This window comes from Musa acuminata, chromosome BXJ3-8, assembly GCF_036884655.1.
Source record: "Musa acuminata AAA Group cultivar baxijiao chromosome BXJ3-8, Cavendish_Baxijiao_AAA, whole genome shotgun sequence".
In the NCBI taxonomy this organism is placed as follows: domain Eukaryota; kingdom Viridiplantae; phylum Streptophyta; class Magnoliopsida; order Zingiberales; family Musaceae; genus Musa; species Musa acuminata.
In genome coordinates this window covers 6,726,934-6,795,219 of record NC_088356.1, presented here as the reverse complement: position 1 = coordinate 6,795,219, position 68,286 = coordinate 6,726,934, and the positions used below count along the sequence as shown (strand labels likewise).

The 68,286-nt window shown below is 37.5% G+C and overlaps 8 protein-coding genes across 8 annotated transcripts; 2 read left to right on the top strand and 6 right to left on the bottom strand.

The window, feature by feature from the left end:
• The first annotated feature begins 7,252 nt into the window (after nucleotides 1-7,252).
• Nucleotides 7,253-9,419, top strand: LOC135643977 (uncharacterized protein At5g39865-like). The gene is made up of 2 exons (XM_065161308.1): nucleotides 7,253-8,447; nucleotides 9,315-9,419. The coding sequence occupies exons 1-2, from the start codon at nucleotides 7,857-7,859 to the stop codon at nucleotides 9,321-9,323; spliced, it is 600 nt and encodes a 199-aa protein (XP_065017380.1). The 5' UTR covers nucleotides 7,253-7,856; the 3' UTR covers nucleotides 9,324-9,419.
• A 6,155-nt stretch (nucleotides 9,420-15,574) lies between these two features.
• Nucleotides 15,575-21,385, bottom strand: LOC135645979 (probable ADP-ribosylation factor GTPase-activating protein AGD11). The gene is made up of 9 exons (XM_065164979.1): nucleotides 21,248-21,385; nucleotides 21,060-21,164; nucleotides 19,614-19,707; nucleotides 19,141-19,216; nucleotides 18,194-18,357; nucleotides 17,912-18,119; nucleotides 17,686-17,802; nucleotides 17,500-17,595; nucleotides 15,575-16,155 (listed from the first exon to the last, which is right to left on the bottom strand). The coding sequence occupies exons 2-9, from the start codon at nucleotides 21,100-21,102 to the stop codon at nucleotides 15,874-15,876; spliced, it is 1,080 nt and encodes a 359-aa protein (XP_065021051.1). The 5' UTR covers nucleotides 21,103-21,164; nucleotides 21,248-21,385; the 3' UTR covers nucleotides 15,575-15,873.
• Nucleotides 21,386-26,348: 4,963 nt separating this feature from the next.
• On the bottom strand, nucleotides 26,349-32,530 carry LOC135645978 (uncharacterized). Its single transcript, XM_065164978.1, has 8 exons — nucleotides 32,108-32,530; nucleotides 31,723-32,007; nucleotides 30,851-30,904; nucleotides 30,549-30,758; nucleotides 28,753-28,898; nucleotides 28,566-28,663; nucleotides 26,918-27,042; nucleotides 26,349-26,842 (listed from the first exon to the last, which is right to left on the bottom strand). Exons 1-8 carry the CDS (start codon nucleotides 32,522-32,524, stop codon nucleotides 26,681-26,683), a joined length of 1,497 nt encoding a protein of 498 aa, XP_065021050.1. The 5' UTR covers nucleotides 32,525-32,530; the 3' UTR covers nucleotides 26,349-26,680.
• Nucleotides 32,531-33,693: 1,163 nt separating this feature from the next.
• Nucleotides 33,694-34,740, bottom strand: LOC135644427 (AT-hook motif nuclear-localized protein 28-like). Its single transcript, XM_065161972.1, has one exon. The coding sequence runs from the start codon at nucleotides 34,680-34,682 to the stop codon at nucleotides 33,891-33,893; it is 792 nt and encodes a 263-aa protein (XP_065018044.1). The 5' UTR covers nucleotides 34,683-34,740; the 3' UTR covers nucleotides 33,694-33,890.
• A 4,395-nt stretch (nucleotides 34,741-39,135) lies between these two features.
• On the top strand, nucleotides 39,136-40,805 carry LOC103993413 (aspartyl protease AED3-like). Its single transcript, XM_009413476.3, has one exon. It carries the CDS (start codon nucleotides 39,176-39,178, stop codon nucleotides 40,517-40,519), a length of 1,344 nt encoding a protein of 447 aa, XP_009411751.2. The 5' UTR covers nucleotides 39,136-39,175; the 3' UTR covers nucleotides 40,520-40,805.
• Nucleotides 40,806-41,106: 301 nt separating this feature from the next.
• On the bottom strand, nucleotides 41,107-47,284 carry LOC103993414 (non-specific phospholipase C2). Its single transcript, XM_009413477.3, has 4 exons — nucleotides 46,580-47,284; nucleotides 43,741-44,258; nucleotides 43,482-43,658; nucleotides 41,107-41,718 (listed from the first exon to the last, which is right to left on the bottom strand). The coding sequence occupies exons 1-4, from the start codon at nucleotides 47,173-47,175 to the stop codon at nucleotides 41,402-41,404; spliced, it is 1,608 nt and encodes a 535-aa protein (XP_009411752.2). The 5' UTR covers nucleotides 47,176-47,284; the 3' UTR covers nucleotides 41,107-41,401.
• A 4,803-nt stretch (nucleotides 47,285-52,087) lies between these two features.
• Nucleotides 52,088-53,658, bottom strand: LOC103993415 (U-box domain-containing protein 4-like). Its single transcript, XM_009413478.3, has one exon. It carries the CDS (start codon nucleotides 53,297-53,299, stop codon nucleotides 52,313-52,315), a length of 987 nt encoding a protein of 328 aa, XP_009411753.2. The 5' UTR covers nucleotides 53,300-53,658; the 3' UTR covers nucleotides 52,088-52,312.
• Nucleotides 53,659-59,543: 5,885 nt separating this feature from the next.
• LOC135644769 (uncharacterized) lies at nucleotides 59,544-60,930 on the bottom strand. The gene is made up of 2 exons (XM_065162660.1): nucleotides 60,088-60,930; nucleotides 59,544-59,852 (listed from the first exon to the last, which is right to left on the bottom strand). Exons 1-2 carry the CDS (start codon nucleotides 60,749-60,751, stop codon nucleotides 59,707-59,709), a joined length of 810 nt encoding a protein of 269 aa, XP_065018732.1. The 5' UTR covers nucleotides 60,752-60,930; the 3' UTR covers nucleotides 59,544-59,706.
• Between the last annotated feature and the right edge of the window lie 7,356 nt (nucleotides 60,931-68,286).

The following is a 68,286-nucleotide window of genomic DNA, read 5'->3' as shown; positions in this document are numbered from 1 at the left end:
GGACAACCGCGTGTAGTCAATTTAAGCAGCTGCAATTGCGAGACATCTGCGACGCATTTGCCACGCAATTTGTGTGGACTCGGTGGCGCACTGCGCGACAAATATCTTCGTCCTCGTCCTCCTCGTTGCGCCGGTCGCACACGGCTTGCAGGACCGCAGCAACAGCGCACAGGCCACCTTCCGCTGTCGCTGTAGTGCCCTTTGCGTCCTCCAAAAACTAAGCTTTCTCTGTGACACGACAACGGCAACTTAGCTTTCTCTGCGACAAGACGCTTCATTCATCGCCATCAGCAGCAGCAGCATCATAAAGTATAAGACCATTTTGGCGTACAGTTTTGTCTCTTCATCGATCGAATACTTAGGAATTTGTCCATCTTGAGCCTTCAGATCACCCGCTTCAAGATTTTTCACAGCCTTTGTGAAAAATCTTGCTCACCAAATGTTTCCATCTTAATCTTGCTCAAAGATAGCGTATACTGCAAAATAGCAGCTCATATGACCATGGGATCAGAAATGGATACCACTCGAGATGTCATCTCCAAACCAAACGAACAAATCCGCTGTCACACGCGTGATATCTTTGTCTGTGGGATTTATTAAGGTGAGGCTCTCATGGATGTGGTGATAGAGCAAATCATAATTGCATCCTGTAAGCAGGAAGAATTCCTCGAGGGATTTGCTGCCTTCAACAACACTTGGATGTATTATTTTTAGTTTTCCGATTGCAACATTAAAAAATATATGATATAGTTTTCTAGGAAAAATGAAGATCAATTGGTCATGTTAAATAGATGACAGTCATAAATGGAATTTGCAAAAGCTGGATGGAGTTGACGACTTAAGTCTTGGGATATCTCATTCCTTTTTTAAATTAAGGAAGTAAATTGTCGATGATCAAGTAAATCTCTTCCTCACCCTTCACAGCATTCGATGACAGAGAAAACTAATCTACAATATATTATACACTGCTATCTTATTTATAAGCATGATATATCTTATAGTATATCATATGGTATACTACCATATATTCCAGATAAAGATATTTAGTCCACATCATGATTTACCTATTGTTAATATAGTATATCATATGGGATGTCGATTTGGAACTAATTGAGACTCTATTGTTAATATAGTATATTATCTTTGAGGTATTGAACCTAGTAAAATTATATCGGGGGGTGCTTAGTGTTGAGTCTTTTAGAGCTAAATATGATAGAGCTCGAGAGTTTTAATGTAAGAGAAAACATACTTAAAGGACCTAGGTTTATGATCATTATGCTCGAAGATGCATATTAATATCGAGGATGATTATACGTTTCTTATAATCTTTATGAAATTATATCATGTTGAATATGAGAAACATGCAATAGTCATGAATGTAATTTGTAACATCCGAGAAATAATGTCGTGATGTTGTTCAATATGGTATCGAGTTATTAGACATGTGACATCAAAGTGTCTCAATCACATAGTAAATATTTGTCGATCATGTCATCGTTCTCCTATCACCTACGCATACCGAGCATACCAATATTATGAATTCTATAAAATATTTTAATAAATTATAATATAGAAAAAAAACCTATGCACCATATAATTTTTTTTTATAATGTGTTCTTTTATTTTTTAAGATAACAAAGGACTAAAATAAGATCATAAATGATTACACGATAATTTTTTATTTTATCATCTTTTAGTGAATTCTTACCTCATGTCAATTCATTGACAATAATTTTGAATGTTAAAAATATTTAAAAATCATATGAGAGTTTACCCAAAGCCCTAAATTTCTTATGGGCTAAAATATAAAGTGAATATGCCAATTAGTTTAGAGTTGATAAAAGCTTTGAAAGTTATATGGTCTATCACAAGGTTATATGGTCTACATCATTATTTTTTATTCAAAAAAATCTATTCTAGAGTGGATAATTTTTACCCTTTGATATATTAAAAAATAATATATATTGATGCAATAATGACAAATGGGTATAATATATGAAAAATAATATACACGAAGGTAGTGATAACATATGAATACACTGTTGTTGAATCTCGGATTTTGACGATGAAACCAATTGATAAGTGTTTATGATTTGATATGTGTTTTGAGTAACGTAGGATGCTTCGATCAGGATGAGACAATTAAAGCAGGAAGAATGATTGATCAATATATCAACATAAGGTTTCGAGCCATGGATTCGGGCATCGGGCCAAGATGAGTGGATATTACGCCAAGGATATCAGAGTTGCGGAGGTCAACTGGCCGATTGGGCAATAAGCCGTAAGAGAGGACGATGCACCGAAGAATCGGACGAAGCGTCGATGAACCAATGACATGCCGAACGACATGATTCATGTTTAGAAATAATTGTCTAGATTATAGTGTGTTTTTATGTGTGCAGGATTAACTAAATAGCAAGGCATAAAGCAAAATGAAGTCTCGTTATCAAGAACGTGATTTCGCTGGGAGTTCGAGAGTTCATCGAAAGTTCGGACATTCCTCAGAAGTTATGCTGGAACCAACCGAGAAGTCCAGGAGCTTGTTGAGAGTCCGCCGAAACATTACCGAGAGATCGTCGGAAGTTCACCGAAAGAAACCAGACTTATTTTGCTTAGAATATGTCTTAGGAATCGTAGTTAGCACGTAATTAGAGTTGGGATTGAGAGATAATCCCATCAACTCTGTTAGGGGCCAACTAGGCCCGAAGTTGGACTGGTTTGGGCCAGATTAAAGGCCCAACCAGGATGCTAAAAGTCTGACCGACGGTGGCATTGCTTAGGAGACTCAGTCTCCCAGGTGGTTTGGGCGGTGGTATCGTTGGCAGTAAATGCTGCCAGTAATGGTACCGTCGGCAGTAAATGCTGCTAGCGATGGTACCGCCCTTTTCAGGTAGTGGCACCGCTAGAGCTCGGTCTCCGAGCTCTATCAAGCAGTGGTACCGCCCGTACCCAGGAAACCCGGGATGAGATATTTTTAGGCTCCAAGTTTGAATCAACTTGAAGTCTATAAATACCCCTCTCATCCCTGGTTAAATGACACAAGTATTAAGAGTGAAAAAGAAAGAAACGCTGCTGTAATCTTGTGTGAACTCCTCTCAAAGTTCTAAGTGTTAGAATAGTTTGAGAGATGAGTGAGTGGGGGTGTAAGGGTTATCTCCTAAAACCGGTAAAAGGAGAATCGAGTTATAAAAGGTGGTTGGTTTTTGCCTATTGAAGGAAGACCGATAGTGGAAGCTGGTGGCCTCGACGGAAGATGAATCGGCGGAGTGGATATAGGTCATAACGACCGAACCACTATAAAAATCTGGTTTGCGTTTTGTCTTAAGCAATTTATTATTTTCAATATATTTACGAACGTGTTTAAGTTAAGATCTTTACGAAACAATTTTCGCTAGAATCAATTTTAATCGAAACGAAACGATTTGAATATGTGATTTAACCGCTGCAGTAATTCATCCCCCCTCTTAGTGCCAACTCATTCCTAACCGTTGTAACTCATTTCAACTCAATCATAGACATACTAACTCAGTTTTACAATCACTACTATAACTCCACATGATAACTCAATCCAATTTGATAAATACTATTCAACTAACATGTACGTTAGTAGATATTATGCATCTCAATTCAGGCCAGAAAAAGGACTATAAGCACCTCTTCATTAGATCGTCTAAATTGGTCAAATAAGCACCATCCAAGCTCTTAATATATGACAAAACCTATTAGCCTAATAATTGCTCAGAAAGGGGCTAACTCCCACATAGTTGATTTTTTCTTTTCAAAGGATATGTGGTTAAAGGTGAGATTTGAGCTCATAACTTTGTTATAATATATCAATTTTTTTACAATAAAATTATACATTCTTATGATAGTCTATCACATATATAAAATCACTAATAGATAAGTCAACACCCAATCAAAATAGCTAGATTATATGAAAATAGAGAATATTCTTGGTAGCCTTTTAGGTTTGAAAAATCTTTCCTATTGGCACGATAATTATTTTCCTCACACTTATAGAATATGATCTCTTTGTTATATATATATATATATATATATATATATATATATATATATAGCTTCTCCTCATTATGGATATCATTTGACTTAGCATTAGAGATGTTGGGAGAAGTCTAAAAGTAAAAGTATCCGAAGATCAATAATAAAGTATAGATTAGAATAAGCTGATGTAAGATTTATATGATTTGACATTCATAAAAAAATTAAATCTTTCACTATTTGATAATAATCAAATATAAAAAAAATTCTCTCTTTTCAATTAAAATTAATTGGACTCAAAATTTTGGAATCTCTTGTATACCCTCTCTCAGGTAGACATTAAATATATTTTCTCTCAACCTTTGTAGATATGCTAGAAAAAAAAAAATCCTACAAGTATTCAAAACGAAGATTTCAATTAACAAACAATAGAATCTCTTGTATGCTTCTTCCTCGTTAAAACCTAAAAAATGAGGTTTTTAAAAATAATAAAATTTCAATTAACAAAGATTTATTTTCATACTTACCTCTTTGCTCTTCAAATAATATTAATTCTTTAGGATATTTAACTCTTATTAAAACTCAAAAATACTTAAGATATGAAATACTAGAAGATATCTAATGCATATCCTTCTTCGAGAAAATACAATGTTCATACTCCATTAAAACTTTCCATTGTATTTTGGTCACCAAGAAAATAGATAATTTCTTACTCGATGTAGCATCCACGATCAATAGATAATCAATCTCATATCATTAATATTATGAAAGGGATAGATAACAACAGTCTTATATTGCCCATTTTATTCCGATCAAAAAGAAATGTCACACGAAGGCGACATGACCTAATTCTAAATCACATAAGTATCCTTTATCTTTTATGATTGAGACAATTGAATATTGTAATACTTATTGTCCCTTGTCTTTGTAATATAACATGTAAACTTATCCTTTATTCCTCCCTCGTATTTTAGGTCATTATGTCAAGGTTGATTGGTGTCAATATGATTCAAATTAGATTCATAGAATTTGTTGATGTATTTATCCGTGTAGATTTTTGTAGCAAATTATAAAACCAACATTAATCTCATAGCATGTTATCAAAATAGGTAACGAACCTAATTATATTGCTATATTAATTTCACATGTATAAAAATATATATTTTTATAAAGGTAAGAAACGAATGTAACATTCGAACCTAAGATGATAAGCTATCAAATTCTTTACTAGCTAATATTTTTTTAAAAATATTTGTATGTATTTATCTTGCACTTAAGTCGATGTGTCGACATTAACAAAATGTATACTTGTCTAAGCACATAATATTTAATGTACTTTCTTGACTAAATTTTTTATTCTATTATGAGCATTTTATCGGATGGCACCCCCAATACACCGTTTTGTTCAACTTAGTCGAAAATATTCTCAATCTTTATTAAAATGATTTGACCACATATATTATTTAAAAAATCGATAATTGATTATCATAAAAAGTTTAAAAAATAAAAAAATAATATTAATCATCTTAGAATCTTTATCTAATGATTTTATGATAATTAATTATTAAATTAATTTTTTTTTGAATAACATCTATCGTCAAATCTAAAGTAGGAGGATATTTTCATCCAAGTTAAAAAAAAAAGGATACCTCTTAATAAAAAATGAATATAAGGGTGCGATCTGACAAAAAATCAATATTAAGTTTTTCTTCATAAAATACCCTTCCATTATTACCTTAATCCATTTAACTACAAGTTAGATTTAAATGTAATTGAAAGTTGGCCAGTTTCTCGTAATACCAGCAATTGTGGGGAACACCATGGGAAGAATAAGAGACGCTGACTATATTATCGGCCTTATTAAACCCAATCTATGCATAGGGAGGGCAGGGCAAGTTTTTCTTTTGTTTTTTGAGAAAAAAAATCGATTAAATCAAACAGAGATACAAACTAAGCTACTGAAGGATGATCAACGAACAAAAAAATGGAAAGCTTCCTGTTTTCTAGGTAGGTGTTCAAAAACTTGTAATATCGGATTCAGAAGAGAGATAAAAAATATTTGTAAATAGTTCTACAAACCCCACAAGATTAGCCCTCTTTAGTTTGTCAAAACTATTTTGGATGATCGGAAGTGATACGTTGCGACTATTGTCGCTAAGGCATAGAATAGTGAAGTCTACGTATTCTGCTCCTGGATTAAAATATATAATCAGTTAGCCACTTGTGTGATGTAATGCATTTGGGAGAAAAAATGCCTAGATAACCTAACACCGACTTGCTCGTTTTAATAGGAGTTCGAGAGGTAACTCGACGAACTATTCACAGGAATATTTCTAAGAGTCCAAGAGGCACTTTGTGATGGTTATGAACTAACTTCCATACGGAATATTCATAAGAATATTCTTATGAGTTCGAACTATTTTTTTTGTGGAATATTCACAAGAATATTCTCAAGAGTCCGGGAGCTATTTGGATAAGTTATAAATCATTTCCCTTGCAGAATTTTTAAGGGGAAGAACTTAGAACTAGAGAAGTAAATCTCGTTACTAATTTAAGCATCGAAGAGATTGACTTGAGAAGCTATTCTCGACTTTGATCTTCATGTAGATGATATCTCGGGTGAATGTGCTTTTCATCTTGGACAACTTCGAGCATATAGATCGAAGCCACCACATGCTAATAAGGTCATTAATGATATTTTCTTCCAATAATGATAATACCATTATTAGAAGAAAGTTTGTTAAGCTCACTACCTTCATCCAAACCTGTCCGTTATCAAAATATCAAAATTCATATTTATTATGCTCACTATTTCAATAAGGGAGTGCATGAGAAAAGGAGCTATCCGCAGGAGAGAAAGAAATAATAGAACTTAGGCAGACGATTTATAGAAATTCATATTTTTAGTAACCAAGCCACCTTCCAATTAGACCGATATTCTTAGTAGTTGTAGACTTTTAAGTATTGCCATATTTATTTTGATCATCATTATTAATGACAGTTCTAATGCTTAACATTATCCGACAATATGAATACACTCGATTTTCCAATCGTAATATGAAAGCTGTCTTCGTGTACTCAAAACATGCAATTAAAAGATTCATCATGCTAACTAATCTACCTCAACTCAATAAGAGAAAACCACGGCATATATAATTGATCTTCCACTAAAAGAATTTTTGCTCTCAATCAGACCTTCCAACTATATAATGTTTCTTTGAATCTGAATTAAACATCCTTATCCGATCAAGCAAAAGAATCAATAGCAAATCTCGTCTCTGTTGGAGTAACCATATCTCTCTCATCACTTCTTCCTTTACTTTCTTCACCGGATATACCTCCACAGATTCCTCGGTTTTCCTTACTGCTTGCTTGCTAAGGAAAACATAGTCGTCTAAATACCCAAAAAAATGAAGGAAAAAAATTGAATTAATAAATAAATAAAAATAGGGAAAAGAGATAAATTAATAAAGATAAATAAATTAATAAAAAAGAAAGAAAAATCACTTAAAATAAAAAAGAGATATAGAGAAATAAAAACCACTCCATTTTTTTTATTTAATTGATTAATTAATTGAATCAAAAAGTGGCTTTTTATTATTTAAAGTCGCGTCCCCGTCCGGGCAGTGCCGATCAGTCTCTGTTCCGTCGAAGTCTCCGCCCTCCTTCCCCAAGTCGCCGCCCGTTCTTTGCCGCTCCCTCCACCGTCCATCCTCTTTCCGGTACGATCTATCGCCATCCTCGTCTCCCTCATCTTGCCGCTCACCTCGTCTCCCCTGCTTTCCACCACCTCCCTCGCTCTCCAAACCCTAGAAGCCCTCGACCCTCTGATCGGCTTCATCAGCCTGTTCGCCCTCATGGCCGAATCTCCCTGCGGCTTCCCCATCTCGGATTACTTTTCCTCCTTCGCATCCAACTTTAAGAATCCCTTCCCCACTCTCAGGTCGTTCAGCTTCCACCACCACCGCCACCTTCGCCCCTCGTTGAGGACGCTCGTGAATCTCTTCGCTGAAGAACCGAAGCGCCCCAAGTTAGTTCTCTACACCACCTCGCTCCGCGGCATCCGCCGCACCTTCGAGGACTGCTGCGCCGTCCGCGCCATCCTCCGTGGCTTACGCGTCGCCGTCGACGAGCGCGACGTCTCCATGGACGTCTCGTTCCGCATCGAGCTGCAGTCCTTGCTGGGCAAGGGCCGGCCGTTGGCGCTGCCCCAGGTGTTCATAGAGAACCGGTGGCTCGGCGGGGTGGAGGAGATCTGGCAGATGAACGAGGCCGGGGAACTAGGCCGGAAGCTCGAGGGCGTCGCCGCGCAGGACCCTACGTTTGTCTGCGACGGCTGCGGTGGGGCGCGCTTCGTGCCGTGCTCGTATTGCCATGGAAGCCAGAAGGTCTTCGTGGAGAAGGAGGGGAGGAAGCGGCGATGCGACGAGTGCAACGAGAATGGGTTGGTACGATGCCTTCACTGCTGTTCATGAATCTCAATAACCCAATCAAATTAGAGATAAGGAAAAGAATAATTTTACTGGAAGTAGCTTCGTAGAAAATAATTTGAAAGAACGAACCAAAGTCAAGAAACTATTTTATTCTTGATCTTTGCTTGTCCCCTTCTGGATGGGACCAGTTGACTTGCTCGAGAGAAATCTGACCCAGTTTAGATGTAACCGGGAAGGCTTTCTTGGTGATGCATCTTCTCGATAATTGATGCTGACTTTGAGAATGAACAACTGGTTCTCGTCTCAATAGTTTGGGTCTATTGACGATAAGTTGTGTATATATTATTGTATATATCGGTTTGCCAATAAAGTAAAATAGTCGTGTGTATATATTGTTGTATATATCGGTTTGCCTATAAAATGTTAATTTCTTTTCTTTTCCTTTTGTGCAAACATTGAAGGATGATCATCGATTTGTTTCAATCTTGTTTATCAGATAAACTTATAAGTCATGTCATTTGCTAAACTTCCTTTTTGCAATGTGTGCGAAAATTTGCTGTTCTTTTTCGATGCTTTACAGCCTTTCTGATTATATTGAAAATACCTCTCGCACGTTTGATGTGTGAATGTTCTTTCAGGAAAAGTGGATCTGAATTCTGGTTAATTTTTAGATTTTAAGGACATCATTTATAGTCAGAAAAATTCTGCAACCTATATCTATTATATATGTAGATTAGTTTATTGAGGTAGATTGTCACTAGATGGTAGCATGTAGTCCCATGTATTTATGCATGTTTTATTTATGTTGAATTTCTCTGCAAGCTAAATGTCTTTTCTAATGTTGTCAATGATTAACATAGACAGTAGGCTCATTTGCGTCAGGGTTTTTAAGAGGAGATAACACCAAATTATTGCCCATCAGTTTGTGGAGAGAATTCAGAATAATGGTCAATTGGTCATTCATAAGCAGCTGGGAATCTCAAGAGCATAACATTAGTAGGGAACTATAAGATTACTAGTTGATGCAACTGATCTGGGAATATTTGGCATGATATAAGCATTTGTAGCTCTGAAATATTGTTAATATTTAAATTTTTAAGTGTGTTTTGACAAAGCTATTGGAAAAGGAATAATCTTCACAGGCTGAAACCATAACCTTCTCAAGCATCTTACAATTGTAGAAGTTCCTCATGAAGTTGTAGGCTGAATGACATATCTTAAAGGTGCTTAGACTAGGCTGGGTGTGATAGTGGGGGTGGTTGGTTCTTGAACTATTCTCCAGTCTCATACAGGTTTCTTATGGATACTCTCAAAATTATGAGATTAATATTCTGGATTCTTGGTAGTTAGACCTGTCTGTTTTTATCTATAATCCTTACAAATAATTTTATCTATCTTTTTAGTAAAAAAAAATATTTGAGTACAGTTGTGATCATTTCTATAAATAATTAAATATTTATATCTTTTCTTAAAGCAAGTATTTATAATTATAAGATCAAGTTATAAAATTTAGAATCATACCATCATATTTATTTCTCTCTTCATAACCAAAGTACTCGTGCACGCTTTTATATTTAACATATGTTTTCCCTATATAATCATTCAAGTCTTCTCAAATTATAAGTTTTTCGATTATAAACATTTTTTGAATGTTATCATCTAACTTTTCTCAAAATTATTTTTTGGTCTAATCACCTGATTCCACTCGAGGGGTATAAATACTAATGACATTTAAAATATCTTATCATTTCACAAAATTTAAAATTATAATTCTATCTCAAAATCATTTTACATCTACAATATTGTTCTTAAGATCCTTATTAACAATAATTCTTATACCAATTTCGTGTTTAACTTTTGAAGTATACCAAATTTTAAATCCAGTAGTATTAAATTCTCTAAATTTTTTTCCTACCCACTTAGTCTTTTATAAATAAATAATATTTATTCTTTTTCTTATCATGACGTCTAGCAATTCTAATCTCTTCCTTAAAATGTTAATATATTCTAAGTTGTTAACCCAACCATCTGGACTAACTTTTTTACTCGTTGATTCAAAATAATAAAAGAACCCTTGCCTACTTAGTACCATACTCTGGCATCAATGTGATGGGCTTCTTCCATTTGTGATTCAAGACACCTAGGTGGTGAAGGTGTCTTACGTCATTTTGGAGTGACGACCTAGATAACTCTGATATATACTAAGTATTTTGACTATAAAATTAACATATAGTCTGGTATAAACTTGAGCATGTAATATACCTTTAACTGTCCATACATAATGAATATTTTTTTATCTGATTTTTTGAAAGTTATTTTTTAATTAAAATTTATACTTAAATCATTTGTTAAACAAAATTATATATATTAAATCTCTCCAAGACTCGATCAATATATATTTTTTGAGATAATCTTAATAATATTTGATATCTATCCATAAATATCTTAATATCAATATTATAAAATGTCTCATTCATATCAATAATTTTAAGAAATTTTCTAGTTTGGAACAATAAATCAAGATCACTACTAGCAAAATATTATCTATATATAGATCAATATAATAAATATATTCTCACTGATCTTTAAATATAAATATTGATAAATAATATTTTTTTAATTTTTTTAAAAATAATGGTATTATGAAATTTTATATACTATTATCTCGAGGCACGTAAGGTCATAAATGAATTTCCTAAATTTGCATATCAAATTTTATATTTATATTATTTTCTTTGCATACATTTATGTTACCTCATATAAATCTGAAACTCTATTAAAAAAAATATTTTCACATCATATTAACTCAAAATCATAAAGAGCTATTACTGTCATGACGATTCTTAGAGAGTTCATTTAAAAAATTAAAAAAAATATTTTGTTATGATCGATGCTTTTTTTTATGACTAAAATCTTTAACCACAAGTCTAATCATTATATTGTTCGATATTGCCCTTTTGAATCATATTTATATAATAAACTATTTTATAATTATTACGTACTTCGATAAATTCTCAAATATCATTTTGGTTCATTGATTTTAATTCTTCTTCGATTACATCTTATCATTCTTTAGAATAACTACTTTTCATAATTTATGAAAACAATGAGGAATCCTTTTGATTCCTATATCATAATCTAATCTGATTCTACATAATTAACAAAAATAACATGTTTTTCTATCCTTTTAGATATTCTCAAAATTATCAATTGTGATTATTTTGTAGGTTTATCAATAGCGATATAAATATTATGTAAAAGTTCATTAATATTATTTTATTATTTATCTTTATCAAATCATTTAGAAATTAAAAAAATAATAATATCTCAAATATAAAATGATAAAAGAGTATCAACCTGTATTTTCTAAATATCAAGGTTAAGTTTTAAGATTTTCACTCCTAATTATTCGTTATTTTTTAGAAATCTTGTATTATTAGATTCAACTATCATTGTATTATGATTAAGGTAATAAAATATGAATCCCTTTGAGTTTTTCTAGATAAATAATAAAATATTTAAAAACAATCATTGGATCCAAATTCTTTTCATGTGATTTGAAGATCTTTATCTCTATAGGACAATCTTAAATATATAAATATCTCAAATTGATTTTTCTATCAATCTATAACTCAAAAGAAATTATGGAATTGACTTACTACGAACCATGTTTAAAATATACATAACTGTCATAGAGCTTCTCCTCGTATTGATTCAGGTACAAAAGAATAACTCATCATTCTCTTAACTATATCCATAAGAATACGATTTCACCTTCAGCAATTCTGTTTTGTTGTGACACATTTGGTAAAATGTACTAAGCATAAATACCTCATTTTTCTAAGGATCTAATAAAAAATTATAATTATGATCTAATTCATCATAGCTATTAAATTTTTATTTAATCATGATAAGCTTATCTTCATCGAAAGAACAATAATATCATCATTAATTCTATACAAACTATCATAAAAAATTTAAAAGTAAACTTTTATTTAATCGTGATGAGCTTATTTTCATCGAAAGAAAATTAATATCATCATAATTCTAGACAAAGAACACAAAATTCTAGAATGGTAAAAATATAACATTAAATGAATCAATCTCTAGGCATAAGCACTAAATATCAACTATTATCATTTTTGCTTTAAGATGATTCCCTATAACGATAAATATTTTATACTTTTTTTTCAATATTAAAATGAATCTCTATTAAGTTGAAGCGTGAGAATCAATCCACCAAATATTAGAAATGGACTTCTATAAAGTTTGATTCAAAATATACAAACGTCGGGCTAATATTTTTTTTTTTCGAAATCAAACCTTATAACTCACATTCACATGACCTTTCTTGTCATAAAAATAGTATTTTATTATAAAGATTTTTTTTATGAGTTTCTATAGCATTTATAATCTCAATTAATTTACACTTTAGTTTTCTTTTATTATTACTTATTCCCTAAGTAATACTTAAAATATTATGAGTCTTTCCTACTTTACTCTTAATTCTTTTTAAATAGATATACTAGTTAGCTCATTTAAGTTTAACTTATCTTTAATTTTATTATAGTAAATTTTAAATGAGCTAAATTAAGAAAAAATAAAACTAAGAATAAATTATATGAGAAAGGACTCAACTACATTTTTTGAGCTTACAGTTTTATCAAGTATATCAAGAATATAATCTTGAATTCCTCAAATATTATCATGCTAAATTTTAGTCGGTCTTTTCATTAAGATATTAGTTAATGACTTTTCAGTAAATTTAAATTAATCTTTAGTACATTAGCTATAGATTGTAATGAAATTTAAATATTATTAGCAATCATCAAAAAAATTGAGACTTTTAGACCTTTCCTAATCATTTACTTTATTTATTTATTTCACATACCTTACAAAGTTATGTGTATGATCCTGCCAACTAGTCTAATACATCTCGTATAAATTGTATATACTCAAGTCATTTATAATAACTTAATCTAAAAAATATGAAAATATTGCAATAAAAGAAGTATCACTGTAATAATATAATATAATATCAATGCTTTGAGCATTTTAATAAATATTAAATTATTGATATTATCTCGATTTCACCTTGTGGTGAAATATTGATGTATCTAATATTTAGATAAAATTATTTATGAAGGTTTGATACCATCCTCATATAATAGTATGCTACATTTGAGTATACAATCTTAAACTGTAAGGATATCAAAAACAGTATTATTTTACCCAATCACATATTTATTTTAAATATATTCTCTTTTAAGATTATTTAAATCTTTTAATTATATGTGTCATTATTAATATTATTTTTAATATTATTTAGGATTAATTATTTAATTTAATTATATAAGTTATTGGTCTAGGTTACTTTAGTGATTACAAGATCAATACAATAATATAAAATATAAATTAAAATATTATATAAATAATAAATTTTTTATTATAATTAATATCTCATAAGCTTATCATCCAAAACCACTTTGACAACTACCAACTAAATAAAACTTAGGGATATGAGTTACAAATAATATTTATCAAATTTTATATTCTAATTTATACCAAATCAATTCAATAATAATAAAATAATAATCATAATAATTATTAAATATTAATCGGTATAAAGAAAAACTCATATGATAACTATAATCATGATAAATCATAAATCATACCTTTTATGTAAAAAAATAAATATTATTTTATAATTTTAAATATATGCATGTGAATAATCAAACAAATATCCAAGAATAATAATTAAAATTTTAATTATCACATGTAAAATTTTATCAATATATTATATGAGAAAACTATAAAAGATTATAATTTATAATTTTTTAGTTTTGCATAGAACCCTAAATTATATCAATCAATTCTATTTGATTGGGCAAGCCCATATATTTATTTCAATCATTCGCCCACTTAAATCCATCAAAACTAAAATTGATTAAAACTTGATCAGTGAGTCTAAATTTAGTCAAGTAATCAAAATAAAATCATGTTCAACTTCGATCAAGATATTTAATTAAAATAAATCAAATTAGTCAATTACATAATTAAGGATATAATTTAAAATAAAATTTAATTTCTAAAGAGTATAATTATAATTTTACTTAGAATATATAGTGAAAATTTTAAATTTCTTAAGGTCATAATTGAAAAGTAAATTTAAGGACACATTGGATATTTTCTTGATTTATGAGAGGTAAAATTATCTTTTTTTAAAGACCCTAATTCTTATGCTATTGTCGTCCCGCCCATGGTCTACCATACAACAACTGACCTACAATCTCATTGATTGTCATGTCATGTCGTTGTGTCCACCGACGTTTGTGCGTCGATTAGCAACCACACCGTCACTACGATGCCTGACGGTGCTCACAAGTTTGTCGCACATGTAGGCTATCACGGTCTTTGGCATCTAGTCGACGTCGATCATGACTAGCAAACGTCGCAGCAACATTGTTGCAACCACCACATGCAACGACACTTATTGCAATTGCTTCCGCACACAATAGTCGTCACAATGACCACAGATAGTAGCGATACTATTGTAGCCATTGCACACAATGACACTACAACAATCGAACCAAGGTAAGTCAATTATCCAAGGCTATTGCACCCCACGGTGTTCCGCAAGGTACATGATCGTTGCCCGTCACTAGGCTAACAACTACTCGAGCCTATCACCCTCAACAATACTATCATTGATAGTAAGCTTTTAATAGTAGTCCATCGCTAGCAAGCAAATGATCGAATAGAATAGATAGAAAGTAGATCGAAAATACAAATATATCATTTAAGTATCATAAATCAAAATTGAATAATATCTCTTTTCATAAGCAAAATATACTAATAAACAAATCTAAATACAAAATAGATATGATATACGTTTACGATTTAATAGCAGCTTAAGCCATCTGATACGATTGAATCAAGATTTGGAAACGAAGCCAACTACTGCCGAGCCATCTACAAAGTTTAAAAAAGCATCACATTCCAATGTAATAGTGACAGGGTTTATCTGAACGTGCAAGCGTGTCAAAAGATGCATCACATTATGATAGGTTGTACACGCAACTTTGCCATATATTCTGCAACACTATTTACAATTTGAAATACCTATGCGTCATGAGAAAGACTGGCACAGCTGTTGCCTTCATGGCCAAGTGGCTGTCATCATTCTTGGCTTGGATAAGGAGACCACAATGATCGTTGAATCCCCACTCGGTCATCTTTTCTGTTGATGTGGGTTGCACCACTCGATCAGTAATTAAAGCAACTTAAAGATCTAATGGTGAGCTGTGAGCCAGAAAGATAAAGAAAGAGCCACCACATAATGCGGTCAATTAACAGAGACCATTAAGCTGAAGCTAACAATTCCTGCAGATTTGCGTCCCAGAAACAAATGAAGAGTCTGTACAAAGTAATTTTCCTCATTCTATTGGGTGAGAGGGACACATTCAAGTTCAATCTCCAGCTCACCACGTTCGACATTTTGAAGTCTGAGGGTAATCTCCTGTTTTACTTTGCCATCAACAAGGGAAATTACACTATCCTTGACCAGTGTGTCGTCGTTGGTGGCCAGCCATTTCCCGAGCTGCATGGGCTCGAAGATGTTGGTGTTTTCATATGCTTGGGCTGCTGCAAGCAGCGGCTGGATGTCTATCTCGGCCTCCCCCATGCGATCGTCGGTTGAGAATGTGTCCTTATCATACACTTGCTGCAATCATAAATGCAAAATATGCTCAGACAATGACAATGCCTTCCCGAGACAGTTGAATTATCAAAAGTCAACTTGATAGATTCCATCATACGCTCTGGCTTCCTTGTGTATAATTCTGTTTAAAGGAACTTGTTCAAATTACAATATACCATTGATCAGCATGGAGATTAGATCGTTTATACTGTACTAAGTTTCATTTACAATTAAATTGCCTATCCTAATATCAACTATGTAACTATCAGTATGACAAGCTTATTAGGTTCAGTTGAAGCAGAGACAAAATAAGTCTTAAATTTTGCATGAAGTTATTGCCAAAGAAAATGACAATAAAATGCCCCACTTTTGGTGATAAATGTGGAAATCTAATGTCAGACGGGCATCCAGCGAAATCCAATCACATAAATCCAACATGAAAGCTGATCTCAGACCAACAAAATACATTGCTAACCACATTAGGGCAGCTGAACTATATTATTTTGGAAGATAATAGTTCTTTGATTCATTCATTGTTGGACAACATGAACATTTTGCAAGAAAAAATGATGCAGGACAAGGGGAGTTTCTTAATGAAATATTAGGTGCACTCTCCAACAGATGGTGAATACATGCAATCGAGGGTATTCTCTGCCAAAATCAGCAAGCACAAAGCTAACCTAGGGGCATTTGATGTTGATGCATATAATTATAGTGGCTGAGAAGGCAATGTAGTTTAGGTACAAGAGAACTTACAGCTAAAGCAGCATAGAATGTGCTTTAAGAAATAATCATACTATCCAATATAAGGAGACCTCACTGCTAGAGCTCTAGAAAGTTGCTATAAGATTCTAACTCCTTTTGTTCTTGGAAAATAAGTTTCTTTAAAATGGTAAGCAAGTAAGCATAGTGTTTTACTAAAGTTGTGATGATATGCTGGAGAAGCAAGCCAACGATTGAATGGCACTAGTAAATTTAGTGATAAGCCAAGCCGCTGGATAATAAAATACAGTGTTTACCTAAGTTGCATCAATCTGCTGGATAAGTGAACCCATGAAATAATTCACGTGTACTTGTATTGCTATGCTCAGTAGGTACTATAATACCTATACAGGCTTATACAACGGTGACCCAATTAACTATGACATTACATGACAAAACATCTATGTCCAGAGAATACGTGCATCAAAATGGTTAATCTCGCAATCATCAAGTAAAGTGGAAAATCAAACATGATTGCTTATGTAAAATTTGGCCAGCAAGAAAAAGAAAATATTTCAGGAAAGGGCATATATTGTTCAGACATAAAAAAATGTGGTTCCCTTAGATAGCTGAGAACATATATTTTCCTTAACAACTAATACTTACTAGCTTCAGAGGTGGAATGGGATCTGGGATTGATAACATCAGTTTCTCATTCCATACAGGGTTCAGATTGCTCTTGATCACCCGTGTTTTCATCGACTGTAACAGCAAACTAAAAGCTCAGATGTTTAAACCATGAATGAGAAACCAGAGCTGCAAAAGATTAAAATTATTAATCTGGTTCCTTGCCTGGTGTCCCAAGTTCAGGATAACATATGGATCACTGGTAATCACATCCCGAACAGCTAAGTTGGTCCCCCTAATTATGTTGACTTTAACTAATCCAACAAACTCGACCATGCCCATCTGCAAATCATTATCTTATTTGTACAGAATAGAAATTCTAATATATACTGAATAATTTGAAAAGACATACAAATTTAGAATGTTCAGAATCAAATCATGTAATTCATACCATTTTCTTTACTTCCTTATATTCAGATTCCTTTCTTCGACAACTGTTGCGAAATGCATGACCTCGACCATAACGACTACCAGTCTGTTGCTTCTCAAAATTTTTGATGTTTGCAGCATTGTTCTGAAAAGATGTGTTATCACCGGCAGATATTTCAGATCCAACTTGTGCATTAAAGGTTGAGAACTGTTGCAGCTCATATTTTCTCCTGAGTACAGAAATGTGATACAGATTTAGATCAAAGTTCGACAACATGAAAATTTGACAGTTGCAGGAAGGTACCTGATAAAATCTGTGCGTTCCTCAATGGAGGAATCTGGTCTTGGCTTTTGAATATAATTAGGCAAAAAGGCTTCATATATAATATTTATGGCGGAATTACCGCCCCCATCAGTTAGGGAATCAACCTGTTCATCTGTCCATTCATCTAACTTCATTGATAAAACCTGAAGGAGAATGATGAAAGACTTGAAACTTGTGATGCAAGGCAATGCTATGAAGTCAGCATCATTTTGACAAATTTTCTTGTGCATTGCTAAATCTGATTTTTGTACGAAATTGCATTTCATTGTACAATCTAACAGCCTTATTTGGATTCTAAAATTCATGTTTTGTTTATTGTTCTTTCAAAGTAAGCAATAATCTTCTTGTTTCTAAAGATGGCACAAGATTGATGCACACTTGATACTATGACCAATGGTTTCAAAATTCTCAAATCTAACATTAATTAGTTAGTCTAAAAAGAACTTAATTTATGTAAAGCAATTCTAAACTGAGGTGATGCGTTTCTTGGCAAATTGGAAACTAAAACCAGCATAAGTCCTTTTGGATCAGTTAAAATAACTTCATTTAGTAAATGCTGAGCTATTCCAAAATAATTGTCTTTTCTTAGATAATTTGTACATGTAGTAACAACACAAACACATATTCTTAGTAGCTTATATTTCTTGCATTTCTTGTTTAAATCATGTTCATCATAATCAATCAGTTTAACCAAATACAGTTAGTATTTTTTTAGTTGTCAGACATCAAAAAAGAAATATACTTGCATGAGGAGATATTAGGTTTTTGACCAACAAGCATGCTTTGCAATTATATCTATGTTACACAATGAGATCTTGTCAATAAATATATTCCACGAACAGATATAATTATGTCAAAATGATGTAGATGATAAATCTGTAAACATAAAAACTGATATTCAGATGCAATTTGGTGTTGATCATTACCTTAGAGACATGAACTCCAAGACTTCTATGAACTCCAGAGCACTTGATACAGATAAATACTCCAAGATTCAGTGAGCTGATCATAAAAGATAGTAACCATTATATGAATTGTTGAGGAATGGTCATCGGACACTTGAGAAGTAAGGACTACAAATAACAAGATAGAAAGTATAGAAATACAGAAAAATGTTGCAAATTGTCGACTTCCATGCTGAATGAGTCATGAAGCTGCTTCTCAAATGAACACAATAGATATCAATTCATTAACTTCACTCAACTTAGACATTAAGAGATGGTGACAAAGAAGTTGAAAATAAATGCCATCTTGCAAATATAAAACAATATATGCATTACTTGAACTGGAGCAGTAGATTTATTTAGACTAAGAACTGATAGATGCACTGAAGCTATAACAGAAGCAATGCAGAAAGATATGTAGAGTATCAACTATCAATAATCAGATAGATGCTTACATCCATTTCGGGTCTGGTGAGCCACAGTCGGCACAAAATCTGTTACTTGGTTGATTTGATAAAATCTTTAGCCTTCTAAGTGGAGTTGAAGAATCTGCAAAAAAATGAAGTCAGATTAGACTTTTTTGCTTCATATTTTTATTAAAAGTCACAGAGAACTAGAATCAAGAAATCGAAGAATGTACAATATAGCAATAAAATAAACTTGACATTGTACTTCAATAAGCTATTTATTACATTTAATGTTGCATGACTAGCAGAAATCTTCCAGAACTCTAATGTCTGTTCTGCAATCCCAGCAATTCAGAAAGTTGATAGAAAGTACAATTCCTTGAATTCAGAATCATATCTCCTAATATTTGTAATACTGTTTCAGCTATCCAAAGCCAAATTCTGTATATTGTGAAGCTTACAATATATGGTATCTGTTTTTTAGTCATTCAGTAACTTGTCAACTTAAGTAGCTGCCACTTTTTGCACTCGGTTGAGGAATAAAAAAGAAACAAAAAAAGAAGTGATCCTACACTTTGTTCACAAATTATGTATATAAATGATGCAGCATCTGTAAGTTTACAAGATCATGTCCTGATCTATTGAAACACAAGCAATTGAGGATTTCATAACAAAAGTTCTTTAAATTGTATCAATGGACTTTATTAGACTTCTCTCAAGGCCGACACATAATCCAAGCCACCTGGTCTGTAAGACCAACAGAATAGCTTGGCGCGTAGGAATCTGATGCTCTTGGACACCCAAATGGACTATTAATTTCCAATGACAGAAAAATCATGTCAATTTGCGACATTTGAGCTTGTGTAAAGCGATTATAGATCTGTTCCTTATATGGCTATGTAAAGAAAATATTTGAGCTTGTGTAAAGCAATTCTAGATCTGTTCCTGCCGTCCAATTCACCTGGCTATGTAAGGTTGCACAATTGTGACCAGGCGACCAGGTAAACTGTTACTGAAACAATCTCCCCTCCGTATGGAGCGGTAAGAATATGTTATTAGAGGGCTCATGCACTGGTTGGCACGCTTTTATCTTCTGATTCACGCCGACCTTCCACATCAAGTACTTTCTTCTTTGTGCCTTGAGAATGCATTTGTTAACTATTAAAGTTGGTAATTTCTACTTCAAAGAAAATGCACTACCGAACACGTTAAACCAACAAGCCATTCTCTAGCACTTCTCAGTCAGAAGACAGGCTGCTAATACCAAATTAAAGTTGTCAGATAGGTTCTTAATCGCCACCAATTTCATGCAAATCAGAAGTCCCTGAAAGAACGACCCTCACAACCAGAGGCCAAAATCACATCAAGAACGGAAGGAAATGAACAGAACATGACAAGCAACGTAAGAACGGAGGAACCAAGTCCCCCAAAGTACTGACAAAACAACGAAAGCAGAGATAATCATAAAAACATCAAAACATCAAATGAAAGAACCTGCAGATTTGCAGAGGCCGTGGTTTCCTTGTTTGGTAGACATTTACACAGCAACTCCCCCCCCTCCCCAAAACGAATCACGGCCACCGTGAATGCCAAGTCTCCCTGCAAAAGCAAAACCACAATTCCTAGCATTCGCATCATCTGATAAGCCGCAAACAAGAAGGAACCACGAAATCCTTTTTTACCTTTGTATCGAAATCGATCAGACCAAGGCAAGGGAGGGCATCGTCACCTTCCCATCCGAAAGCGAGAACCGCCAACCATGGCGATTCAGTTCTAACAACCGAATGCCTGCAAGTCAGAGATTGGAACGATGCACATATATATCCATCTCCCCACCCGCACGTCCGTTACTCATTATTATCATTATTATTATTATTATTATCATTTCTTTTTTCTACCCTATGATATATATATTAACAGAAAATAAAATTGAATATAAATTGTAGGGCAAGAAACGGATAAGATGAGAGTTAATGGAGTGGCGAATAGGTTTTTTCCGTTGTTAATTAAGGAGAGTTTCCTTAAGACATTAGTTGGCGGACTTCATTATTGCGCATAACTTGCGGTTTAGTTGGAGTCACGTCGCGGAAGCACACGTGGACGTCGGAGACAAGTTGCGACGGGGCTGGACGTTGCTGATGAATAGTTGCATCGATTTGGTGATGCGAGAACGATTTAACGAGCGAAGAATGACCAAATCTTTTCTTTATAAGATAGAAAAGAAAGGAAAAAGATATACAAGAATATTTTATTTTATTTTGAGTGGAGTGGAATAACTCGTATGTAAGATAAAAAAAAACCTTCACTTTTCATCAAATCAATGTAGTCCATCCTTGGATAATCAACTTGAGTATAAAAAAATTATTAAGTCTTTCATGAGTGTTAATTAAATAGAAAATTTTATTTTGATATTAATTATTATAATTTTAATGATACTAAGAGGAGGATGAATTAGTATCTTAATACATTTTAATTATTTTTAAATTTTGATCAAGAATTATCAAATATTAAGTACAAGAAATAATTACGAGTAAAATAAAGGATAATAAGTAAGTAAGCAATCATGAACAAAAATTATTAGAAAAAAAAAAAAGATAAAATCAATCTATTGATTCAGTCATTTCGACCTATACTTACTCTAGATTTTTTTATTATCGAGGTTATCGATTTTCAATAATGATCTTTCTTTTAACAAATGAATATAAATTATCCTCGTTGTAACTTTCTCATTTTCTAAACTCAGATAATCTTTTATAAAAGACCTTTTACTTATGCGACACTGTACCTTGGAGATAGTAATACCATTATTAATTATTTTGAGGACATTTGTTTGGTCTGTTAATGGACTCAATTTTGACCCAACTTCAAGTTTAATATTTTTTACAAACTTGAGCTATATTTCAATATGATACCGGTTTAAATTAACTTAAAATGATCTCAATCAAAACCTTGGCTTATCAATTACTTATGTAATATATTTTCGAAGCTTCTAAATATTGTCTATTTTTCGTGTGTGATCTTTCAAGACTTCATCCAAATATTCGTCACATCATTCTATCCTCCGATACATCATCCAATCCTCTAACATATCGACTTTGTCATGACTTTTGATCTTTTGATATGATACTTAATCCTTCCGGATCAATGTTCAAACCTCGAAGTTTGTTCCCTAACACATCGATCAATCTTTCGACTCGATACTAATTTTTGACACACTAATATTTCAGTATAACGGTTGACTCGTTGACTCGTCATTTGGTCCTTTGGTGGTTCGATAATCAAAATATTTTTTTACATTATTTATCTTAACATATTAATTCAATGAATTCGTTAATTAATTTTATTATTAAAATTTAGGATTCAAAAACAAGAAGACATCAACGAGGACGAGTCTTCATGAACTTCCTCGTGTCAAGTCCTTGCTTCAAATAGGACTCGAGCCCAATGATAACATCACCATCGAGAAGACAACGTCGCCACGTAAAATGAGAAATTGGAGGAGATATTGGTGTCTAGAAAGGAAGGTCGATGAGTTGTCACTGCATATATATATGTACATATATTTAGATTAGGATTTAGATTTTAATGAACCTTCTGGATCTCACCATTAACTCATGGACGGGACCACCCAACACCAACGTTGATCCATTAATTGTTTACTTAGTAGAACAACTAGGCCCAAGGAATGTACACCATCCAAGGAATAATTAATGTGCTTACACTTCTCCCTATCACCACAAAACCCATTTCTTTTGCCAACCACTGCATATATATATATATGTATATATGCATGATGTATTGTATGCTTCTGGTCTCCCATCTGACCCGCTCCTCATCAACACTAAATCATTAACATATACGCAAGAAGATACAGATGGTTGTGATTACGATTTAGTCGTCTATTTTATGTGATTACCCTCCATCCATCAGAGGAGAGAGAAAGCAACAGAGACAGTGAGAAAGCGATGAGGGAAGTAAGTACAAGGACGGAGATGAGAGGGAGATGACGGGGCCAATGCTGATCTCAGCGAATCCCCATGCAAGGATTTGGTGGGCCACCTCCGATCCTTGCCCGCCGCCTGCTACGCATCCAGATCTATTAGCCCTTTTCGTGCTCCGACACTTGGATCACGCTCACCCATGTCGGACGAACCGGACGAAGGTGGATTGAGCGCGCTGGTGTTTCGGCTTAACCTGGTCCGGAGGTGGCTCATAAATAAGGCAACTTGCCATGAGGGAGAGGGTGTGAACGTCCGTAGTGGCTTTGCTTGATATCCAATTCATGGCTTGGGGAGATCCGAATGATATCCGTTCGATCTTGGTTTGAAGAAGATGAGATTTGGGTGTGTTGGAAGGTGGATTATATTTGATTGCCTCGGTGGATGTTGGAATAGAGAAGAGAAGAAAACCACCTTAGCCAAACCAGCGGCCAACCCAAAACCCCTTGCTCACCCTTTCTTCTTCTTCTTCTACTTACCTATCATTGGGTACGTGTCCTGTCCATCATTTGCCAAAAAGTTGGTGCTGCCGTTGTTGTCTCTGAAAGAAAGGAAGAGAGTATTATGGGTGTTGATCCTGAGGCACAGTTTCATGTGCTGGTCGTGGACGACATGACAGTCTCATCGACAGAAAGCTCATTGCGAGGCTTCTCAGGACATCTTCCTACCGAGGGAGGCACTCTCACTGCTAATGGTTTCAAGCATAGGGAAAAGGGGAATTATCACTCACTAGTTTAAATATTTTTTCCTTTAAAGAAATGTTTTGGTGCTTCAGTTACCACAATGGATTCAGGGAGCAAAGCCTTGGAAGTGTTGGGATTGATGGAGGACCAGGATATCTCATCACCTGCCTCCACAGATAAAAATGTAACTTGAATGAACCCTTGATTTTGTAGCTTGTGATGAAGAATCCTGTTTCTGATTGGTTGTTGTGGTAATTTTGCTTGTAATAAATTGAGGTGAGTTTGGTGATAACAGATTTTTATATGCCTGGGATGACAGGGTATGATCTGCTCAAGAAGATCAAGGTAGATTTGATGGTTGTTCTCTCCTCTTAAGAGATGAAACCACTAATTTTTGCAGCTAATTGGAGAAAAAGAAAAAGTCCAAGAAAGAGATCCATCTCACAAATCTATATGATAGGGAATTGATCTCTGATGATATATTTGATTCCATGGACAAATTTGATATGGTAGGAACTACAAAACTAGAGAGGTGGTTTTTCTTCAATGTACTCTCTGGTTCAAAGAAATCCTTACTACATTTCTTGCCCCCAGCCGAGGCAACAACTAATAAAAGGGGAAAAAGATTCAAAGTAGCAACTGGTGCCCATGACATGTTTGTCTTCCAAACTGGTACGTCATCTTTTTCTCTGGTCATACCTCGGGAGGAATCAGGACAAAGGCTTTCTATGCCAACAGAGTCAAACATCCAAAACCTTTTCCTTATAAGATTTGTTCAATGTTTAGAAGTTGGATGTGATAAGCGAAAAAGGATTGGAAGTCCCCACCTCTTATCCTCTTTCTTCTTAACCTAAAAGATGGAAATGCTTTGGTGTGTACTGATGACAGATGCTTGGAAGGAGGAGCAGAGGAGTTCTTTCTCAAGCCAATACAGGTTTCAGACATGATCAGGCTCAGACTTTATATGCTAAAAGGAAGACCGAAAGAGCAGAAACAATCACAACAACAAGAAAATAACATTACTACTGGCAGCAGCAGCAATAGCAATAACAACAATAACATCAATAAGAGGAAGGCCATGGATGGGGGACTTTCACCTGAGAAGAGAAGACTAAGATTCTCCGGTAATAGCTTGGCATTAGTGTCATACGAAGAGATCTAATTGCTTTCCAGAGAGTGATCAATCCTCCAGAATCCTAGCCTTCTCTTTCTTTTCCCCTCACCATCTGCCATCCTTTAAGATTTGATTGGGTTTTCTTGGCTCAAGCCATGAAATCCATGCACATACACCTTAATCCATCTCAATTTTGTTTGAGCCGAGAGAATACAGAGAAGAAAAAAAAAAAGGGAGAGTGAAGTCATGGATGAATAGACTGGATTTCTGATACTCTGTTTACTTCTTGTATTTCTCGCTGAAACGTCTATTCAAAGGAAAGAAATCCACCTGCATCTCTCAACTCAAATGTTCTCGCCCTTGTAATGTGTTCAATGAAATCCCTGTTTCAGGATTTTGCCAATGCACAAACTACGTTTGCTTCAAGATTTTTTGTCTTTAAGTAACACACTGCTATGTTTGTTTTGGGGTAAAGTTCAGCATTTTCTGCTAATTGAGGGCCCACGCCAGGGTAGCTGACACTTGAAAGAAAGAAGATAAAACGGATTCCTTGACCTTTCAGGGAGCCACTAACATTTGTTTGTGGTGAGAAGGGAACACTTTATCAGAGGTTTAAGAAGCAACAAAGCACTCGATCCGAATAATGATGAAAGACAGTAATAAGAGCTTCTCTTGAAGTGATGAAGATATGCAATATCTCATGACTGTCACCAAAGTTAACAAGTACGACATAGTTGCTTAATTCAGTTATTATTTCACAAAAGAGGAACTGATGACCTCAAATTGATGCACCTAACTTTATTTTTACAAGTGAAAAAAGAAAGGTATTACTAATCATGTAAGCTTTCAAGCCTCTACAGTCTTGTGCAGTAAATGTGTAGTCATCAGAACAAGATTGATCTAATTATTGAAGTTGAACATGAATTTTAAACATAATTGAAGTTTGGTTAGAGATCCACTGTTTTTCTCGTATTCCATGACCAAGAGCTTGGAACCAGGACACTATAAGCTATCCATTGAAATCAAGTTCAAATTGTAACACAGAGGACTCCATCACTTTTGAGTTTTCCCAACTAATTGACAATTCTATGGGAGAGGAATTACCTATACAAATGGCTACTGCCGCCCACAATTATTTACATTACGTATCACTTATTTTTGCAATTTAAAATCTACTTTCATCTATACGCTCACCCTCTTACTATACAAACCACTGTATCTACTTAGTATACATACATCTATTAGTACCCAAACACAATTGACAATGGTAATTTGTTGGTGTGATGCACAACCAATGTGAACAGGTGTCAGAAAAAATATCTACCATGGTTCGCTGTTCTTACCCCAGTAGCTTGTACTGACTCCGGAGTTGCTCCAACCTTCCTCCCCCAGAATGAGTTTTACCCGTGTCATCAGATTTACAGTAAGATCTTCCTCCAACTTGTTTGACTGATTAGATTGGGACACCCGGGTGTAAGAATCCTGGAATCAAACGAAACCTTGGTTTTAATAAATAAATCTTCCATAGTAGCATATAACATATAGTATATGATTTACCTTTGAGGTTTCATATGATTTCAAGAAGAGTAAGCATTCTTCATAGAATCCACAGTGATATAAAAGAACTGCATAATCTCTTAGCTCCTCGGGACTAGCATCTAGAAGTATAAGTCTCTCACAAGCTGCGGAACAGCACAATCAATAAACTACAGTGAGATTGAAACCAAAAAGGAAAAGTTGAGTCAGCCTTGTGTAACAGCATGAGAAAAATTCAGAGACTCTCATGATAATCTTCACAATCCAATAGTACAACAAATTCCCAGGAACATTTGGGAATTAATGATTTTTTTATGAACCGCTAGTGTTTTTTGTTTGTATGAAACACTAAGTGTTAATTGGTGGGGAACCAGAATGATTGTTGCATAGGCTCCAACCAATAGGCAATCTTGTAGACATTTAAAACATGATATTCTGAAAGGGAAAATGACAAGCATAGGTACAGAAAACAATACTAAATGGCATGAATAAGCTAAAATAACCAAGAAGCACAAACCCCACAATCAAGGATTTCATAGAAATTTTACTCCCCAGTGGAGCTTTCGGGTGATCAGCAGGGTCGTTTTATTCCTAGAAAGTGGCAAAGGACTCCAGATGGATTTGCCATCCAGTTATGCTAGGTGCTCCAATCCTACCAACATGTCTAGTAATTTGTCTTTTGTGGCTGGTAGTATAAATGTCATTGATCTTCCCAAGACCCCACATGGGGGAGCCTCGTGGACTAGATACACCCATTTGTTCTCTAAAATGTATCAGGTTAATTTTATCTCTCTATTCCTTTTCCTTCTTTGACTTCACTCTATACATGATATGCTCAGACTATGGGGTGGATGCCCTGCAATGCACAACACATCAGTGAGTAGCAGCAGACAGCATGGTTCAGACCCAGACTGGTAAAATTGGTCAGTGTCTACTGTTTGCAGCCATATTACCTTCCTTGCAAAGGACAATCATTATTATCAGATATTTGGACTTCAGCTATGCAGAATAATTCTATTGCTTACTATTGCTAAATTTTCAGTTATTGGTGTGGGTTGAGAAATTGCATGTTTGATCTAGAAGAAAAAGCTAAGCCCCCATGGTCAGGCTAAAATGGCATTGAGATCCATCACTTTTGATTGGAAGTGGACTCTTGCTTATATACATATTCTTTAAATATTCAAAGAATAGTTGAAGATAGTACATTCTTAACTTCTTAATTTTACAGTTTTCTACATGACATGCATATGAGAGCCAAAGCAATTACACCAGAAAGGTTAATAGTTACACAATAAAGAGAAAATAATTAATCTGATTTTCTATGGAAAACAGTATAGATACAATATTTTCATTGGGTATTCTCTGGTTGTACATTTAATTATTTCAAGATTCATTTCTAGGATATCAATGAACTCCAGTTTCTCAATTTTCAACATGACAAATATGATATAGTCAAGGCAACTAAAGCCGAAAGGATAGAAATGACAAAATAAAGAAAGAAGGTAATTAACTTAGCATTGTTTGGATATTAGTAGAGTAACAATTTTGATAATACTACAAAGTAAGACAGCATTTTACTAACTTAAATTCACTTAAATAAGGTCCATGTAATAAAGGAGGGAGGACACTTCAGCAGACTTGGAAGTATAGAAGGGCAGCTATACGGTACCAGCTAATGCACGCCGCATATCACCAAAACGAACAATCGTCCAAACTCCACGCTCTATTCTATGATGAGCAGCCTTAGCAGAAGCTATCTCTAAACCACTGTTATGGTAAAAGAACAAAATGGGTGAAAATTTAATTATGAGAGAATTTTACTACATTTAATCTTCTTGGCAAAATAATATGCAGACCTCACATTGCTATGTGACTTGGAGTATCTTTCTTTTACTGTCGCAGGACCATAACTGAGATTTGCAGCTTGTGCCGCTCTTAAAAATAAACTAGTAGAATGATCATACTGGAATGGCCAGAAAGCATCCTTCAGATTCCTTAGTGTCTGCAAAAGTGAATATTTCAATGCATACAGAACAAAGTAATACCATGTTAGTTTTTTCAGTCACTGTCCGGGACAGTAAATATTGGCATGACCAATTACAAGATACAAAAGGCAATGTTTCACTTCATAAATGCATAGAAGTAATTTATACTGAGTTCATGTTTTAAGCATGATGTATTCCAAAATGTTGGGAAGAACTGGCTTTTAGAAAAACAGAGTCTGAGTTACATGGCCTTGTGAAGCCGAGATTTAGACTTAATACCTAGGTTACCTTAATGTCATTGGGAAATTGAGATTTGATGTCAACTATTGTAATCATATCCAGATTGCAAATATCTCTAACAAAGCTATATTTCAATGTCAGAATTGGACCAGAATGGTTGGACCTATTTATTTTTCTGGTCTGAGAACAATGAAATGGCCAGTATTTGATGTGGGCTAAGCTATGTCTAAGAGTGAAAAATTGATATAACGCATTTGTTCTCGGCTTTTTAATCTCAAAGCAATGAAGCTAGAGAAGATGCAATGTGAGAACTTGGAGATAATTTGATTTGGAGATTCTAAGTGATTCACTTTGGTTAGTTAATGTTTATAATGGTTTATTATGTAGGACTTCAACCAATTTAGTTAATGTTTAACTAGTCAATCTGATTGACTCCTAAAGCTAGACAACTCCAACTTGCTTTTTCATTCTCGATTTGATTCAAAGTCATCAAGAACTCCCAATCAGCCCAAAAGAAGGATAATTTAAAGAAGGGAAGGTTGATTAATTTAAAGCAAGCAAGCAAGCCAACCTTTCAAACGACACACACACACACACACACACATACATACACACACACACACACACACACACACACATACATACATACATACATACATACATACATACATACATACATACATACATACATAACACACACACACACACACACACACACACACACACACATACATACATACACACACATACATACATACATACATACATACATATGTTTGTTTGTGTATGTATATGTATATGTATATGTATACAAGGTTCGCAATACCGTATCGTACCAGTATTTCGACCTGGGCTCGGTACCGGTACGGTACAGTATACCGAGCGGTACACCCAGGTGTGCCAAGTACTGTAGCGCTGCTACAGTGCTACAGTGCACTCGGACCGTAATAGGCGGTCCGCATACCGACAACCTGTCGGACCGGTACGTACCGCCCGTATCGGGCGGTGCGGTTCGGTACGGCAGACCCTGTATGTATATGTATATAACCTGTTTACTTCCTTTTACTCCTCATCTATCTTGTGGAGATTACCATCTTCCCTTGAAGTATGGTGACATTCAATAAGAGGTGATAAATCCCATCAGATTCATTGATTTGGTAGAAATTAGAAAAACAATGGCATGTGGATCATATTTAATACAAGCAAGCTTAGGGTAAAACTTACAAATGATTCATAAAAAATTACTAGAAACTTTCAAGTGATATGAACTTTGACAATAAAATCTCTACTACTTTTAGTTTCCAGTACGTTGAGATCTAGCTGAGGTAAAATATGTATCTATATATGAACTCATGAAATTTTCATCTATGTTTAGGAATTTATATTATAAGCACATATATTATAGATAAACGATATCATGAACTAACCTTAACCAATAGTGATTTTGAAGTAACAATATGGGGTTGATCTGACAATTGGCTTTTCTGTTTATGATATCCTCGAGGAAGACTGCCAAGATCATGGGGGAAAAAGATCTCTACATCGAAATCCAGAAAACCATACACCTTTAGCATTTTTAGCATTTCTGAGTATATGAGTGATAGTATCACTGCTGATCCTGATCGACAAGTCAAAGCCTGCTCAATATAAAAACGTGTGAACAAGATAGCCTAGAAAAGAAGAATTCTAAGTTAATCAGGAAAGGCAAAAAGAAGGGAACAGAGGATACCGAGTGAAGATATAACGATCGGGCATCTGACATTGCATCTGTTCTACGAAATCCCTGGCAACATATATGGTGGTGAATAAGTTTACTACAAGAAGCAATAACAGAAGGAAAATGACATAAATGGAAGAGTCCAAATCCTTTTAAAAAACATTCAAAAATAACTATTGCCAGAACCAAAAAAGATTAACAACTAGAACTAAGAACATCAAAGGTGAGACCATTCTATACTGCCAAGTTCATCAGATTCAATAATAGCATATCAGCACAGTCCACATGGTCTGCATCATGATAGGTTATAATTGAGCATTAGGATCCCTTAAAAAGCAGGCTAAACAAATGAATAAAAATCAATTTTATGATGAGCTATATATGAAGACTGCTGAACTGTTAATAATGTCCCCTAACAGTACCATCTGAACTACATACATCAAGCTTAAAACTTATATTCACATTGTCCAACATATGATTTTGATGTGGTGAAACTATTGAGTTCCCTCTAATTCACCTTACATAAACCTAAATTTCATAGATTCCTGAAAGATTTTAACAATCAGAGGTCACTGATGAACATGGATACCATTGGCAAGTAGATAATATAAAATGCCAATAATTTATTTCATAGTACATGTGTACTTTTCTCATGCTACAGAAGAATTGCTTGGAAACTGGATTCAAAATTCAAAATAAGAATCTATTGCACATTTACCAGCATTTTGTATCACAGGGCTTGTTTGTTGAATCAGTTGATTACGCCAACTAATGGGATGGAAATGTGAAGCACAAACAGGGCAAATTAGGCATTCGCAGAGAAATCAGAGCATGAAATTAGAAGTTCTATTATGTTATTGGCATCGCATACCATAAGTAACTACCTTGTGAACATAGAAATATCTTTCCAGATTCCCAAGGAACACCTCGGGAGGGGAATTCAAGGGTGGCATGTACAGGGAGCAGAACCCCATAGATAGATCATCCAACCTTTCGACGAACGCATCCACCGGCAGCGGCACGGACGAATGGGAGATAAGCGAATCATCCTCCGCCGCGATCTGCAGTGCGGCTTTAGCAAGATCGGCGCCGATCCTGACGACGATGCTCGTCTCCCCGCTGATCCCGGACAGGCCCTGTATCTGCTGGCAGAACCCTTCTCTCGCAGCCTGATCCAACAACCACACCCCCGTTTCTTGATCGACGATCAAACGAAACCAAACACATGGCAAGAAATCGAAAAGAAGTAGAGAGACATAGATCACGAACTCGCGCGAGCTTGGTGTCGATGCCGGCTTGGTTGAGGGAGTCGTGGAGGAGAAGGCGGGGGAGGCCGTCGGCGGTGCTGGTGTCGGTGGTGGCCGTTTGGTGAGACTGTGTTCGAAGGTTGGGACGAAGAGACGCTTTCCTATGGAAAGTGCAAGGACGAGGGAGAATGACGATGGAGGGCGTAGCCCGTGCGACGCAGCTCATGGCTGGAGGCGGAGCTACGCGAGGAGGAGGAGGAAGAAGGGGAGAGCGCGAGGCAAATGAGATGGAAAGCCGATCTCGGCCGACTTTTTGTATCTTATCTTTCCCAAGTCTCTGACGAGCCTTACCATTCCGGAGGGTCGTCCTGAAATGTCTCGGTTTGCCTCCAATAACGCTACTGGAATTACAAGCACCAGTCAAACCCATATGACACATATAATATAAAAATATCTCACAATTATTCAATCAAGCTAAATAATTGTTAGACAAAACCAAATAAAATAGGATTTGAAGCCACTCGTCGAGAATAATATATTAGTCACCACCACATATCCTTATGATTTTTATGAGGGAGTCTCAATTTTCTCTTGCAATGACAAAAGAGTTCATCTTCAAGTCCTTGTATTTGGTCCTGTGTAACATTCTACCAATTCAATCTTCTAGTGATAACCCCTTCAAAACTAGTGGTCCTGCTTCACGGTTTGGCGATAAGATCTGCTCGGCCAAATGCTGCTATCTATTCAGTGTTTTGATGGTGAGATATCACTCTGTGGTCCTTCTCGACTTGAGTCAGTTCGTGTATCACATATACCGGCTCTAATTGGCTTATCAGTTGCATGGCGAAGAGTACATCCTGCTTTTGATAACATCTCAGCCATTGATTTTGCATTCGCCGGTTGGCAGTATTCGGCGCCTTGTCCCTCCTTCCTTTCCCCTCGTGTGAAAATTCTACGTAGACGGATGGCTGGGCACTCACCTTGAGGTCCTAGATGATCAAGAGGTGTACGATATTTAAAGCACAAATTTGTCACTTCAGAAAGATCTTTTCTGTATGCAACTTTTCGTAAATCTTACGTTTACTCTGACAACTTTACGTGAATCAGGATTTTTAGCTGTGAATGATCGAAGACGAAGAGCATTGAGAGCCCTCTGGGAGAACATGATTATTTGTGTCTGACGAGGCCATAAAAGAAGGCGAAATTTCCTGCATCATATCCTCCTTTACAATCATCTCCATCTTCCTTCGTCGAAAGTGCGAGCATTCCCTACACATCTTTCTTGTGCACAGGAGCTCATGAATCCCCCACAACGACTGCCTTCTTTGACCGAGTATAAAGAAATGCAGAGAAAGGAACATGCATGGACAAAAATGGATAAGGTAGCAAGCCATTGCTTAATAGAACTGCTCTCATCCTCTCCCCCAACTTCACAGTCTTTCCTCGTGCTTGGCGAGTGTGAGACCTGCACCCATGCGTGCATATGTCCCGGGCGTCACGGAGGAACAACAAGGTCACATCTGGATCATGCTTGACGACATTGCTTCCGTTGGAAGCTTCTCACTGTGGAGATAAAAAAACAGAAGAAATGAAGCGAAGAAAGAAATCTTCAAGGAATTGATCGACTGACGCTTGTCAATCTTTGTTCCGGCAAAGCATTGGAAGTCGGAGTTTGGCTGTTCGCAACAAAAATAAAGATAAAATGACTTCGTAGCTTCTCACTCACGAAGCAAAAGTGGCATCTCAGCGAACTCATGACGTTTCCCTCCTTTTCCTTCTCTACCTTGTAGTAACTGCAGGGTGGTTTAGCAATGACGGGGAGGACGAGACGACGACGACGGCTGGGCCCATAGAACCACATCTGTGTGGGTGAGCTGACGAGGCAACGGACTAGGCTCACCGAAAGCAGCCGTTGAGTCCGCCTCCGGCTTCACGTCCTCCTCCCTGAACGACTCCCCGTCCTCCTCCGCCAACGGTAGCCGGTGGAACTCGGGCTTTGGGAACGTCGCCGCCACCAGCAACACTGGCCCCACTGCCGTCATCGGCCCCGCCACCGTTCCCCCTATGACTTGCCCATGCGGCCCCGCCAGGGAGACGGTCAGGGGAGACAGCTGGGCGGGCCATACGACCACCTCTGGGGCGGGCGGCTCGGAAGGAAGCAAGGTGCCAGACAGCGAGAGGATGTCGAAGCGTCCTGGCACTGAGATGGTGGACGGGCCACCGGCGGATGGGTGGCGGAGTGTGACGTCGGCGACGGCGCCTCTGCCGTCAAGAACAGAGACGCCAACGCCGCGGCGGCGGGCGAACTCGGAGATGCCGGAGACGACGTCTGAGCCGCCGGCGAGCTCCAGAACCAACGGGTGCATTGCGGACTCGCTCCTCCTGGTGATGACCACCGGCGGCTTCGGTTTGTTCTTGGAGCCGAGGGGCCTCCCCCTGGGCTTTCGCACCGTCGATCCACCACCTGAAGAGGGCTCGCCGGTGGCGGTCGAGGAGGATCCTCCCGCACCGACTCGGGACCTCGCGCCGGCGCTTCCTCCGTCGCCATCGTTGCCTTCGGAAGCGGCGCCGTCGCGGGGCTGGGGGAGGGCGATCATAGCGGTGCCAGGCGAACGCACGAAGTCGGACCGGCCCAACTGAAACGACAGGGCAGAGACATCCCGCCGCCTTCTTTTAAAGAGTGCTCAGAAGGCGGCCATCCCGTCGAGTTACGTTGGTCCTCCAGTTCGAGGTACGTTAAACCGCATCGCTTTCCATCCACCGTTCATTTGATCATATCACGAATATCGATGTAATCCATAGCTACAGCTTAACCGGAGGAGACAGGGAAGGAGGAGGTGCATCTATCCTAGAGGCAGTATTCTCTGCTCGTTACGTCGCCATCGGCGTGTTATGTCAGGTGGTCAGGTGATCCTCCTCGGTCGGTGCAAATTGACGATTAGTGAGCAGGCGTGCTCGAAGTGAATTCTTTCGGCGATGCAATAGTGTTTGATTGCCTTCCCACCACCGACGGCTTCGATGTTGCATTCATATGTTATGCACAGGAAAATTCCGATCAAATTAAAATTTAAAACATATATTTTAAATAAAAAATATTTAATGTAAAGTTAAGAGCACTAAGTAAATAATAATATAACAAAAAAAAAAAAGAGTTCGAGATTGAAGATGCATTTTTTGAATAACATTACTAACTTAGAGTTCTGTAGTTAAAATAATCAGATTGAAACGATTTACCATTACTATATTAAATATCTACTAAAGATTCTCTTATAATAAAAGGAGCTTCCATGATATATATATATATATATATATATATATATATATATATATATATATATATATATATATATATATATATATATATATATATATATATATATATATATATATATAATCGATCATTTAGTCTCATGTTGATTGAGGAGTACGAGAACTAAGGGCTCATAAGTTTGTCAGATCTTTTGAAGCTCACATGTTCTGAAAGGATAAAATCGTATTACGCATCAATGGTCAATCGATATATATAAAAAAACTAAGAAAATTAGATTTTTATTGCTAAAATAGAATTAAAATGATATATATAATTCAAGTGGTTAAAGAAGCCCAATGGTATAGGTAGTTCTCAATGCTACTTACTATATATCCTTTTTTTTTCCCTTAATTTTTTTACTTGTACTTTTCTTTCTTTCTTGCTTACTTATTATCTATTATTAAGTTTATATAATTATTAAAAATAAATGTCAATGATAGCTGAATCAATCCAATTTGATTTAGATTTAGATACACAAGAAACTTTAGAGGTTGATTATGATGTTGAACGCTTGATATAATATCAATATTTAGAAAAAATATTATTCGATGGGGTTTCGACATGATCCATCCAACACTCAATTTAATAATAAAATGGAGTATGATGAAATTTTATCATGTCCTCTTTAGTTGAATATAAGATAACTAGGATCACAAATAATACAAAGTAATCAACTTTAATTAGACGTAAAAGGTTTTCGAAAATAAGTTGAATGATCAAACACAATAAAAGTTCTGAATGCTCTTGCTGATTGGACTATCACATGAGTCGCCAATAAATATTTTCTCTGTCAATAGTATAATTTACTTAGATAATTGTTTTTTAATCCAAATAACACTAGTTCACCCCCTTTTTTTGACATTAAAATAGAGAAATCAAGATCAAACATCTCAAAAAGCATCGAAAGTTTAGTTAATCTATTGATGCTTCAAAAGACTTAATAGGCCTCTCGATCAATATATAGAAGTATCTGTGACTGTTTGACGGTCATTCCCTACCGACTTGGAGCACATAAAAATGTGTCAAACCGATCATGCAGTGACATCTGATAACTTGAGATGAAAATTTTAGACGACGACTATGATACGTTGATCCTATCAAAATTTGCCGGGTTTGATTGAGGAACAAAAATACGATCATTCCGACCATAACTCATAGCGTTCCATCCACTCGATTCTTAGAAAAATAGCATGTAAAATGGAATATTTTTATTGATATTTCAATTTTCAATTTTTAATATATAGATGACTTGATAAGGTATATTTTTGGTCTAAGACACGTCACAACCGATGCCACACCGCGCTACAACCGGGTCAGTAAGGGGAGCACCCCTACATGCTAAGTCAGGATTCGTACTAAGGCATTGTTTGGCATGTCCCGTCCCGGAAGCTCGGGGCGGTGCCTCCGGGACGGTGCCGTCTGATGCTGTCCCGTGCGCCTCGAAACAGCGATCGCACAGTACCATCTCATCCCCCGAGGATCAACTGCCACGTCGAATCTGCGTGCGACCAACCCTCGTGCAATAATATAAAAGCCCCTGGCTGGCATCCGGCTAGAGGGAGGGAGGACACAAAAGAGAAGAGAAAAAACAACTACTGACTTGCTCATCGGAGGAGCCAAAGTCGGGAATCCCCCGACGAAGGCCATTTTTGTAGGCAAGCGACCACCCCCGAGCCAAGAGTGTCTCGACCTGGGAATCGTCATCCAGTGAACGAGGGCGAGCTGCCAACTAGCCCGAGAATGGAGAAACACTGCTCAACATTGACACCCCGATCGAGAAACACTGATCACCATCCCGTTGCGATGGCTCAGCCTACTTCAGCATCCAACTCAATCAGTAGAAGACTCCTGACATCGACCCGTAGACTGAGCCATGCTAACTCACCAATCACAACATATTTGTTCACCAACACGACCTATACTCATATCTAACTTATCATCAATTCTTATTGATTTAAGTATCCATGGGTTCTTATTGATTTTGTAAGATCTTCGAATTCACGATCAAAGAGGTGAGATGAGAAGAAACATGTAGCTCCATCATTCTCAAGAGGCCTTTGGTTTTCAAACACTATACTAAATGAAAAAAATTAGATTAACATCCTACGAGAGAATTATCATTTGAACAAAATCAATCTCACTCGTTCTCTTAGTCATTCTTTGAGAAGCTTAGAGATAATAATAAGCACGAAGAGAAAAAATTTTCGTCCACCACTCATCAATATTCCTTGCATTTTTTGTTTAATGTTCTTCTTCTCTGTCATTCATAATCTTCATTTGTCATACTCATTGCATATTATTAGGAGAAAATATCATTGATAACCTATATGTATAGGGTTATTTGAGATGTTTTTAAGATGAAAATATCGAGTTATTAGGAAATCATAATACTGTCGAGAAATGTTTTCTAGCCCAATCTTTTTGATGCTTAAGTTAGTAACCCGAAGTTTATACATGTGAATGATAAAAAAAGATAAATCTCTCTTATCTTGTATTAAAGATATATTTAGATAGAGAAAATATTTAGTAGAAGACACTTTAGACTCTTGTTCACATAGATGTAAGATAATGATTAACTGATATGTTTCCTATCACATATGAAATCAATACACTCTAAAAACACATTCTAATGGTTAAAATGTAATGCGCGTGATCCTTTGATCAGCAATTTGAGTCCTCCATCTCACCGACCGAGGATCCATCTTGTCGAAGATTAAAATTCGGCATCATTTCGTTTCACCACAAAAAAAAAAAAAGTCGATGAAACTTTTATTTTAGTTTGATAAGAACTATTTCGGTGGTAGAATCTTTCTTGTTCTTTTCCTGTTAACATTGCGTGGTGGCATCCACCTCTTTTGCTTGTCTCATGTCTATGGTTGGAATCATCGCATAGATCTGAGTGTCTCGCTAATATCTTTACTAAACTTCCCAACTCAAGTGCAAGCCACTAGCATGCCTCCCAAGTCCTGAGATCCACTTAAGAGCCATCATATATTCAAGTAATTACTAAAAATTGACGCTGTCTCTATTATATTTAACATTATGAACATTATCTATGAAAAATAAATTCTGAAATTTTAGTTAAAAATCTTGGAAATTCCAAACTTGTCCGAGTAGAAGAGATCACTCTACCTGAGATCTCTATAGTATTATATCAAGTGCGGGGTGATGGATATTCCCCAGCCACAGAACATGCTGCCCAAACAGTGACAGTCTGACTGGCTTTCCAACTCAAATGAATAAAGCTCATGCACTTTTGTGCTTACTTCATCGTCACTTTGCGGAATCCAACTGGAGAGAGATTAATTAGTTCATCAAGTGATCTTAGCGCGAATTTTACTTTGGGCCCTTCTTCTGTCCTCTCACAGCTTTTTGTTTCACATGCTCTGCGGAAAGCGGGAACCCAATCGAGAAGATCGAGCGACACCGCTGTCCTGTTCCTTGTCGTGCGATCTCTGCGTCCGCGACGTGTGCCAGTAACACCGACAAAGGAAGAGAATCCCATGCCAGATCTTGGATGGCCCCGTGCACGTGACTCGGGAATGGCAATGGGGAAAGGACGAGCAGACGCGTTCACGAGCTGTGGCCCCCGCCGGACACCCCACCCGTGAGTGGTGGGGCCAGCTCTTCTCTAATGTGTACACGCATCCTTTCACACTCTGCTGCTCCGTGCTGTTGCCCGGTCACGTGAGAAACCCAGCGATGGAATGCGGTCCTCCCTGTGTCACTATATGAACACCTCCGACTCGGTTTCCTCGTCACCGGATTCGACACACAGCTATGGCTTGCGCTGGCTCCCCAACGCGGCTACGCCTCCTTCTGCTAGTGCTCTCTTCCTGCGCCGTCGCGGCGGCCGCAGATGCTTTCCGCTGCGCCACTCCGCCCGACGAAGGCCCCACCATCCGAATCCTTCACGCCTTCGGCCCGTGTTCGCCGCTCCGCGAGTCCGCCCGCTTCGACTCGTGGGAGGACACCGTGATGGACCTCATGACCCGCGACGAGTCCCGCCTCGCCTACCTGGCCTCGCTCGCCACCGCCGGACGGTCCTTCGTGCCCGTCGCCTCCGGTCGGCAGCTCCTCCAGATCCCCAACTACGTCGTCCGCGCCAGCGTCGGCACCCCGGCCCAGCCCATGCTTATCGCCCTCGACACCAGCAACGACGCCGCGTGGGTCCCCTGCACCGCCTGCGCCGGCTGCCCATCCGCCTCCCCCTCCTTTGATCCCTCTCGCTCCACCACCTACCGCCCCCTCCCCTGTGGCTCCCCCCAGTGCGGTCAAGTCCCCAACCCCTCGTGTCCCGCGGGGGCCACCTCATGCTCCTTCAACCTCACCTACGGAGCCTCGTCCCTCCAGGCTGGGCTCGCGCAGGACTCCCTCGCGCTCGCATCCGACGTCGTGCAGTCGTACACCTTCGGGTGTCTGCAGAAGGTCACGGGTAACTCCATCCCGCCGCAGGGCCTCCTGGGTCTCGGACGCGGCACTCTCTCCTTCTTGTCGCAAACCAAGGGCCTCTACGGCGCCACGTTCTCCTACTGTCTCCCCAGCTTCAAATCGCTCAACTTCTCCGGCACGCTGCGGCTCGGTCCGGTTGGTCAGCCGAAGAACATGAAGACCACGCCGTTGCTTTCCAGCCCGCGCCGTTCGTCTCTCTACTACGTGAACATGATCGGGATACGAGTCGGGCGCCGAGTGCTCGACATACCGCCCTCGGCATTCACCTTCGACGCGGCCACCGGCGCCGGGACCATCCTCGACTCCGGGACCATGTTCACGCGGCTGGTGGCGCCGGCGTACGCGGCGCTGCGGGACGAGTTCCGGCGGCGGGTGAAGGCGGCCGGGCCGGTGACGTCGCTGGGCGGGTTCGACACGTGCTACAACGGGGCCGTGACGGCGCCAGGCATAACGCTAATGTTCACGGGGATGAACGTGACGCTGCCGCCGGACAACATACTGATCCACAGCACCGCCGGGTCGATCACGTGCCTGGCGATGGCCGGGGCGCCGGACAACGTGAACTCGGTGCTCAATGTCGTCGCCAACATGCAGCAGCAGAACCACCGTGTGCTGTTTGATGTGCCCAATGCACGGATTGGGTTCGCCCGTGAGGCCTGTACTACCGCCTGAGGCACTCGCTGCATGCACGGATTAGCCTATTTTTGTATCGTCGTCGGATTTGAAGCGTCTGTATCTGTTGTTGTGGAGTGGAGTCGTGTCCTGCAGTGAAGAACTCTAGATCTGGATGAGTGGGTCTTCAAAGTGGCCTTCGTCGTTTTCTCTCTGTTGTTCGTTTTCGGTTTGGTTTCGTGCTTTTGATTAGCTTCTCACGTCACAGTATGAAAACTATTAATGACCGCCGTCTCCTCTTGTAATTTGTAGTCTCTTAGTAATTTGTTACCTCTCTCCGTTGCTATGCCATCAGCCTTTAAAGTAGAGGAATTATTATGATCCTAACATGTTTATATTTAAATTAAATCTAAAATTAAACCTTAAATCTAAGCCTATAATAGCAAACCACAAGTCGTCTATCCTCATCCATGAAAGAAGAGGTGAAGCAATGCCCTTATCCTCTTTATTACTGTTCTCTCTTATTTTATTTCTTGGACACTTTTATTTATCTTGACTTGTAAAGATAGCAATGTGCATGCATGAAAGTATATTGTAGTGGGAGGCTAGCAGTCATATTAGCAATCAGGAGGTCCAGACAAAATACATGTTGGCACTCTTCTTACAATTGCTTTCAAAGCGACATCCAAACTTCGTTGGAGCAAAATACCAAATACATGCTTTTAATCATATACAGGAGAACAATTTGATGAACTGTGGGAATTGCCAAGCACCAGACATTGAGAACACTTCCACTCGGATGGGTGGCTACTTTGATTTAAGAGACAATCACACATGAAATGATTGAACAGAAGACTTTCGTGTAGAACCCTTTCTATAAATCTAGTACCCCTGATGATGCTTGGTATCCAAACAAACAGGTCTGAATCCTAAACAGTAGCTTCAAGGATGACGATGATGAACAGAAGATGATGAGGACCTAGACGTCAATGACGGTCTCATTTGCACGATTTGTTCGTCGTCGACTCCCATCTTCTTTGCAGTCAATCCAGCTTCGAAGAAGCGCTTCACCGCACTGTCCGCATAGGCTATGCCTTCTTTGACGTTCATGCGCTTCAGAACTTTCTCCTGGAAACTGGTCAGGAGGTGATCGCCATTCAACACCGTTGCAAGCTGCATCAACTCCTGCTGGAACTCACTCAATGGGGCCTCCTCGTTAGCTTCAGTTTGTCTTATTCTCACAGGACTCGGGAGTTCAACTGCATTAACGACCAACAACCTTTGTGAAAACTCTTTTCACAAGAATATCTAAGAATTAAATACAGGATATGTTGCTAACAGATAAAACGAGCAAAGATAGAATATCATACATCACTACTATAAGAGGCTGCTTTAAAGATCTGAAGTTATAAAACTGGGAAGAATTCTATAAGTTATATAGCAACTAAAAATGAAAATTAGGTATCAATATGATTTAATAAAAAAAATTGTAAATTTACCAATGCTAAGAGATGTATTAATGATGTAGTTAAGATAATTGGATGAAAACTCCCATAGATAAAAGTCTTCCTGTTTCGATCTATTACTTGGTAGGAAAGAGAAATTGATAAAGATATTGTTAACATATTAAAAACAATATGGTGAAAGTAGAGAGGAAATATACAAACTCTGGTGTAATCATTGTGTGCCCTTTAGATCTAAATAAAATTTTCATTTGATAACTACAAGGCTAACTATACTTTATATATTAGAGTGTAGGACAGTAAATAAAAAAATGTGATATTAAGATCATAGATTAAAACATCAACTGTATTGAACCATGCAAGATGATACTCAATCAAGATGCAAAAATGATGATTTTTTATACTTCGTTCTGGTATGAACCATACTGCCTATTAAGCTCATTGTCCTAGACACATCGGGCGGTATGCATTTTGGTATCAAACTCTGCGGTGCAATAAACCTACCATTTGATTCTTGTACCATCTTATTATTTTCGATTTCAAACAATTGTCATAACTATCTTACTATCTTGATTTTTTCCTCTCTCTTTCTATCACGCTAAACCTACCATTTGATTCTTGTACCATCTTATTATTTTCGATTTCAAACAATTGTCATAACTATCTTACTATCTTGATTTTTTCCTCTCTCTTTCTATCAGGCTTTGCCTCCACCTCATTTTGGTATCAAACTCTGCGGTGCAATAAACCTACCATTTGATTCTTGTACCATATTATTATTTTCGATTTCAAACAATTGTCATAACTATCTTACTATCTTGATTTTTTCCTCTCTCTTTCTATCAGGCTTTGCCTCCACCTCCCCATCACATTGCTGCTGCAACCTCATCCCCACCTCCTTCTCCACTCTCTCTCTCTCTCTCTCTCTCTCTCTCTCTCTCTCTCTCTCTCCTTCCTCTGGTCTGGGCAATACCGACTGGTACTGACCCATATGAGTGTTGGTATGCCATCCTATACCATATCAGACCATACAGGTAACAGCCTAAGAATTTTCTAATTCATTATTGAGATAATGTTCGAGATTACTGGATTAGATGGAATAACAAATATTTTCATTTGTGAAAATATGATTAGCCTTGATAAGATAAAATTAAGAAAATTATTCAGAATGACATGAATATGTTCAAAGCAAATCAATTAAACAAGGAGAGTCAATTAGGATTTACAGCATAAGGTTCATAAGGAGACCTTATGAAACTTTACTGAATGCAGTAAGAACATATTTGACATTAGGATTTAGTTTAAATACGGATATTATTCTACATAAAGCATAATGGCAAAAGAAGATCCATATAATCAACCCTTATTAATCGAAAAAATATGACTTCTGTTATTGTTGTTCCATTGGAATTCCACATACATGAATTACATGTGAAAATTTGGAATATTTAACAATGCTAAATATTCATGAGCATGTACTTTTAAGAATCATAAAATAAGAGCTTCATAATTAAAGAATTATTGGACACAGAGAAACCACAAAAGGGCAACCGAATCACCTGGGCAATCAGTTCTAGGTTCTGTCCTACTTAACACAATGCCTTCAAAAGTTCCAGCCCATTCATCCCTCTTAGTGAGGTATGAAGGGAGATCAAAAATTTTCTTCACTGTTGCTGGTATGGATGAATGTTCATACTCTGAAGTTGGAGTTGGTATACCATTGGGACCATGTACGACTGCATCCACCATATGAAATTATTATTAACTAACAAACTAGGCCATGACCAATAGTGAGATAATCAGTGTCCATCAACTTACCAGTACCCTTTTCAATCCAAGGAGAGACCATGATCGTTGGGACCCTTACACCCAAGCGGTCAAATGTGAAGAAGAAGGGTTCTGGGCCGACTATCCCATCAGGGCTTGGGACACCCTTTACTGGTGTTGGAACATGATCAAAGAAGCCACCATGCTCATCGTAGGTGATGATGAACAGGGTTTCATTCCACTGAGGGCTGGAGCGAATGGTTTCATAGACCTCCTTGACAAACAACTGCCCTTGGTAGACATCATGGGATGGGTGATCATCAGTCGCAGGTTTATCCTTCTTGTCCATATATCGCTGTTCAATGACAACATAGTTGGGAAGAGATCCTTCGCCTGCATGTTTCTTGAATTTTTGTTCATACGAGTGGAATTTAGAGATAAATTTGAGCTTCCGAAGATTGCGATAGAAAAGAGTGGCAGGCACATTTTGGTAGTATATTCCAAAAGAGAGATCTGCATCATCAATATTTTCAAATATTGTTCTCTGTGGATACCCGATTGCCAGCTTGCTGCATGATTATAGTGTTCTTATGATGTTAGCCGTTTCAGAAAATGCACATTATGCGTCCTATGCATATAATTGAGATACATATATGAAATAATCCAAGCATTTGAGATGCAATAAGTATATAACTTTTGTCAGGGAGTCCTATATAGAACCTTATTTGCAAGCATAATCTTGCAACATATATAATTGTGATAACTTTCAGCAATGCTATATCACAAATCATATTGAGTTGATCTTTAAATAATTGCTATATGATAAATTTCTATAAGCATAGTCTAATTCTGTACAATGATCTCTTCTTTCTTATTTTACAATGATGGCATATGATGAGTTGCTTGAGAACCATCTCAGTTATAAAATGTTTATCAACCTTACCATTTTGCAAATTATCAAATAACACACGTGTACATGAGAGTAGGTGTAGTATAAAAGACAATAAAGAAGAATAACCCTTATCATTTAGAATAATGTAAACTCTGGAGAACAAAGTTCCCAAGAATACCCATTTTCCCCAATCTTATGTTAGTAGCTCAAGCAAATACACCAGAGAAAATTATCAAGATATTCTTTTGACACTAACATTTTATGACCTTATTGATGTAGCGCAATCACTTATGCCTTGCACATTCAACTTGGGCTTATAGATCTATGCATTTTTTTTGTGAAAATCATACCAACTAAGTAATCTAGGACTTTGTCAAACCAATATATTGGATGTCTATATGCATAGTAAACCATCCTTGAATGACAGATAATCAATCTATGTGCCAGCATTCTAACTTCCACATGTTTTCTCTACTTTAAGAATATATGAAATATAAATTATGCATATACGAAAATGATGAGATAAGATTTTCATCTAAATGCCATTAATACTTGCTTAGAAAGACATTCAAATCTGATTATGATCCTTAGACTAATTAAAATTGGGCCATGTTTCTTCGAACCTCAAAATTCTCTTTTTCAAGCGACAAATCAACCTTCAAATAATTTTCTTCTTCATGACACAAAGGAAGCTACAACTATCTTCTTCATGAAGGAAACCAAGCTTCAATTAGGCTGAGAGTGGGTCAAATAGGAAAATTATTAAATCAGTTGAAATCAATTATTGAATCTAACTTCATAAAGAAAGGTTTGTTTAGAGTTAATTGTCCTATCTAAATTTCTAGTATTGACCTGTAATGAGTGTCGATACCCCACCCCACAAGAGTACCATATGGATCAAAATGTGGACTGATATGTGATCGAGATTTTATTCCTCAGCCCATTCAAAATAAAGTTTTTCCTATAAATACTTTTATACTTTGACCAGTGATAAAAATGAGCATTTACTGCAACTCATCATATCTATAGCCCAATTTAAAGCAAAGATGAACATTATCCGTTCAATTAAAGATAAATCCTCAACATGAAATCTTTGGCAAAATGACGAACATCAATGATCAACCTTCAGCAAAATGGCCAAGAATAAAAAACGATGGCAACAATTTCATTAATCTTACAGCTTGGAGTGCCATATAACTGCACATGAAATCTTTCTACTCTAAGCACCATCCCATAGCTTACTCAGCTAAATAAGGTTCAGTAGCAAAGTTTTAGAGGCCATTAATCAGGTATAAGAACACCCCTCTACAAATTCACTGCAAAAACTATTAAGTGATTTATTTACATCCCCCACTAGATGATTTTTCTACCAAGTAATGACAGTGCAAAGATCGTTATACTCGAAAGAACTTGTACAACAACAGTAAACATGAATAAGGCGAACAGTATTGGAAGTTTGGAACTTGATAAAGCAGATTTACCCATTGTAATTGATCACTCATACCAGTAAATTGTCAGGTGCAATCACAGTGATATACCCATATTTTTTACCCGTTATTTCAAGTATTGATTAAAGTGAGGCCCAGGTACCACCGATCACGGCATTGTAGGACTCAGCTGAATCACCCCGAAAAAGTTTACTGGGTGATGATGCGTGTCAATGGCCCAATGCGTCGGCCCCACATGTGTGCGTCCCACCAGGTAGATGGGACACACGTCACCCAGACAATTCTTACGGGTGATTCAGTCCGAAACAAATAGCAGTAGTCACAAGACAACCCTATCTGAGGAGCATTAAAGATGCGGGCCCCGCGTCAATCAGGAAGGACAATGATCACCCACCCACTCCGAGCTCACCCAAATCACTCTCTTCGTTGCTCGAGGAACCAAATCAGACACCGAAAAAATGGAAACAACGACAGAAAAGTCGAAGCAAATCAAGAAAATGTCGCAAGAAGTCGATGCGGTAGCCGATTGGGAGCAGAAGAGGAGCTGTACCTGGCGACATTGCTGGTGGCGCCGTGGGACGTGCCGGAGTGCACGAAGAGGCGGTTGGGCTGCGTCGACGACGGCACCGACGCGAACCAGCGGTCGAACACGGCGAACTCCTCCACCAGCGCCCGGTACACTGCCACCATCTCCGGGGGGAACCCGTTCATGACGCTCTCCGTCATGTTGTCCGACATGGAGCGCGCCTGCTGCACGAACCCGTTCATCGGCGCCGGGTCCGCCGACGTGTCGTTGGAGCCGAAGATCTGCTCCCGGATCGCCTGGAAGGAGTGGCCCGGGTCCGGGTCCACGAAATGGGCGCCGTCGCGGAAGTAAACCCGGTCGGACGCCGCGTCCGACGCCGACACCGGGTTCCACTCCGACCCATCGACCCCGTTGATCGCGGGGTTGAGCCGCTTCATCCACCCCAGCATGTGGTCGAACGACCGATTCTCCATCACCATGACCACCACCGTCTTTATCGGCCCCGCGGCGGAGGCACGCAGGCAGCCACCGGATGAGAGGAGGAGGAGCAGGAGGCAGCAGCAGGACGACCGAAGGGATTGGTAACGAGAAGGTCGAGGGCGTCCCCCGGATGTCCCCATTCTTTCCGCTTGATCCAGTGAACGACTGCGGTTGTTGGAGGAGAAACCACACGGACTTTATATAAAGCAGAGATGGTGGGCGTGGCTGCGGCACCATTAAATGCTCTCGTGGGCCGAGCTGGTGCGGCCGCGTGACGGCCTCTGCTTTTTTCCAGCCATTTTCGTCTCTTTTGTGAGAGATGTTTGTGATTCCGTGCCGTTTTGTAGAATACGATCTGCTTTGTAGCGGGAATGTCCGGCTGGAGAAGACATGCATCTCTTACGTGTAAACGAATCAACGGATCGTACTTCTTGATCAAAACCGGTATATAATATCTCTGTATCGCTTATAACGACATAAGGTAAACTATATTGGATTATAACGGCACCCCTCAGTTGGATGTTATTGAGGAGAGAGAGAGAATGATTAGATACCATATAAATAATAGTGATATCAAACCATGGTATCTGTCATTACCATCAATACTCATTAAGATGTAAGTTGAGTTATATGGAATGAAAATTGTTCTAACTAATTATATAAAATTTAATTCGATATATATATATATATCGAATTAAATTTTATATAATTAGTTAGAAAAATTTTCATTCCATATAAATCAGTAGGATGGTACTGTGGAGAGAGAGAGTGTGATTAGCAGGAATCTGCCTTTCCAAGTGTCACGATCCATTAAAGTCATGCAGTAGTTGGCCAAATAAATGAATCTCCATGGATGATTACTACTATCATTTATGCTCATAGTTGGATTTTACTATAAATGAGCTCTGGTTCAAATTAGTGCATTGTAATTATAATGGTACTCCATGGGAGATTCCAACTGTATTTTATGTTGCAATAAGTGTGGGAAGTGCCTTTTATTATATGTTAATGTTACATAATCTTTGTCTTAAATGCTAGGACAAAGATACTTGCATCTCATGGGGGGATGCATAATGTGGCCAATAAATCTCATGGTGCATGTACCTTAAAGATTTTTTACTAATATGGTTAGGTGTCTCAACTTTTATTGATCTTCATCTTATTTTAAGGAGAAAATTAATAGAGTTCATTGATATATTAATATTTTTATGAACATAATCAATGGGCTAAATCCACTCTAATGTATAAATTATCCTAAATATATGATTGGTGTTGGCAATGTAATTAGTTATATCATAAATTTCAAGAAGAGTGATAGCTTAGGAAAGTATTTATTTTTGAATTTTTCTCATATGGTACTCATTTTCATAATTCTCAAACAGTCACCTCCTATTTCTAATGCTTCAAAAATGCTCCTTTTATAAGTTGTTTTTTTTTCCTATCAAAATCAGAAAAAAAAAATTGTCAAATATTTACAGAGTTTTGTGGGTTAGTTTTTATCCACAAAACATTGTATAGTATTTTTAAAATATTATATTTTTTTATTTTAAAAATACTATACAATATTTTAAAAATAAAAACACTATATAATGTTTTAAAACTAGCCTTATAGTGTTTTTATCCATAAAAACAATATAAGGCTAATTCAAAAATACTATAATAGTATTTTTGAACTAAATATTGATATCATAATATTTTTGAAATAAAAATACTAAATTATATTGATATCATAAAATCTCGGACCTTACGATAAATTATTAAGATATTTACAAACTAAATTAGTGGATACTATCACTATTTCCATTAGAACTCTCACCATTGTCACCACCATCCCCTATGGAGTTTATTATTACCAACCATCAATATTAATATCATTTATGTTGTTGAGATTGCCACTGTTATAATCATCTCAACCATTATCATGATTTTATCATCATTAGATATGACAATTGATAATATTTTGATACCTGAATCCACTCAAGTCAATTAAATCAGGTTTAAGTATTTTTTAGTCAAGTTTAAAATTGATTATGGGATTTGAGTATGTCAAATCAGGCATTATACTATTAGAATCGGTTTTTAAGATTTTTGGCCATCTAATCAAATTCTCAAAATGATGTCAGAGTATATTATACTTACATTTTTCTGATTATCCATTCATATATTTTACAAAGTAGAATAATAAGTTCCTAAGTGAGAACCTTTATTCATTATTATTTTATTTTTAAATTATAGTTGTAGTGGATTGATTGTTTTGAGACATGTAACGATGACTAGTTTAATTTAGATTTAAATATTCTCGATTAGATTCTCAAGTGAGAACCTTTATTCATTATTATTTTATTTTTAAATTATAGCTGTGGTGGGTTGATTGTTTTGAGACATGTAACGATGACTAGTTTAATTTAGATTTGAATATTCTCAATCAAACTCAAATAGATTTATCTAAAATAGATTCTATTGAGTAAGTATAGTTGGATACCGAATATTATAACTATTGTATTTGGGAATGTATTTGAAACGTGCATATTTCATATATGAATTTATGCTTAATATTTTTTTTTCTCAAATCACATTAGATTTGAATATTAAAATACTTAAAAAAATTGATCGAACTATCGATGTTAAGGTTAGCACAATCACACGTCATATTAATCTGATAGACCATTTAATTGATGTGTCAACTTAACAAAACATCTGAGTCGGTGTAGACATGATATCTCATCGTCCACAACTTAAATGGTCTAACGTTGAGTGGTTGAGTAAGTGCAACAGCTTCGTCCCACGAGAAACCCCAAAAGCAGAAGAAACGAAGCATTTGGGTGAAGCGTCCACACCAAAGAGTAGAAGCGTTGACATCGCTTGTCCCCACGGCTACTGCAGTGGTCTCTCCAATCGCCTCCCGTCTCATCAGACATTAAACGCAACCTCACCAAATATTGCATTGCTTTGGCTTGTTGTCGCAGAGAATTAAAGAGCCATGATGAACAGCCGAGCTCGGTGACGAAGGGACTCGTTTTCACATTACAGGTCTATGATTCCCACAGTACGGTCAATCATCCTCCAATTGTTTGATTGTCCAAAGCGTAGGAAACAGTCGAGTACGTCATCTGATACAAACAAATGTTTCGCTCTCATCCTCTTTGATTCTTGTGATTTGTGTAATTGTGTTCTCATTGGACTGTCGATCGTATGCTGAGCCTACCGAATATATTATTGAATGTGATGATATCTTAGCAATGAACTCTCTCATCTTGCAGAGGCAGTAGGTACATTATAGAAGATACAGATGAATTTGTGGTGGTTGCATAGTGAAAGGTAATTTTGGAGGGGCTTAAGAGGCCTATAATTATGCAACATCTAGGTTTTCTCCTAAAAGAAAAGGCTTCAGTGTTTATTTCAAGTTAAATATGTGATAGTCGCATTAACAAAAAAATGAAAAAAAAAATTTGTTCAACGGATATGTCATGTCAACAAAATCTAATTAAAATTTAAATATTTTTTGTTATGGAAAATATCTTCCTAGTCAAAAGTAGCTAAGGGGAGGAAGACGACTATAAGAGATAAACAAGAATAGATTTCGAGGTCAAACATACTTTTTTCGTTTTCTAAACTCATTTCGGAAGTCTAATTGGAGTGTCTAAGGGAATACATTGAATCCCTTGTGATACTAGTCTTTGTACAATAACAAGCATCTCAAGTTCTGGGTCATCCTATATACTCAGCACCGCATCGGTCACCCCATAATACCTCAAGTGAAATTAGACTCTCAGTATAGATCCCATCGAAACCAAGTCGGATAGCCACCTTTAACAATATGTGTGATGCAAAAGTGATTATTTTATACTTTCAATAAAAGATGGAGGTACTATGGGGGCTAAGTCTACGTTGAACTGATTAATATTACTAATTTTGATCATTTGTTAAGAAACCTCAATAAGTTAGTCCATAACATAGCTAACTTCATTAGAACATTTTTATTTGAGCCCATTGTGAGAGATTAGTGAATGACTTTAATTAAAAGAAAAAGAAACTTTTAATCATATGCATGATTTTGTAAAACCCATAACACCATAATCATGGATTGACATGGGATTTGGAAGGTTGAGAATTAGATAATCTATATTTATTATTTTATTTGGGATTACTGATGAGTGATTCTCATGAATGAACTTATCAAAGAATATGAAATCAATTAGGGTGCATAACACTTGTTGTTTCCGAGTCTTTCAATTCTCTTACTAACTTGTCAAAAGGACTCTTGTGGAGCATGTCTTAATGCAATTTGTAAGATACCTTATCAAACCACCACATCCTCAGCTCGAAAGTTTTACTGTATACTCACCTACTAGACTCAAGTTGCCTTTAAACTTATGATAAGTCAAACAATTATAAGTTGCATTAATCAAATATTTAGATTAGATCATTATCACTTAGTAGCTAAAGAAATCTCATCTAGCCCTCCAAGAAACCATGATGTGAAGAAAATAAGTTAATTTATCGATGCATTCACCATCGACTATATGAGGTTTGATTATAAAAAAGAGTTACTTGGATCCATAAGAGCTAAAAGTCATGGAAGTACAGCCTACAATTAAAGAACTACGAAGAACCAATAATAAGTATTTGTTTAAGATTACCTATAACATGTTCATCTTTTACGAAGCAATTGCTATAGTAATTCTTGCTCTTCCTCTATTTGAGAATACGTGAATTTATTATTTATTCATGAAAGAGAATTACTAGCCAAATCTAACAACTAGAGAAACCTAACTTCTAAAAGTAAAGAAGGGAGGGTAACCCCCTATAGTGCGGGTCTTTTTTCTTCGATCTTTTTTTTCTTCATCAAGATTGACAATAGAGACAACGTACAAAGATGGAACCTCGTAACTTATCAATAATGATGAATAAGAACGAAAGTAATGGACAAAGATGAAAGCAGAGGGCATGTGGAGAAGGTAATATCCATATTTTTTTAGGAATTTATTATTTATTTATTTATTTTATTTGTATAAGCTCGGAGGGTCGCAGGTGAGAGGGTGACATGCGATGTACGGCCAAAAGTCAATTCCTTCTTTTTGGGAGAAAACCAACTCCAATGTGTCGGTCGAAGGAAATGTGTCTTCCTTGCGATACATCGAAGCAAGAGAACCTTGAAGCAACATCAATTACAGATATCTCGATCCGATGTAGGTGTTGCTTCCTTGTAGCTTATGTGACTATCTACAGCGAACACAGATCAAGAAAGCTGCAAGAGAGAATCTAATCTACCGTCAGCTACCCAATCGAGTTACTGTTGGAGGAAGAATAGAGCAGCGTTTGCGGCGCCGAAAAGTCGAAGCCGGTCTCGGAATCATCACGGCCGGGCGGCTGGCTCTGCCGCTCGCTCCTCAGAACCCTCAGGAGTGCCTCCGCCTTGCTCTTCCCCCTCGCGGTCACCCCGCCGCCGGCGAGACCCGTGATAGCCGCCTCCCACCCCTCCACCTCCATCACGTCTCCTACCGCCTTGTGCCCCCCGCTCATCACCAGGTTCAGCAGCGCGGCCGCCGCGTTCTCCCTCGCCCTCCCGCTCGCCCCCGTCGACGCGCCCACCAGGTCCACCAGGACCCTCACGCCGTCCACCCTCCTGAACGCGTCCACGCTCTCGTAGCAGCCCGCCACCTGAGCGATCACCGCCGTCGCGTCCTCCACCACCCCCGTCCGCGCGTCATTTGCCACCAGCGCGAGGACGGGCGGCACGGCGCCGAGCTCGACTAGGGCGGCGCGGTTGAGCGGGTAGAGGGCCAGGCCGAAGAGGGCCTTGAGCGCGTCCTTGATGGACCTGGTCGAGGCGCCGGGTGTGCGGATGAGGTCCACGAGGCCGGTGATGAGGGGCTTCTTGGACCCGATGATGGGGCGGTAGGCGTCGACGCAGAGAAGGCTATAGAGGGTCGCGGCGGCGTGCTGGGCGGCGGCGGCGAGGGGGAGGCGGAGGGCGGCGGCGAGGGCGTCGAGGATGCCCGGGGTGGACATGAGGGCCTCGCGTGCGGAGATGGAGATGTTGAGAAGGGCGGCGGCGGCGTTCTCTTGGGTCTCGGCGTCGGAGGAATCGTGGTGGTCGAGGAGTCGGGCGGCGAGGAGGGGGACGGCGCCGGCATCGGCGAGGGGGGCGCGCATCTCGGGGTCGTGCTTCGACAGGAGGCGGATCTCAGCGATGGCTTCGGCGGCGGTGGAGGAGTCGAGGCGCTGCACCAAGGCCCGGGCGGTGCGGTGTTTCACCTCCATAGATCTCGATCGTTTCTCTTGCCCTTCGGTGATCCCGTTTCCCCCATAAGCCGTCGGGTAGATAAGTTGGTAAGGATGGATTAGCTACTATATTATTACGAGCAAAGTTGGAAGCGTGGAGTTGAATGTTTTGACAGAACGAACATTGGCTCGTGGCCTAAGTCGACCCAGAATGGTGACTGGGTGGGCCAGGAAAGAAATGGTGTCACGTCGACACGGTGCTCCGAGTATTTTTCGCACTTAAATCCAGAGATACCCCTAACATTTCATAGAAGACTCGCCTAAGTTTTGAGAAATTCCGAAGGAGCATTTTTTTTAGTAGAGTTTTTTTTTCTTTTCTGTAAAAGATAATTTTGTTTCTCCCCATGAGCTGTTGTCTTTGCTCTTGTTGTCGTCTCTATTTTCATCGATGGTCGTCTCACAAATAGGCTCTTGTATGTTTCATTTTTTATCCTTATCCTCGTTTGTCTTTAATCATTTATGCTTCTACCTTTAGTCAACAGCATCTTAGTAGTTGGTTTTCTTTGTTCTATTACTCCCATTTTCATCTTGCTTTCACTGTTCTTCTCAATCTTCGTCCATCGTCTCTATCATCCTATTATTGATCTTGGCGGAGGGAATTACGGACAAGGGCAACGATACAAGCGATGATGATGACTGGTAGGACAATAAGGCATGGACAAAGATAGATAAAGTCCTACGTGCAAAGATGATGATTGATGTGATGAAGATATGGATAAAATCATCTTTTACGAAAGAAAAAATATTTTATAAGAATTTTTTAAACTAAGAGCTTGTTCAAAAAATTTACTCAAAAGATTAAAGGATAATTTATTTAAAATAATCTCTATCAATTAATTTTTATTGGATGATGCTTTTATACTAAAAATTTTATAAGGATATCCCTAGTTTTCATCAATATTCTTGTCATTTTAATTTTATTATGTACAGTAAATAAAAGAGGAGTAGAGGTATGATTTAACCTGAATCGGCATAGATAAAAATGATTAAAATAAAAGAGTAAACAATTAAATTTATAAAAAACAACACCTTGATAATTAATCAATTGAGTGATGTCATCCTGTAAGAATTAATTAATCGAAGCTTTTCTAAATAGTTTGCCCAAAATAAAATAAGTTGACATTATCTTGTTTAATCGCTGTGTTTACCTCGACGTCATGCCGCCGTGAGGTAGAGAAGGTACGCGGTTGGGGGTTGTGTTGACACCGCGGCCGCCGTTGAAGGTTGAAGCTTTCGTGGTGTGACTGCTTTGACTACTCTGTCTCATGAACGCAGCTTTTGGTCATTTTCGCGTGTAGATATATCTCTCCCTCGTTCCTGTCGTCGTCGTTCGCGTTGATTCGAAGGGTCTTGCGATTTTTCGTTTTTTGGGATCCTTCGTGGCTCTGCTTCAACTCGGTATACGTCAATAAACACGTCATGCCTCTAAATCCGTTGGCCGGAACACGGTAACCCTAAATAAAATTACACTTTGCAGGGAGAGAGAAAGAGAGAGAGAGAGAGAGAGAGGCAGAATAGGACGACATGACGATGGCTTTCGACAGGTCTATCTATTAGGGAAAGGCTGGCCTGGTTATGAACATCATGCCATTGCCGGGACTTGGCTTGGGCACAAAAGGCATTTACCGGATCGACATTGCTCGACGTACGACCAAACCTTCGGTTGGTGTGTCGGTGGGCGCAACGCATCGCACCGCGTTGACGCGGCCACCGCCAAAGGTCGAAGCTTACGCGTACCCGCGGATGGACGGGTCGTTTGCGAGAGGTTCTCTCTCCAGCCTCGCGTCCCAACCACGCGAGCTGCATTAAATCGAAGGGACCCTTGTAATTTATTATTATATATATATTTAAGATGCTTCATCATGTCCTCTACTCGCTTCTCGTGCCAGATAGACATCAAGAGTCGCACCGTGTTGCCTGCCGCACCTTTACGCCCTTTCGCTGGTGCCTCATTAGTGTGTCAAGATTCGAGTCGTGACTTAAGTCGGAACATGTTAACAAGAATGCAACACTAGTTTTCGAGAGGAAGGAAGACGTGGCATAGGCTCATTGCGATAACACAATAATAACAATAAGAATGATTCATTGTGAGAATGACTTTTATCTCAGAACTTTCAAAGTGAATTAAAAGAGTGCAGTTAGCATCGCGACCAAGCATATTGGTTCATTCAAGATCCTAACCTTTGCTTAGGACTCGGGATTAGGGTGAATATTTCATTCTAACCCTGACGAAGTTTCATTCGATCGAGATTCGATCGAGACATATGTTCTAGAGGAAGTCGACGAAGTCCATCGATCCTTTGTGTACGTGTAAAGCCTGACGGGGTCAACAACAAAGAGATGGTTGAGCTTATGAGTGGCTTTTTCAGTACATAAACATAAGATACAAACTCTCATGTCTTTTATTTAGGACAGACTCGTCATGTTTTATATCATCGTGACGCCATCATTAAAAGCAATAGTATTTTGGCACAGAAAGATAGATACCCTATTCGCAAGGTCAGAAGAGTTGAAGGCCACCGTGAGTCAAAGTCTGTCATTCCAACTGCTGCGAAAAACTTGGGTTCCACATCAATCAACACAAGTTGCAATATGCCAGTGTTGAACGATGTAACAGTATCTGACTTTAGATCATTTGTACGAACAAGGAAGAATTAAGACCTACATGAAACAGTATATATATAGTGAAGTTTGTGCCTATACTTAAAACTATAGCATGCACCTGAAGCCGGCAATTCCACTATGAACAATTTGCTGACATGTAGAATTGCACATAATATACCATACAAGCAAAACCATATAATATTTGCCACAATCACAGGCAGTCAAACACCTATTTAGATATGTAACGATAACCAAATAAATAATATCTGTAGCAAGTTGTTGATGCCAACTGCATTTACAGGCAAGCAAGTACCAAACATCCAGTGAACTCTCTCCACCAATATCAATTACAAATTTAGGTTAGTAGTGTTCATAAAATACGATGTGCAAGTGTAAGTAGACAAGCAAAGATTTATAACCCCATATTAACAACTCTGCATCACTTTGAACTCACTTCGATATAGCAAAGCAAAAATAATGCATTTGGCAGATGCATTCTGGACTAAGATTTACTTGAGCTGAAGAGGCAGTCTGGGTCACATCATTTGTTATGTTATGTAATCAGTGCCTAAGATGTGTAACCTTACGGGAGAGCCGGAAATTGACCATCAAGTCATGTGATGATAAATCTGTGCAATTCACTTAGCTCCATATCAATAAGTACAATTTTCAGGTCAAGTTATACACTCATAGATGATCATCATTAACCTAATAAATGCCATAAGACATTGTGTAGTTAGGATTTCTAATGCAGTAGTAGATCAACTTAATGTATATAAGTTCAGGAAAATGTGTTTATCACAGATGTTCTTTTGGCTAGAATTCTAAGATCTTCAAACTATGTTATGGTACTTAAGATACAACACACTCAGTCCAGTTCCCTCTTGAAACATAAAGAATCTAATGACAGAGATGCCTAAAGAAAGTTTCCATCTGATGATAGAATGAAACTCAAGGCAAAAAGAGATTTATAGTATATGGATCCTGGATTACTGTTCCAAATGAATCTTGACAGCAGCATGGGGGGATAAACAAACAAATAGTTCAGTTATCCAAAAACTCTCTTTAATACTTCAAACTTCAAATTGCATTCGTTCAAACATAAGACCTTCTACATGCTCTGTCAGTTCAATTCTGCATGCTGATTCAGGTAACTATACTGGCAAGAGAAGAAACAATAGCCACATGTATACTTCAAGTTGTAAAAAATAACAAAATTCCCAACTTCGTATCAATCTGAAGTCACACATGACTACAGGCAAAGAAAAAATTATCTTGAGTTCATAACTTTAGCAGAAAGGTATGGTTAGTGTTTCATATCATACTTCTCAGAGATATTTTAACCTATTCAATTTCCAACTGATGTAAGTCTAGGTGGCATCGTGTTTCCTCAATCTAGTTCCAGCTTAATACATACAACAGGAATCATCATAACCAAACTAAAAAAAAAAAAACAGTATGAACTTGATTAGAAACAAACAAAGAAGCATCAGGGTTACAACCAGTACAAACAAAAAACGAAGAAGATAATAATGGCCAACCAATCACTCGAAACAATTCTAGTAATATTTTATTGATCAAACTATGATTTGCAATACTGTACCATACCGCTCGATACGGGTGGCACGTACCAGTTTGATAGAGGACCGATACGAGCGATACATCGGTACACCTTAGTGTACCATGTATCGGTACGCTCGGTACAGTTCGATACATACCGTATTCGGCTGATCGGTAAATTAGTACGGTATGGTATTCAGAACCTTGGATCAAAGTACATATTTTCAAGCTCTAAGAGCAAACAAAAAATGTGTTATTTATGAATGAAAAATGAACTTCTGAAGGTCCCCCACAAGAAGAAAGAATCACTCAGTTGCATTCATATCTGATCCAATTAATTTACTCCTAATTATGTTATGACATGCAAAACTAAAAAAGCCAATCCTTTCGTGGGAGTTTTGATATGAAAACATATATCATCATGAACCAAAAATTAGGACTGATTTACAAACATTACCAACTAAATGAATCATAATCATGTCATATGAACCTCTACGACATAATACAGATAACTAGGGATAATCCTATCCAAGAAGACCACTTGACCAGTTGCCATCAGAATAATTATTGATGCAATCTAAACTAGACCAAAAACATGATGAACCCAATACGCATATTTGATCTTGATATGATTCAGTCAAGTTTCTAGTAATGTTATGCCAAAGTCCCCTTTATTGTAAAGACCACAAACTCCACAAGCAGAACAGATTGTTTTGCCAAATGATAAAGTCCAAAATAAGTATCTATATTATGCATTGAACTTCTTGAGTTACATCTCCATCAAATCTCATCAATATCTGTAAACCACGTTTATCTTGAAGCATAATCAATGCAAACAAGTTCTGCAGTACATTCACATCCATGTTACTGTAGATACTTCCAGGAGTAAAATGAAATCCTAAACATGCACAATACATTGTCATAATGCCAATTATCGAGGATAGCAAGTGAGAAAATTACTATGAGACAATGTCTAGTACAATGCCTCTCCATAATTTCCAAGTCCAACCATATGGTCCTCTGAGATTTAACTTCAAAAGAACTAAGTTGGGAAGGTCCATCAGACCTCCCCTGTTATTCACACATATTCCTCCACTTTTATAGCTTGCCTTCTTTGGTGCACTAGACAATTAAGTCACAAATATGACAACTTGCTATTTATCTTTGTTTGATAGGAATTATAATGGCGTTGTTGCTAACTCAATATCCTCAGCCTGTCACTAAATACATCCATAATTTAATGATTTTCAGGAATCAAGACACAAGAACTTTTCCAAATAAATGAGTTGTGGTCGGAAACGTATTCTCTTAAGCACTCAGGACACTACAAATTATTAAGCTGTGCAGTAAGACTTCAGTAACCTTCCCAAATATTAAGCTGTGGTCGGAAACATATTCTCTTAAAAGACTTACGACATTACAAATTATTAAGCTGTGCAATAAGACTCCAGTAACCTTCCCAAATATGTTTGGCGACGAAGTACTGAAAGACCATGTCCTATCGATGACAGCAGAAAGAAACAAAACAAGATTTAATACAAATTGAATGTCCTTATAGGTAAAACAAAATTGGCATTTCCCCTTATACATAAACCAAAAATACATTTCCAATACTAGTATTTCAGCTGACAGGTAAATCAAAAGGTCGCACTTGCAGTGTATTAAGCTAATACCCAGGTCTATATTGTCCAACTCTTTAAATCCCAAAATCTCTGATATGTAGGGAAGAATAATGCTAAGGAAATAACGGAAATCATGTCTGACCCCCAAAATATGTCGATGAACAATAAGGATAAACAAACTTTATGAAATACAAAGAGTTCTCTTTAACCTGCATGCGTTGGAGTTCAACAAGAAGTGAAACTACAATGAACAATGATATCTCTACTTGAAATTTCAAGATTTTTTTAGAAGGTAGAAACATATGGTACACACTGTTTTTCACAAACGTTCACATGAGGACTAGGGGCATGATACTATGCACATGGTAGTCACACTTCACTTTAGTCTGCCTTTACTTAAACGACTGACTTATCATGACTTCTCTTCACGATAGCACTGACAGAACAGTTATATTTGAAATAATAACGTGTGATCAACATTCCAGTTCAGTTCACCATATACATAAGAATGTTGCATGTCAATACAACTTCATCGTTAGAGAATGGAAAGAATAATTTTCAGGAACACACCAGGTCAGTGGTAAAAAGTCCTTTTTAGCATCATAGCATATCCTTTCTTTTTTCTGCCTCAATATTGCTCGAATAGGTTACCTTGCTGATCAAGTTGTTGAACACCTCCATAATTGATGGCCCAGATTGTAACTTAACTAGGTGCATCCTATAAGGTATTATTATGTTCCTCAGCCCTGCAACCAAGCAAAACAAATCATATAGCACCATTAGTTCCATTAAATTTCGCCGGCAATTGACTATAGAAAGATAATTATGTTAACATGTTTGTAATACTATCATCGTCAAAATAGGTACCATATCTGAATAGTTTTTGGTGATCTGATTGATCCAAGCTTTGACTCAAATCTACATATGCATGCCACATAGTGATAACTGAGAGGACAAAAGTGATTAAGTTAGTGCTCGTACCCGTGGTGCACATAGCTCTGTACAGAACTGCAGCCGAAACACCACCGCGTTCCGTTGTCATTCTCGTCTTCTCCAGACAGTCGAGGAAGGCAAGGTCCGCCTTCAGCAGCTTGGCCTGATCGTGTGTGTCATATCCAATATCATGGCAGTAGCAGCAGAAATCAAGCCAATCCACAGGACGCCGATCCCACAGCATCGAGCCACCGTCCTTCCCGCTTGACCAATTGGGGCCACAGTAGTGTCCGTACCGCGGGAACAGCTGCGAGAGGAACGCGCGGACGCCCCCGTGCCACGGGACCTTGGCGACATAGGGCCGAAAGAGCGGGAGGGCGCACCCGGCCTCCGATCGCGGCCGAGGCGGCGAGATCGGCCGCCGTGTTGGGGTCGCGGGGGAGGCAGCGGTGGCGGGGGGCCGGGATGGTAGAATCGAGCGGAGGGATCTCGCGAGGGAATCAACCAAGTGGAGGAAGGCGCTCTTGGGATGCGATTTCTGGGGATGGGGATGGGGAGGGGGAGGGGGACGGGACGCGATGAATTGGGGTTGGGATTCAGGGATGGAGGAAGTGGTGGCGATAGGGAGGAACCTGGTGAGAGGAGGAGCGAGGGTGCCGGAGAAACTGAGACTTATGGTTGGGGGAACAACCCATGTGGTCTTCCGCCCCATCAACTCCCGCTGCCTTCTGCTGCTTCTTCCGAACCACGAACAACTCGGTCATCAAGCCACCTTGAACCACACGCCGTCGAGAGAAACCGGCGTTATACACGCAGACGACTCGAAACATTTTGATGTGCGTCTACACCCAAATCTGTGGGGTTTCGGAAGCGCATATCCACAGATTAGGAACCGGAAGACAGAGAGAGAGACGGAGACAGTTCGGCGTTCTCAGGGTTCCCTTAATGCGATTGAGGGCAGTGGCGGGACCGTGTGGGATCCATCAGTGGTCCCATTCGCTGCCTCCAACCACAAGGCGGGTAGCTTCCGGATAAGTTTACTTGTTTTTTCCAGAAGAAGATATAAATAAGGTCAATTATCCAGTGCCACGTGGAATTACAAATTAGGTAATTCTTATGGTTACTTCATTAATATATATATAATATAATATACATTATATATATATATATATATATATATATATATATATATATATATATATATATATATATATATTGTGGACTACTAGTCTCCATTCCTTATCTGAATATTTATTAGTCTAAATATGTAGTCAGAAAAATCTAAACATTTCTACGCCAACCATATCATTAAATAAAATAATAAATTAAGAGAAGCATCAAATTTATTATAAAATAAGATTATTTTGGTTTAAATTGGGAAAGAAAACCCAAATGATTTCTCTTAATCAAAAGAGATACATTTTCTATCGATGCTAAATAAGAAGTACATGATATTTTTTTCATAAAAAAGAATTATCTCACATTTTAACATTAACATAACTCATAGCAAAAACAAGATTCGACCGATCACCCATATATCATATACTATGAATCTGAAATCCTCGATTTTTGAGAGGTATCCAAGTGTATGGTAGAAATTATAGTATCGAAAAATTATAAAATGATAGATTGATACATATCTTGAATGATTGAGTCAGTCCCCATCTTGACTTTCTATTATAGATGATTGAGTTAGGATAGGGTTTCTAATAGATGGAACTCTCTAGTTGGAGACAAATGACTTTGTGAAAGGATTACTTGCGACCTCTCAAAATTTTACCTTTTCAAATTTTGATGATTTATCTACAATTATAGAGCAGACTTATTCTAAGGTCACATAAATCATAATCGAAAAATCTTTTTCTTAGTGAAGGGTTGAGAAGGGGTTATTATCCGTATGATCTATTCTTACTATTAAGGAATATTTTTATATGTAAGATGAATATAAGTAGACTAAGAGAATAATATTTTTTTAGTGTTAAGAAATATAATAAAAGAACAATCTCACATTACTTAGAATGAAAAGTTTGACCTACAATCAAAGACATTTAGCCGTCAAGTTTTGACATATTGTTGCTTTATTTTATAAGTTGCATGAGGTGATGGAGAGCTAAACACACTGTGATTGATGCATGATAGTTGATGGAGGACGTTCTCAGAGTGCTGATGTACTGTTGTTGTCACTGCACAATTATGTGACGACATTATTGTTGTGTACTCACATATAATGCATAAAGGATAAATTTTATGTTGCCTGATTTGAGTTGACCGACAAGTAATGCATACAGGTCTTGTACGTGTTTTTTCCAAATAATAATTTCTTTCTTTACATTAAATGACGTAGAAAATGCTTTTACGTAGATTGAAAATTGAGACTTATTAATTCTAATGTGTCTCTATAAAGATAGAGGTGTTGTACATGTCGTATAAGTGAGTCATTTAAATTATATTAAAATATGGGGCACAACATTCCTTGTGATTGATGATGTAGTGATTCTATTTGCATCGTAGACATGGATTGCTCATTTTACATTCCATGACTATATGTGTTTTTTTTTTATTTTTTTATAGTTAATGTAACTTTTTTTATTTGAATTTAAGATAAAATATTTTAAGTTAGTGATTTAGATTCGAATATGACATATATCACTTGTGTAATATTACATAAATTAATTTAGATGTCTCACATGAGATATAACTCATATGTTAAGAAGCTTCTTGTAACCCTAATAAGGGAAGGTAGCACCCTTTTCTTCTCATTAGATTATAATGAATATTCCTAATTGGATTAGGTAAACTAACCCTAGTTAGTTCAAAAAAATTATTCCTAATTGATGTAAATTGAAGAGGATAACAATTTAACATATCTCAATAATAATCTATAGCTCCTCTCTCTTCTTTTATTCTTATTTCTCCTTTTTTTTCACTATTCTCTCGGATCTTTTTTCCTCGAAAAGAATCCTTGATAGAAGAAATTATCCTATGTTCATCCGACAATGAAAATTCATTCATCCTTTCCTTGTTAACTATAAAATGAGAAGTTTAACATAAGGTTCGTAGATGTTTCGATAGATTAGGACAATCACAACTCTATGCATCGATTTTAAATTAAGGTAATACTAAAGGTCTTAAAACTATAAGAGAATCATATAAAATATATTCAAAAAATAAATATTAATTTGAAGTCTAGGTTACTCGCTAAAAAAATCAGCATGTAATTTGTAAAACTAAAACCCTAAATATAGCAAGGAAAGAATTAAACTTTTCTTACCTCAATCTTTCTTAGAGCTAGGGTTTCCTAACCTCTAGAAAATGACTGAAAAAAGGGAAAAAAAGTTACGGGAAAGATGATAAGGTCAAAATAAGATAGAGATAATTAAGAGGTTACCTTAACGTATAGGGGGTTCAATCCCATTATGTCTCATTTCACAAAGAAACCATTTCAAATTTCATGTTGAATAATTATTCAAGTGAAAGTAAAACTAGAATTCAAAGCTTCCCTTTTTCTTTCATAAGAAAACAGTATTTTACTTGCTATGCTTAAAGGAAATACAATCAATCGTTTGTGTTCATGCGAACATCAACATCTACAATCAATCGTTCGTGTGTGAACCATGAAGGACAAATTCCAAAAAATGCTCATTTTTTACTGTTTTCGATATATTATCACCTTTTTGTTTTATTCCCATAAAACATCTATTATTTTTATAAAAAAAATAATATTCTTCTTATCATCATCCATTGCTCTTACACCCTTGAGAAGAAAAGAAAGTAAAATGGGACAAAGGTGATAAGGGTGACGATGAGAAGCTTTATAGTGTTCACAAGGATGACAAAAAAGTAACAAAGACGATAACAAAAAAACTTACAAGGCATGTGAGGATGATAGTGAGGTCTCCACAGGCGGGATAGAGGTAGCAAGGGGTCTTATATAGGGGGTGAGAATGATGACAAAATGGGACGAAGATAGTAAATAGTAATAATGGCCAATTAATATTCATGAACAATGTGGAGGCAATAGGGTGAAGTCAATGATCGATGTGATGGAGGTTATGGGTAATCTCTTTTTTTTTTTTAAATAAAGATGTTATGCAGGAATAAGGCAAAAAAAATATTATATAGGAAAAGTAAAAAATGTGAGGTTTTTTTTTCAAAAGAATTTACCTTTATATATATATATATATATATATATATATATATATATATATAAAGATATTACTATTTACAACTTTTTTACTATTTATAATTTTATTTTAAAAATATTTTACTATTTCTAAAATATTCATTTATAACTTATTTTTTCAACTTTCTATTTTTTTTTCTTTTCTTCCTCCTCATCCTCTTCCTCTCAAGATATCAAGAGACTAGTGAGAAGGATCGAATGACATCAAGCGACATCGGTAATAAGTAAGATTGATGACGATGACGTCAACGACAAGGATAAAATAAGGAGTTGTAGGAATAAAAAAATAAAATCAATAATATTAGGATTATAAATAGTAAAATAAAATATTTTAGTATTTTTAAAGAGTTTTCAATAGTAATAAATTATCAATAGTAAAAAGGAGATAGTGAATAATAAGCTTCTATAATTATCAAGAAAGTAAAAAAAAAACCCATACCTCACAGTAACTTGGAAAACAGTAAATCACATCAGAAATTAACTGTGGCAAACATTGAATGACCAGAAAGAGAACATTAAATCGTTAATAAATCTACCACACAGCCAGGCCTTCACAAGATCCTTAGCCCACTTATTTAATGAGACACCATATCTCCCACAGTACGCAGAGAGAGAGAGAGAGAGAGAGACGACGACAGGCACATCTTTAACACCCCCAGCTTGGATGCAAGAGAGAGAGAGAGAGAGGACGACAAGCACATCTTTAACACCCCCAGCTTGGATGCAAGAGAGAGAGAGAGAGAGAGCTTGTATTCATTGCATCCATCCGTACAGCGAAGGCACAACCCAACCCCAGCAGTAAAAGTAAGCCATACAGAACTGGCCACTTGATGTGTGTCGAATGGGGTTGGAATCAAAAACGAGATATTGGTTGGGTACATTGAATCTTTGGGAGGCAGGCACATGGCAAGTACGTGCTGGATTCAATTATTCCTGCCGGTGGCCAACTTCGTTCATTAGATTTCATGGCTTTTGGAGTTCCAAGGGGAGGCCGAGCGGCCACCCGATCCTGAGAAGTCACGTGAACGGCTTATGAGGACGACGCAACTTGTCACCTGACACCCTACGAGTTGGGCCCACCTGACACACTTTCTTTGCCAACCTTGACGACCGATTGACTTCCGGCCGATAGAAGACACGGATGAAGCTAATCTTAGCTTTGATGTTTTAGTACATTCAGGGAAAGGATTGGTGGTTTCTGGTGGATATGACCGGCCGGCGTTGCTCGGAGGATCGATGCCCGACCCATCTTTTGATGGATTCAACTACTATTAAAACCAATAGTAAACGAAAACGATCTACTAAAGATTTGTATGGAGGAAGTGTAAGAGTAGATTTCTCGTCTTACCAAAGTCATTGTTTGCTACATTGGCACTTTATATGTCAACACATGATCACAACCGTTCAACGATTCTAGTAATCCTTAATGTTCGATTAATGTCCCTGAAATTATTCATGATAAAATAATTATTTAGTCCGATTACCAAAGTTCCAATGCATGCGAGATATTATTCTTTCAAACAATATCTTTTCGGATATACTCTCGATCTTAGTTTTGCATGTTCACAAACATATTTTTTTATGACAAAAGTAATCGTAGATCAAATTGGCTCTAATACTCAAATCAAGAATCTCTTTGATTTGGATTCTTTAGACAAAGTGACAAGTGGATCCCTCTAATCTATATAGATATAATTTGAAAAGAATATAATGTCTCAATTTTCAAATGAAAAGATTGTAGACTCATTTCATATTCGGTAAAGATCATTTTGCAATCATACTATTAATAGTTTGAAGTGACAACAATTCTCTCCTTATCGTAATATTTCAAGGTGAGAACACACTTGATATATTATTCATCATATATATCTCGTTATAATATATATCATTTTTATCGACCTCCACCAAAAGTAGAGTAATTTGTGATCTTACATTTAGATTAGCATTTGAACGATCGATTGAGACGATGCTAGTTCTTATTTGATACTTTATAAGCATGCATTTAGATTAGCATACGCAAGAGAGTGAAGCTAAGGTTTCTAATTAATGCATGCATTCATTCACTTAGAATTCACAATCAGCATCGAGTTTGAATCCATCTTATAATGTCGAACACTGATTCGATCTTATCCCACTTCCAAATTCGTGATCGGTAATTATTCACTTGCATCATTCTCCCTATAAACCCTTTATTGATTAGTATATGTTTAAGACTCATATTTGAAATTTCGTATTAATATCTTTCCAAAAAAATATATTTTTAGATCGATACCTTCTTTAATTATTATTTTTTTGCTCTCTTTAATTATTGGATCACTCTTCCCCTCATCTATCTTTTCTTTGCAGTAATCCTTGTTTTAATTTTTACAATAAAATGAGGATATAGTTTAAAGAAAACCTTCTCTAATCGCATGAAAACTTATCATGATACATCTTACTATTAAGAATAAATATTATTGACGTGATCCAAACTCGTGTAGGATTATCCAAAGTATTTTCGAGTTGAAATGTCGTGCCTCCGAGATACCACTCTCATGAATACCGAGTTAGAAGAGATTTTTCAATCTGATTTAAAGTTAGCAATCTAATGTCTCCAAATGTAGGTTTGAGCCGTTGTAAATTTTTTTTCCTTATTCGAAATATGTTTTATAACTTAAATGATGAGAATAGAGATTAAGATTATCTTCCTTATCATAAAGAAAGAGAATGAAGCTTGTGATTATCTTCTTTATCATGATGCAAAATAAGAAATCTTATATTTATCTATTTTAAATTTTTATCTAGGTAGATAGATGAATGCAGGGTGATATGGATTTTACATGACAATCACATACCGATTGACGATAAATTTTCTATGAAGTCATTTATCTTCCGATAGTGATTCTGATGTTCCAAATTCATAAAACCTCTTTCGACATCCTAAAAACTTATATTGCGGAGGTAATCAAAATACTCTAAAACCATTAATACACATATTTCATCTTTTTAAAGAGCATAGCGTTCACTCTTATGACGGATTGTCCACATACACATATGCATCAATCAAAATTGCTGCCCATCGTTGGCCAAAATTCCAATCAAAACATAGGCCTCTCAATTATATGCAGTACTTATAGTGCCTGTCAATTTCCACTATTACTTCCTTTCATCGTTCTCTCCATCAATGCTCACTCATCCATAAATGGACACAATCTCATTTGGAATTGACAGCTTTAGCTGCTAATCGATGGCTCTTTCTACCCACAAATAGATTACTTCTCATGCTTGTGCAGACCACGTGACCACCAGCGGTCAGTGGCATATTGACAAATCTGTGCAAAGGGTTTCTTTCTCCTGCTTTATATATGTATGTAACTGTGATCCGATGGACATCTGAGAGAGGAGTTGGATGGTAAGCCATTAGCTGCAGCTGCAGCAGCAGGAGGAGGAGGAGGAGGGAGGAGAAGAGGAGGGTTGATGGTGCATCATTTCAGTGCAAGCGCAGTGCTGGTGATGGTGGCACTGGCGGCAGCAGTTCTCCTCCTGCTACCGCTGGTTCTGCCTCCTTTGCCTCCACCTCCACCGTTCCTCCTCCTGATCCCGGTCGCCATGATGCTTCTCCTCGCCTTCCTCGCCTTCCTTCCCTCCGACAACATCGCGGCATCCCATCACTTCTCACCACCACAGTGAACGTCGACACATCTCTCTCTCTCCGCCTGGTAGCCGCAGGAGAGAGGAGGGAGAGTGCGTTGAAGTCTTTTCGATCGATGGTAAGTCGGAAACGTTGCATTCATCATTGTCGTTGTCTTCATCCTCGCTCCTTCAACAGAGAGTCGGATAGTAAGTTAGGCATCTGTCCCAAAGAACTCCTGTTGTGGGCAGGTGGCAGCTTTCGGCCATTGGTGGAGAGGTAGATGCAGAAAAATCAAAGCATTAGATTATGGTAGATCGGTAGAAGTTGTAGTGGTGGCTGTGTCCGGTGTCGTTTCCAACGATGACTACGTCAAAAAGAAGAATGACAGAGGCCTAATAGTTAATTCCTATGCTCGCTTTGGTGTCTTGGGAAGATGACAGGACGTGCATAT

Bases quoted from the DNA above. Each gene is read 5' to 3' on its own strand.
- LOC135643977 (XM_065161308.1), top strand. From the start codon at position 7,857: ATGGCCGAATCTCCCTGCGGCTTCCCCATCTCGGATTACTTTTCCTCC.
- LOC135645979 (XM_065164979.1), bottom strand. From the start codon at position 21,102: ATGTCTACCAAACAAGGAAACCACGGCCTCTGCAAATCTGCAG. The intron at 19,217-19,613 runs GTAAGCATCTAT...TTTTATGATCAG, and splicing joins TCACCAGACCCGAAATGGAT to CTCACTGAATCTTGGAGTAT. The intron at 16,156-17,499 runs GTAAGTATTAGT...TTATGATTGCAG, and splicing joins CCATTCCACCTCTGAAGCTA to CAAGTGTATGATAAGGACAC.
- LOC135645978 (XM_065164978.1), bottom strand. From the start codon at position 32,524: ATGTGTCATATGGGTTTGACTGGTGCTTGTAATTCCAGTAGCGTTATT. The intron at 30,905-31,722 runs GTAGTTACTTAT...ATATGTTGCCAG, and splicing joins GATATTTCTATGTTCACAAG to GGATTTCGTAGAACAGATGC. The intron at 30,759-30,850 runs GTATCCTCTGTT...TATATTGAGCAG, and splicing joins GATCGTTATATCTTCACTCG to GCTTTGACTTGTCGATCAGG.
- LOC135644427 (XM_065161972.1), bottom strand. From the start codon at position 34,682: ATGATCGCCCTCCCCCAGCCCCGCGACGGCGCCGCTTCCGAAGGCAAC.
- LOC103993413 (XM_009413476.3), top strand. From the start codon at position 39,176: ATGGCTTGCGCTGGCTCCCCAACGCGGCTACGCCTCCTTCTGCTAGTG.
- LOC103993414 (XM_009413477.3), bottom strand. From the start codon at position 47,175: ATGGGGACATCCGGGGGACGCCCTCGACCTTCTCGTTACCAATCCCTT. The intron at 44,259-46,579 runs GTACAGCTCCTC...ATAATCATGCAG, and splicing joins GCCACCAGCAATGTCGCCAG to CAAGCTGGCAATCGGGTATC. The intron at 41,719-43,481 runs GTGATTCGGTTG...TCGTTAATGCAG, and splicing joins ACCTAGAACTGATTGCCCAG to TTGAACTCCCGAGTCCTGTG.
- LOC103993415 (XM_009413478.3), bottom strand. From the start codon at position 53,299: ATGGAGGTGAAACACCGCACCGCCCGGGCCTTGGTGCAGCGCCTCGAC.
- LOC135644769 (XM_065162660.1), bottom strand. From the start codon at position 60,751: ATGGGGCGGAAGACCACATGGGTTGTTCCCCCAACCATAAGTCTCAGT. The intron at 59,853-60,087 runs GTACGAGCACTA...GCTTGGTTGCAG, and splicing joins CAGAGCTATGTGCACCACGG to GGCTGAGGAACATAATAATA.